This window comes from Mercenaria mercenaria, chromosome 10 (genome assembly GCF_021730395.1).
Source record: "Mercenaria mercenaria strain notata chromosome 10, MADL_Memer_1, whole genome shotgun sequence".
Classification (NCBI taxonomy): domain Eukaryota; kingdom Metazoa; phylum Mollusca; class Bivalvia; order Venerida; family Veneridae; genus Mercenaria; species Mercenaria mercenaria.
Window position 1 is genome coordinate 58,385,060 of NC_069370.1, and position 58,936 is coordinate 58,443,995.

General features: G+C 34.3%; 1 protein-coding gene across 2 annotated transcripts; it reads right to left on the reverse strand.

Moving 5' to 3' along the window:
* Positions 1 to 333: 333 nt before the first annotated feature.
* On the reverse strand, positions 334 to 46,865 carry LOC123561436 (integumentary mucin C.1-like). 2 transcript variants are annotated; one of them, XM_045353802.2, is made up of 6 exons: positions 46,526 to 46,865; positions 26,527 to 27,903; positions 15,046 to 15,154; positions 6,282 to 6,365; positions 5,710 to 5,779; positions 334 to 4,460 (listed from the first exon to the last, which is right to left on the reverse strand). In XM_045353802.2, the coding sequence occupies exons 1-5, from the start codon at positions 46,587 to 46,589 to the stop codon at positions 5,710 to 5,712; spliced, it is 1,704 nt and encodes a 567-aa protein (XP_045209737.2). In that variant the 5' UTR covers positions 46,590 to 46,865; the 3' UTR covers positions 334 to 4,460. The 2 variants fall into 2 exon arrangements, with proteins under 2 accessions (XP_045209737.2, XP_045209738.2); XM_045353803.2 differs by lacking the exon at positions 5,710 to 5,779.
* Between the last annotated feature and the right edge of the window lie 12,071 nt (positions 46,866 to 58,936).

Genomic DNA, 58,936 nt, shown 5'->3' on the forward strand with positions numbered 1-58,936 from the left:
AATTTAGAAATTTTCGTTCCAATATTTGATCGAGTTTGTTTAAAAATCCATGTTCTAAATGTGACATTAATTAATCTGTATCTTTTAATATAAAAGTACAATGTTCATGACATTAAAATTACGAGACTTTCAGGTATTAAATCAAATATTTTTATTTCCAAAATTCTATTTTGCCACATCTGTCAGTTCTATTTCTCATTAAGCCGTTTCATGGCAAAATAAAATAATTATGGTCTTTGTTGCTAGGAAATATGTCAGTGCTGTAAATCATGACGAAATTATGCAAATTAAGTGAAAATATTTCCATAAATAGAATGAAGGACAACATAACTGTAGATTTAATTTTTACTTTATTTTAATTTATGCGAAAAACATAACAATATCATAAGAACAATATGGAAATGTAAAGTTTGCTATATACTGAATCAGAGGTAATTTATTTCCACTTACAGTAATAAATTCAAAACAGTAAAAACGAAAGAAACACTCCTATTAAAGTTCCATATTGCTTACAGTTGTATTCTCAATTAAAGTTATAAGTTATCTTAAATGTGTTTTTCCTCATTTTTGGGCAAATTTAATGTCCCTGAAAAGCTCAGACAATTCACCTCATTTGCCAATGTCATGTGAATAGTACCAATACTTTAAAAAAAAAAGCAACGTTCTTTTTTTAAAAAACAGATGCATTAAATCTGAATACACCACTATAATTATTAAAGTTAAAATACACGAAAATAAGAAGTTTTCAATAAAACGATTCGGATTTTGCTTGTAAGAGTAGTCTAATGTGGTCGTCTGGGATCTCATACCGGTGACTAATTGTAAGAATGTTCATTTTTACATATTATTTCAGATTTATTACAGTTCTTTATCAAAATGCAAGAAAAACCCTCTTTTATAAGTTATATACACATAGAATTCAGACTTCAAAATTCCAATACAAGATCTCCCTCTGCAACCAAGAAAGACAACTTATTAAATTTAGTACATGAATTACACAAATATTTTTATGTACAAATTGTAGCATGTAACACAAAACATTCCCCCTATATAGGCCCTATCTATGCTACCAAATATAAATTAACAAATTCATTAATTAATGGTTTTATATCATTGTGACAAAATAACAGTACACCAACCAGGCGGATAGGTTAACAAAGTTACAGAACATACATAAATTATCTACATTCCCGCTTAAATGGGAAATTTGGCAAATGCTGTGGTATATTAAAAAATATATCAACTTTTAATATAAGTATTAAGTCGCATCCATAAATACTCACATTCAGAAAATAATAAGTGACAAACAAGTGCAGCAAGTTTTTTCCTGATTTTTAACTTGTAAAGAAAGGAAATGAAAACATTCCGCACTTGCTAATACAGAGCTTTTCAATCCGTCGAAATATCAAACAAAAGGGCCATGATGGATTACACAGCTGGATTAAGGCTAGAGATTACCAATTGTTTTACACTAGAGTATTCCATTATAACATTATGGCGTGTACCTCCTTCGATGAATCGAAACATATATATATATATATATATCTTGTCACATTTTATTCAAGAACTATCTTAGATCCACCAAAATCAAGAACGAAAAATATATGAATAGCGATATTTTATTTGAGTATTTCTCGCGTGAATGATATGACCCCCTGTTTACATCACACAGAAACCTGTTTCCTGAAACTAATTTCAATAGACATCAGATGCTGCAAATCTGCAAATATTGTCAAAATGTGTAATGAAATACTTTAAACCCACTAACACGGCTCACTTTTCAAAACAAATCACTCCTTTGGTTCGTTGACATTACTGACCAATCAGAACGGACATTTCCCTGTTTTCAGGTATACATTATTCCCAGTAAGTTCCCTGTACTTTTTTTGAATTGGAAGTCTCAGACATTTTATAATTTTGGAACAAGGAATAATGCTGTTAAAATATTTTAAAATCGGGCCAGCTATTTTAGTTTTCCAAGTAGCCTAATAGGGAAAAATTAACCGCGGCCTCTGGCGGTCATGTTTTTTAACGAAACAGAATTATTTTAAGGCATTTAGCGAGTCACCAAAGATGCATTGCTGTAAAACTGCTTTTAAATTTTCAAAATTGTCCATATAGTCACATAGGAAAAAACTAGCCCCGCCTCCAGGAGGCCATGTTTTTTTTCTCAATAAATCAACATAGTTTGAAGAAATTTTGAAGGTCACCCAAGCAACATTGCCGTCAAATTATTTTCAAATCGGGCAGGCGGTTTGAGAGGAGAAAATTTTAAAAGTTTTCCATATAGGCATATAGGGAAAAAACAGCCCAACCCACTAGCAGCCATGCATATTATTAACGCAACTTAGTATACTGCAGATTTAGTAAAGGGTCACCCAAGGAAAATTCCTGTGAAATTATTTCAGTTCGAGCCAGCAGTTTAAGAGATTTTCACAGTTTTAAATACATCCTTACTGAAGGAGAACTAGCTTCGGCGTCTGAAGCAGTTCGGTATAAGCTCACCCAAGGAACATTGCTGTTAAATTAATTTCAAATCGGGCGAACAGTTTCAGAGAAAGGATTTTCAATGTTTTCCATAAAGCTATATAAGGAAAAACAGTATCGCCGCTCGCAGCCATGTGTTTTAAAAAAACAGAACAATTTGAAGGGATTTGGTTGGGGGTCACCCAAGGAACATTTCTGTGAAATTACTTCAAAATCGGGACAGCGGTTTCTCAGAAGATTTTAAAAGTTTTTTTCCATCTGGTTGCCGTGGCACCAGAATTCTGTATGGATGACCTAGATTTAAAGGAATCTGAAGGGAACCACCCAAGGAACATTTTTTGTAAAGCGTGGTTGAAACTGGCTTAATGTTGGAAAAGGATATGTTCTTTAAAGAAATTGTGGACGCCGGACGGACGTACGGCGGACATCCAAAAATCCTAAAAGCTCACCACGAGCATGTCGTGCCCAGATGAGCTAAAACGTTTCAAATGTATAGAACAGTAGGAGTTATGAGGTGTCCTCACCGCGGGAAATTATAGTAATAAATACAAGAAAAATTGCTATTTGCATACAAATACGAAACAGTGACGTACGGCTGTGGTCAAAACTTAAGGGTCACGCTAAAGTTCAACAATAACTGACATACTTTAATAAATGATTATGTTGGAAAATGATAGTGTTAACCTTGTTTGATGACAACTTGAATCTGTTAAGATTTTTATGGGTTTCACGTGTGAAAGTATTTATGCAAATGAAGGCATTAAGGAATTACAGTTAATAATTCAGTTGGTTAAGAGTGTACACTTAGCACGTTTTCCCACCACCAAAACAAAGTAGGACTGTGTGTGCCAATTTCTTTCAAAAGTTTAAAAGTTTAAATATACTTTTAAACATACTTTTAATATACCCTTAATATAAGACGAGTTCTAGCGTTTGCTCAAAGCAAGTTACGCTAGATGTTATTTATGGTAGTATGTTCAGTCGTAAGCTAACCTATACTGGTCGCGTTAGCTGCATAAACATTGAGAAAAGTATCTAGATATCTAGTTAAGTCGGCGACTTTTTCACCAGTAGTTCAAATATCTTATCACAAATAATAGCTCTAACAGCCAGAACCGTCACCAGTTAATTCATTTTTCCTGGACAAGGTCGCTTTTTCAATTACTAGCCGCACGAATCTTATGTTATTAAGATTCTTGTTTTCACGTAATTATATAAGTGGTTGACGCAAAAAGATTCGTTACAGACGTATTCGGAAAAGCGAATTTGTTTAGAGTATTCCGATTGTCCAATAATTGCTAACAATAATTTGTTCGCGTAAACCACTTAGTTACGTGAAAACGCGAATCTTTACTAATAAATGAGTTAATGGTTGAAGGAAAATATGAGCCGTGCCATGGGAAAACCAACATAGTGGGTGTGCGACCAGCATGGATCCAGACCAGCCTGCGCATCCGCGCAGTCTGGTCAGGCTCCATGCTGTTCGCTTTTAAAGCCTATTGGAATTGGAGAAACTGTTAGCGAACAGCATGGATCCTGACCAGACTGCGCGGATGCGCAGGCTGGTCTGGATCCATGCTGGTCGCACACCCACTATGTTGGTTTTCTCATGGCACGGCTCATATAGCTTAACTAGTGGCAAACCTGGGCACTCTTTGTCCATTTATCTTACTTGAAAAAAAGTAAACATTAACTAAATAACCTGATAGTTTTTCTCGATATTTATCTAACTGTCACGAATATGTTCGCGAACCATAACAGGCTATATTTTACAGCAAAAATATGCCACCATAATAACTGTCTACACATTATTATGTTAACCCTTGGCACTCCTGCTATTGGAAGTCGACATTTTTATCACAAATAGTTTCTGACAAATATCTTCGGATGACTTCGGATGACTTTATCCATACCAAGTTGAACCTCTCCATCCATGTAAATCTACTATTCTTACATCCGGATCATAGACAGTTCTGGAAAGAAGCGTAAATGTAAAATTTAGAGAAGAAAAATCGTTTGAAAGAGAAGAAAGTTAATTTACGTAAATGGTATACGATGTTATATGCGTTACTAACTTGCAGTTATCTAGGTCATATGGCGAAATTTACGTGTGTCATCAATGTTTCAAATGTAATGGTTTATTATGAGATACAATTTTATGATAAAGTCAATCAAGAGACATATAATTGGGAAACAGTTTCTAATGAAATAACAAGAGGGCCTTGAAGGCCCTGTATCGCTCACCTGACCTGTTGACCTAAAGATCATCAAGATATGGTCATAAATGTGGCCTCTAGAGTGTTAACAACTAGGTTTTCCTTTAATTTGACCTAGTGACCTAGTTTTTGACCCCACATGATCCAGATTCGAACTTGACCTAAAGATCATCAAGGTTAATATTCTGACCAAGTTTCATTAAGATATAGTCATAAATGTGGCATCTAGTGTGTTAACAAGCTTTACCTTTGATTTGATCCCAGATAACCCAATATCTAACTCGTTCAAGATTTTATTGAGCGTAACATTCTGATCAAGTTTAAGATTGGACCAGAATTGTGATCTCTAGAATGTTAACAATGTTTCCTTTTATTTGACCTGGTGACCTAGTTTTTGACCCCAGATGACCCAATATCGAACTCGTCCAAGATTTTATTGAGGGTAACATTCTGACTAAGTTCCATTAAGATTGCGCCAAAATTGTGACCTCTAGAGTGTTAACAGTCACATTGTTGACGACGGACGGACGGACGACGGACACAGGGCGATCACAAAAGCTCACCCTGAGCACAGTTCGTGCTCAGGTGAGCTAAAAAACGAAATAAAATTTCTATTTAAATTCACACAAAGTGGACAACATCAGCCATGCGAAAGCAACATGAATTAAATTTTCCAGATTTGCAGTGCAAATTTTATGTATACTGTGACATTACAGTATGCAATCTATTTTATCGTAATATCTAAAATATATAGAAATAAAAAATGCATTTAAAAGATGTCTTTCATTTACAAGCAATTGCACACTGATTTCACAAGAACCCATTCTAATAAAAGGTTCTGATGATGAAAAAAAAAGCATCTGGCAATACTACTAGCATACAAATAAGGCCAACACAATTATTACAAAACAACATGAACATTCTGATATTAAAATTCTGGATTTTGTGAAATACGTCCTCCAAACCAACATTTCCAAAGCCCAAAGGGCTTATGAGACTAATATACCTAAAAGATACGATTGTTTAATTGTGTCTGGTAGTTATCGACAAACTTCACATCAGGTTCATACACCGTGCTGAAAGGCAGAGACATTTTAATGTTGTTTCATGATTTTGTTTTTTATGTTTTGTCATGATTTCGGGAAAAAAAATAACAAAACCAATCTTGCATCAAAGTTTAAAGTACGTTGTAGCTGTTATTAAAAACACTAATTTTCAAAGTTTGTATTCTTGCATGAACTATAAACGTCATAACCGTCTCTGCTTAGGTAAAATGAGCCTGATATAAGAACAAGTATTTTGTATAAGAGCTTTCTATACTGTACGTAAATGTATATTTTTCTGGCTAGTGAGCGCTAAGGACAGTAGAACAATAGGATTTCAATTTTACAGCCGAAAATAAAGAAACTAAATTATTAAACTTTATGATTTCTGTATCTCTACAGACTTTATGTAGTCTATTAGCCCTCAATCTCTACTCATTGCTATTTAACTGATAAGAAACGCGTAAGTTGTGAACTGGTTTTAGATAATAACAACTCGAAATAAAACGGTCAGTATAAAAGTTTTGTAACATACCGGTATACCCATTCCACACTGTTGCCCCACCACGTGTTATGGTAGATAGGTTCTCGCTTGTACCGGGCATTAAAAGTTATTTGTCTGAAATTATAAAATACGACTGTAAAAGAACAAAGAAGACGCAGTAGATATACAGCTTAATGTTTAGAAATTCTAAGAAGGGCACATTCTGAAATGTATGCAATTTGGTATTACATTTTTAACCAAGGTCTACATTAGACACACTGAGTCAGATCATTCAATGTGGTTGTCATTTTGTCGTGTACTCCACCTACAGTTAGAATGAATGTTGTAGCTATTGTAGTTGCTTGGCAGCGTACCATACCATACTATATACGAACTACTATATGTGTCTAGCCTTGCAGGGAGTTGCGGGAAAAAACTGGCTATATATGGTTATGTATAATCAAAAGTCTCATCGAAAAACAATATAACCACACAATATTATATCAATAACTTTCACTGAATCTTTTGTTTCATTTTGAATTGGTTATTGACATACTGACTTATTTCTATAACTATAATCAACATCACTCGTGTTGAGAAAGTTCTTGCAGAATTTGTGTATAAAACTATAAGTATGCACTTTTGCCTTAGTATGGCATTTGAGTGCAGACTAGAAAACATTTACATCATTCAAAATCATAATGATAGGCTTGACATCAGGATATTTCCTTCTTTTACTTTACAAGTCATGTCTAATATATAAATGTAGTCTACTTTTTAAAAAAATCTTTTTTTCCTTTTTGTCATTTTGTCTTCAGTGTTGTTTTTCCCGCATTAACCACATGTTTGGATAGCCACAGATCATAATGATTTCTAATGTTCCTATACAAGCAGTATGTAAGGATTGTATATATGTATGTATGTATGTATGTATGTATTTATATATCACAGTGTAAGCGATTTTTAAATATATTTCACTCGAAAACTTTCACGCACACCATGTGTCATGTGAAACGCAAGGCGGACCGTCTAGACAAAGGCAAGTTTTGCTTAAATCTAATTAATATAGCCTGTTAAACATAGCCAAAAAATATCAAGCATAATTTCATATTTTCTTCCAACAGTTTTATAGGCAATTCTTAGTCTAGTGTCCGGATATGTTTTAGCATAAACTATGTGCATATGCCATATAAACAACAGACGTTACGCGTACACCTGTCAGTACAGATCAGCATCAAGTATGTTTAATAACAGCATTATTTTGAATTATATTGCACTTCAAAGAAAATGAATTTGTTAACGAATTTTGATGCTAAATTAAACGATGTGACATACATTAATAGCCTGTTAAATATAGCCTATCAGACATAGCAAAAATATAAAGTTACTGATTTATGTAACGAATAGGCAATACGTGATTATTCAACCAAGATGTGAAGAAAAAAAACAATGAGAAACAGGATCTATGATCATGCCAAATGTTTTATCTCTTTATACTAGAGTAGATGAGTTTGTGATATTCTGGGAAAATGTGTCTTTTTTTCCCCACAATATTGAAGGAAATGGCATTTTTTTTCTTTTCAATTTCATGGCAGATAGGCAACACGTAGACATAACTCAAATTTAGAAATTATGACAAAACAATGTTTTAATTAAAAGATTGTAAAAAGACTGCGTGATTTTATGTAAGGATAACCTGATACTGTTATACTGTATTACTTTTAAAAAGAATATAAATGAAAAATAACAAAATGAAAACTCAAAGCATTTTAACGCTGCAACAGAACAATTTTCCCATGAGCTCGACAAAGTTTTGTATGGCTCGTCTGGTCTATTAGTACGAGCTGACATAACCTGATAATATACTGCCTTTTGAGTACATATATCTATAATGGCTTGTTACCGCACTCATCGATGACAGTTTTATGTAATTTGTACGGTATTATGGTAAAACACGACAAACTGATGTAGATTGACAGTAAATATATTATATATTTTGAGTTAATCGAACGAGAGAAGGGACATCTGTCCACCTAAATTCCGGCCAGCATACGTTTTGATAGCCTAAAACTGAAAGATCAGTCATCCCATGCTCTTCGCTCACAGAAAGTTATAAGTTATATTTCTTATTGCTGAAGTGGTGATGCGGAAGACAGTCGAAATAGAAAAATGTTTAATGTTCCTTTTGAAAATTTATTAATCTAAAAGATGATATTGTGTCACTGTTCATGCTTAAATTATGTCAAAAAAACGCCGAATTCCACCATATGAGGTACACTTGCCAAAAACTTTTCCGAGGGCCTGAAATGCCCCTAGACCCACAGCAAATTCCCAAGCAACTCCGCGCCCGCTAAATCAAAATCATATATCCGCTGTTGCCCTAAAAACTTAGGAATTACGTATACATACGAGTTAATAAACATATTACACTGCTGTAACAGATTTCTACCCTTTGACATGAACCTTGATCAAAAGGGCATGTTTAATTGTATTTTTGACAAAATGTGTCAGAAAATGTACCATTAATAACAGAAATATTGGGGTCTCCCAACCGTGTTGAATTATTAATCACAATTGCACATTCCCAGGGACACATTTATTAATCATTACAAAATTTGCATAAATCCAAGATTACAAATGATTATAGGTATTAATCACCCTAACACCTGAAAACATCCTAACCAATGTATTGTTAGAAGAGATACCTTTAACAAAATAAATATCCATTTGCATTTATGTTCCATAATAACTCCCTTTTTGCTACTTTTTGAACGTTTTGCTATAAAACTGAAAAGAAAAACCGGGTGTACGCTATGTACTGTTTGGTTACCCCAAACAAACAACCTTTTTAGGCCCAATGATACGTTTAGAAGTAATAGACATCTTTACACTAGTAAGCGACAATTATCAAACTGGCCATAGCTTTATCAGATCAAGTGGTTCCAACGTTGTTTGAGCGGCGACTTTTACGCCGTTCTGATGGAGAAATATGGCCGATACTACAAATTTCCGTTATTGTAAGTATGATTTAAAAGAATTTCTACCCGAAAAAACGAATCAAATGAAAACGATGGGTGCACCTGGAGCGCAAATGTGTCTATGTTTTAGCACATGTGTCCATTTAGCTGAGATTTGTGCCGTTTTATTCAAACACTTCTGTACAGTCGCGGGGGAAGAGATTTTGACAGTTTTTGACAATATCGCATCAAATATAGTGTTAATCGGGAACAAGTAACTGTTAAAACACTTTTTATGTAAAGGGCTACCTGTTAAAACAAAACGTGTGTATTTTTATAGAATTATTCAGGGTTATTTCTGAAAAATCGGCCGAAAACCTAATGCAACGCCGTTTCGAGTGGGTCGTTATGCAACGCAATCAAGTGGATACCGTTCTGTGTCTTACTTGCGAAGTCTTACCCGTCTTAAAAACAGTCATTAAAGCATAACAATGAATAAATTTAGTGAGTTTTATAGCATTATAATGATCCCGCCATTTCTAATATATTGTACTTTTACATTTTTATGTTAGCTTAACATTTAACATTTTTTTGTGGAAATTGTCAAAAAACATCAACACAAAAACATAAAGCAAGGATGAACATCGAACAATGTCATTAAGTAAATAATAGTAATAGTTCGTAAAAACAAGAACCATTTTACAGATATTTCTCCTCCACGAATGGTACTGAACTGCATACCAAAAGCAGGTTGACTCTTTACATCAGTATAGTTACAGTTGGTTACTTTTTAGTCCCTTAAAACCATTACATTGCGATTTCAGTACTAATTTGTTGTGCATTTAAGCTGTTCATACAAAATAAATAAAATTTGGTCCATGATAAAAGTATTAATCAGGTGTTTGTCAGATTTTCATTCATATTCCTGTGGTAGCGTTCATTTATTTTCAGAGGAATAAATCACAGAGAACGTTAAAATTGGCCAGGGAAAAGACAATATTTTATTTGTCCTCCATAAAACAGAAACGACGTAATAAACCTCTATGGTCGCCGTTCAAAAATGAAAATACAAATGAAATACAGACACCAATGAAAGAAAATAAACGGACCAGCAATACTAATAGAGACGTGTCATCAAGCAAACGATTAAGAGCATTTTCTCCATGTCCTCAAAGTGAATAAAAACACACACACACACAAAAAAGAAAAAAAAAACGAAAAGACCATAGAGGTTTATTACGTCGTTTCTGTTTTATGGAGAACAAATAAAATCTTGTCTTTTCCCTGGCCAATTTTAACGTTCTCTGTGATTTATCTCTCTGAAAATAAATGAACGCTACACCAACAATATGAATGAAAATAAATACAAACAACTGATCAATACTTTTATCATGGACCAAATTTCATTTATTTTTTATGAACAGCTTAAATGCACAACAAATCAGTAATGAAATCGCAATGTAATGGTTTTAAGGGACTAAAAAGTAACCAGCTGTAACTATACTGATGTAAAGATTTCGGTATGCTGTTCAGTACCATTCGTGGAGGAGATAGATATCCGTGAACTGGTTCTTGTTTTTACGAACTATTACTATTATTTACTTAATGATATTGTTCGATGTACAATATATTAGAAATGGCGGGATCATTATAATGCTATAAAACTCACTAAATGTATTCATTGTTAGGCTTTAATGACTGTTTTTAAGACGGATAAGACTTCGCAAGTAAGACACAGAACGGTATCCACTTGATTACGTTGCATAACGACCCGCTCGAAACGGCGTTGCATTAGGTTTTCGGCCGATTTTTCAGAAATAACCCTGAATAATTCTATAAAAATACACACGTTTTGTTTTAAGAGGTAGCACTTTACATGAAAGGTGTTTTAACAGTCACTTGTTCCCGATTAACACTATATTTGATGCGATATTGTCAAAAACTGTCAAAAATCTCCTTCCCCCGCCGGACTGTACAGAAGTGTTTGAATAAACGGCACAAATCTCAGCTAAATGGACACATGTGCTAAAACATAGACACATTTGCGCTCCAGGTGCACCCATCGTTTTCATTTGATTAGTTATTAAACAGGTAGAAATTCCTTAAAATCATACTTACAATACCGGAAATTTGTAGTATCGGCCATATTTCTCCATCTGATCGGCGTAAAATTCACCGCTCAAACAACGTTGGAACCACTTGATCTGATAAAGCTATGGCCATTGTGATTATATATAGTTATTTACGGCTATCTTTTCGTCTGTTAGCGATAGTTGTTTTATATCTGTTAGCGACAGTTAGCAATATGTCTGTATCTAGTAGTTTTCTATACGTCAGTTAGCGACAGTTATCTATATGTCTGTCATGGACAGTTAGCTATAATCTGTTAGCGACAGTTATTTATATGTCTGTTAGCTATAAAGTAATATAAGTAAAGCTATATAATAATTGAGCTGCACCATGAGAAAACAAACATAGTGTATTTGCGACGGATTCATGCTGTTCGCTAATGGTTTCTCTAACTGCAGTAGGCTTTGAAAGCGAACAGCATGGATCCTTACCAGACTGCGTGGATGCGCAGACTGGCCTGGATCCATGCTGGTCGGCAATGCACTATGTTGGTTTTCTCATGGTGTGGCTCATATCTGTTAGCGACAGATATCTGTATCCGGTTGTTATTTCTGTTAGTAAGAGTTTTCTATATGTCTGTTAGCAGTTACCTACGCCTCTGTTATAGACATTTACGTATAAAGTCAATCCTGCTACGTTTCTATTAGCGATATATATCGATCGACGTGCCACCGAGATCACGTTTAATTTCCCGAAATATACTAAATTGCAAAAAAACAAAAACATTTTTGTAATACGATAATTGATGTACTGGTATGTTTTATGACCAATAAATGTCAAATCAATGTGAATATAAATTGCTTTCAAATGTCATCTGCTTGTGTCTGTTGGATATTAAGCCCGAAATTTATAATTTCATCCAATTGATCTTATAAAAGATCAGATACTTAGCCATGAATTACATATGAAAAGTATGTGCACGTATTCTTTACAACACGGCAATATTGACGTCATCTCGGAAATGCAGGCGCCGAGAAAGAGTGCTATCACATTGATATAACAAAAAGGTGTTGCACCTAATTCACCAATCTGACTAAAGTACTTGATCTTCTAAACGAAGATCTGAGAACGGCCTATTTACATTCGTCTTCTGTATATTTTGGATTTCCATTATTGCTATTTTTCACTGGCACTAGAACCGCAAATTTAGCTTTGAGTGGTCTATTTTCATAAATATGTGCATTATTTTTCAATTTATAAAGAAATATAAAAGAAATGGTGCCTTATTATATATTACGTCCCACCCTCTGTTCTTATATTAAAACATGGTAATGAACGGAATCCGACATCGCTCCGTTTCGCCAGTCATAACTTTCCGTAGAAATAAGCTATCGCTGATACTCATGTACCGATCGGAAGGTCTTACATTTATTTAACAATGACAACAAGAAATCCCCACCAAAGAATGCTATTTTTGCAGAAATCAAGCGAATTTTATCGCTTTCGGAATTATTTACATCTCGATCACCCATCAACTTCCGCTTTTACCAAGTGCGAGCGATCTCATTGGACGGAACAAAAAGAGTCAAATGGCGCGATATTTGAATGTAAAAAATCCAAACAAACCAGAACAGTATATTTTCTGTATAACTTCTTTTGGAAAAAGTCATGAATGAGAAAATATCCAGAACGATTTGTCCAACAGAAATAGTATAGTGGTATCCTGCTTTTATGAACAAAATAATATAATTTTTCAATTTGATTTGCCGTTGGTACTAAGATGTAATTGATTGGGCAAATCAAATTGAAAAATTATATTATTTTGTTCATAAAAGCAGGATACCACTATACTATTTCTGTTGGACAAATCGTTCTGGATATTTTCTCATTCATGACTTTTTCCAAAAGAAGTTATACAGAAAAAATATACTGTTCTGGTTTGTTTGGATTTTTTACATTCAAATATCGCGCCATTTGACTCTTTTTGTTCCGTCCAATGAGATCGCTCGCACTTGGTAAAAGCGGAAGTTGATGGGTGATCGAGATGTAAATAATTCCGAAAGCGATAAAATTCGCTTGATTTCTGCAAAAATAGCATTCTTTGGTGGGGATTTCTTGTTGTCATTGTTAAATAAATGTAAGACCTTCCGATCGGTACATGAGTATCAGCGATAGCTTATTTCTACGGAAAGTTATGACCGGCGAAACGGAGCGATGTCGGATTCCGTTCATTACCATGTTTTAATATAAGAACAGAGGGTGGGACGTAATATATAATAAGGCACCATTTCTTTTATATTTCTTTATAAATTGAAAAATAATGCATATATTTATGAAAATAGACCACTCAAAGCTAAATTTGCGGTTCTAGTGCCAGTGCTATTTTTATGTTATCCAATCAGACGACTTGTTCGATTGTCAAAGGATAAGAAAAATATGCGGTTATTCCAGGACTCGAACCCGGGACCCCTCGCTTACAAAGCAAGTGGCCTACCGACTGAGCTAACCGGCTATCTGATACATTGCGACATAAGAATTGTAAATATCAAAAGTCAATGCTACATGTAGATTTGCAAGATGTTGTAAGCTAGGCTCTGATTGGCTAGCGAAAGAGCCGTCAGAACGAGGCAATGAATAGGTCGTTTTCAGATCCTATGCGTAGCGTAATAGGATATGTACTTTAGTCAGATTGCCTAATTCACATATTTGGCGCGAAGAATAACTCACTACACCTCTATACGCACTCCTAAGTTATTCCGCGGCGCTTCGATCTGCTATATTTGGCGCCATATACATGTGCCATGAAGCAGTACTTCCCAATTTTTAAAAAAGACATATTTGAATCGACATAAGATATAGCAGAACCATATTTCAATATAACTCAACCATTCGAATCGTGTGTAATTCACCAGGCTCGGGCTACGCGCTCGCTGAAATTATACCGCAGGCGTATAACCACTTCTGCTATATATTATTTTTTAAATTAATCGTATTTGCTAAAATAAGACGAAAAGAAATGATAAGAAAACTTGGGAAAACATTACAATTTTTTGTTGTTGTTGTTTTTGTTTTGTAATACTTGACAGCGTGATCAGTCAATGTTATTAATATTGGTCTTCAAAGAATGTAACATGTCTAATATCCATGCTTGTACATGTGTATGTACTACAAACAACATGTATGATAATGATATATACTGTCAAATAATCTAGTTATCTCTGTACAAAAAATAGAAGTAATGGTAGTAGCAATGGTCGTAGTAATAGTAACAATAACAACAACGACGACAACAGTAATAATAATGATGATAATAATATAACAAAAACAACAATAACAATAACAGCAATAATAATAAAAATAATGATAATGGAAAATTATTTTGTTAATGGTCAGTTTTTTTTCCATTTGTAAACATACGTATTGCCACACATATGACAGAACAAAGAAAATCTAGTCACAATAGATACGGAGGATATGTATTTGTCAAGACAACGCAATAGTGAATCATTTCGAACCTAATGTTTTCATTTATATTTCACATCGTATTTCTATTTCGTGGCTAACACTGTTGAGTGCTTTACTACGTATCTGACAGGCTATTAAAATGAGTGCTTTACGTAAAAGTATGTACTTCATAAAAATTACTGATCCACTTTAGTTTTTATATATGTTTTACGTTCATCAACGAGGAAAGCATTTTCTAAATTTTGGAGAAAAAAAATTAGAACATGGAGGCTCACCCCTTTATGTGTAGCAGTATTAAGAGAGAAAAAAGATCAGCAACTTACATCATGCAAAGTCTTGGTTTGGTTTCCAGGTACAACGTATAATCCTGCCATCGTGCACGAGAACTCGGGCACACGTGCGTATCATTCAGAACGGTAATATCAATTGGCACTGAAGCATTAACAAACAAAACATTTAAATATATACAAAGAATAAATAATCCAAGTGTAGTATAACATCCAGAATGCATTTTTATGCACGCAAACGTCTTTTTACGTCTTAACAGCGAAAAAAAATCCAGTCCTTTAGTTTGTGGTTTTAAAGCTTTTACACTGGTATTAAAGTTGATTTTTAACCAGAACTTGCTATTATGTATGCAAGAAAATGATGTCGTCTGCGGTTTAATAAAGTTTGCTAATTTTCAAACGTCTACGTGAGTGTAAAATGACAACATATGTAACGCTAGCTTGACTGTCTGTCAGGCAGGCACGAATGACGATCTTTTATGCACCAGGACACCGAAGCAAATTGTTTCACTCACGTTTTCCGACTGTCAAATCTACGCCCCTGGCTATATTCGGCCACAAGGCTGGTTAATATTCTGGTCTAGTCTTTTCAGTGTTAACAAACCTGGACTCTGGTGTCAAAATGACATCTCTTTTTGTCTGTCAAAAAATTATTTGGTGCAGCCGAACCAATTTGATTTTATTTCATTAAGAAAGGACAGCTAATTCGGCGAAAGGTAAAAAACACATACAGAAAGAATGCGATGTCTGCAAGATCGAAACTGACCAACTTTTAAATGTAAAAAAAAGTGTTCTATTAGTTCAAGAGTCTATTCTGGTAAGTACTAATGAAATTAAAAGCTCTGAAAGTTCATTTAAAACACGTTTTTCTATTACCTTTATAGGTTAACAAATGTACAAAATCATGTGGCGAATAGTCATTATCTACATAAAATTGAAAATCACGCGGAGAATAGTCATTATCTGTTATTGTAAATGTAAAAATATCATGTGGCGAATAGTCATTATCTACATAAAATTGAAAATCACGCGGAGAATTGTCATTATCTGTTATTGTAAATGTAAAAAAATCATGTGGCGAATAGTCATTATCTACATAAAATTGAAAATCACGCGGAGAATTGTCATTATCTGTTATTGTAAATGTAAAAAAATCATGTGGAGAATAGTCATTGTCTTTATGAAATTACAAAAGCAAAAATTCACATGGAGAACAGTCATTATCTATCAGTAATATAAAATTGAAAGGATTTAAAATGACCAAGACAACACATTCTTGACTAGTTTCGACCTTTATGTCTTCGTCAGAAATAACAACGTACAATACAAACGACGTCACGTCCATTTGGACGCGAACGTCAACGTGACAAAAAGCGCAAATATAGAATATGTTTGTATTAATGTACATATAGATACGGATCATAATGATACGGCGGGTATTTATCGAAAACATATTTCTTCAATATGAAGTAGAGAAAAAAATATAAAACCCAACATATCTACATGACAAATTTTGAAGTATACATGTGAAGCATAAGCGAGAATTAACGATAGATCTACTTATAATTATATAAATAGTAAATTAACATTAATTTAAAAGCTAACCACACATATTATAATTACAGAAACAATCAAAAAATTAAAAACTTTCATTAAAATACGATTAAAATATAAAATTGCAAATTCACACAAATACGTTGAGAAAAGTTATTATCTATTTAGTATTACAAATGCGCAAAATCACATGGAGAATAGTCAAAATCACGTGGGTACTTTATAAAACAGATAATATCCCACTTAATATTATAGGGATTTCAGGTCTTACAGGTTACTATGAATACAAGCTGATATCAGTGTTATATAAGCATAAAGTAACTAATAAATCTTTTTCATTTTTACATGTTGACACAATTACCCCAACTCACTTCATTTTCAGTGGAAAATAACGTATTTAAATCTACAAAAAAATTCTGACTTTAAGATTTTAGAAATATTTTGCAGCTTTAATGACACACAAAAATGAAAGAATAAAAGTTGGGGTCACCATACAAGAGCTTTTATTTAGAAAACAAAATGTTTAAAAACTGGAGAATTTTGATATTTTTAGTTCTTTTTGTTTAAATTCATACTTTCTAGACAATATAAAGTGCTATGTTGAAAACTTTTATTTCAGTTGTAGCTTATCATTTTATAAATCAGTCAGAAAAATATCAGAATCAAACCAGATCTACTTTAATAGATATTTTAAATAACCTACCCCTACCCCATTGTACATCTTACATCAGTTTTAGGCAAATACCAGATAAAACAGAAGGGTGAAAAAAAATTTTCTCAACAAGTAGAATATGTTTGGTCAAATGGTACATTATAATTTATAAGCCACGTTTTGATTATTAAGCATTATTTTTTGCCTTTAAGTTTGTTAGAAATAAATATTCGAAGAAACATTTTTCAAAATGGCGGATATCCTAAAACGCTCGTACATCCTTAGTTAGGGTTTTCATCTTTGACAAGAACGTGGAAAACTAATGTTTCATTTGTATTTAAATAACGCAACTGCGTGCATCAAGTTTCCGCTAAAAATAAAGGTAAATCTGTCTTCATCATATCTCTAAATACAAAGAAAAAAAAAGACATGTGAGAAGAAATTTAAAGTGCGGTTCTCTTGTATGAAATGAATAAAGGTAATGTTTTATCTACGGTTGTCCTCAGTTTCCGTGATAAATGAAATGACGGCAAAAAGCAGCACGTGCTAAAATACAAAGATTAACTGAAATAAGGTATAAATGCTATTTAGAGCAACTTTATACCGCCTTTTAAGAGATGTAGTGTACTTATAACTATTAAAATTTAGGACAACTTATAAAGATCTTTCTATTTTCCGAGCAAAAAAAACCCAAAACAACAACATATTTGACCATGTTGAATAAAACCGTCGTCAGCTGTCCCATTTAGATGATCGATACCTGAAGCAGTCTCCACAGGTACAATATAATTAATTCAGCTTGAAATTTGGTGAGAATGGTAATAAAATCTATAATAATATCATTTGCAAGTATAGAAAGCAAGCAAGCAAAAAATAGTAGACTGCAATCTATATCCAACGGCAGCAATCATTGGTACGATATTATACAATTACCAACTTTTTCATAGGTTGATAAATCCTGTTATTATACCTTACATAAATGTCCAATGCAAATTTCCCATTAGTTTAACTTGAATAATATATCATATTCCCCAGTGATTTTATATCACTTTTTTTTATCATTTTTTTTTTTCCATATCACCCGTTGAGAGATTGATACTTTCGCAATGATTAAAAGACTGAGTCGATAAATTTTCAGACGAGGCGCTTATATAATTATACGTTAGGATTAAATTACCCTTTTCTGGTGCTCTTGCATGTGCGAACACGGCCGAATTTTCTTTTTTATGCTACGTACAAAATATTTGGAAAACAATTTTTCATCAAATATTGAATCGAAACTACCACAATAAGTTTGGAAATGGTCTAACTAAGAAAATGAGTGCTCACACTTATTTGTTTCATTTAGAAAAAAGAAAGTTATCGCCGTTTTTCGAATGCTACTGATTGTCGCAATGTTGAAATATTAGAATAAATATAGGGGTCAGCGATATGTAAACATCTCGACTAAATCTATCAAAAAAGTCTTATTACACAGCAAAGTCGCCACAAATCATGAGTGCTAACAAGTAAGATTCTTTAATTCTTTTAATTCATTAAGTCTTCATTATTTGGTTAGTAATTACTTTTTAATGTTAAATAAATTATTATGTTGAGTTTCCAGTAAATGCACTGACCCTTATAAGCTTTCGGTATAATAAAATAAATATTGCATTCCTGAGAGGGTGATATGAAAAATGTTCACCCCTCGAAATATTAATATAGACCTCTGCTGGCGCCTCGGTCAATATTCATATATCTCGCGGTGAACATTTTTCATATCACCCTCTCAGGATTGCAATATTTATATAATATCGGATAAATATCGTTTATCTACTTATCCCCAATGATAACGTGATTCCCGCCGAAACGCGAGGACGAGTCTAATTCATGATAACTGATGAAATAACCATTCATAATGCTTGCACATTACTTGACAAGCAAATATTAGTATTTCTTTCATTTCAAATATCCACTAAGTATATGGCAACATAGCTCAGTTGGGTAAAATGCAGACAATTATTAGGTGTAAGCAGATCGTTTTGTGGGTTCGAATCCTCACGAGGGTTGTTCTTTTTTAGAGTTTTTTTGTTTTTCCTATTCGTTTTCATTTTTGCTTCCGTATTTTTGTTTCTTTCTTTGATGATTTGTTGTCGAGAACGCTTGCGGTGAGCTCGATATAGTCGCCACTTTCGGTGTATGTGCGTGCGTGCGTCCGTCCGATTTTATCCAGACCATAACTTTGACATGCATGGACCAATCTTGTTTATATTTCGCATTAATGTTTAACTCAATGAGAAGGCGTGTCATGCGGAAACCTCATGTTCCTATCTCAAAGGTCAAACTGAAGTTTGTCCGGAGCATTTCTCCTTCATGCATGGTAGGATTTTGATGTAACTTGGCATGAATGTTCACCATTATAAGACGGAGTGTCATGCGTAAGAAGCAGGTCCCTAGGTCCAAGGTCAAGGTCTCACTTCGAGGTCAAAGGTGCTGTCGGGCTCGACATTCTGCCCGTGGGCATACTTGTATTTGTATATATGTTCATTATTTGCATGGCTAAGTGCATGCATTTAATCAATATCATCTTTGTTATGTAATAAACTATTCTGATCTGCCATATCGCCTTTAGATACCTCTCTGTCGTGTTGTCACAGAGCTCATGAAGGAATCTTGATTTTTATGCAAAAGTGAAATAAAAATTAAAAAAAAAATTAAATGTCGATGCTGAGTTTCGAACCCACACGGCAAAAGATCTGGTGAACATGGACTGTATGCTTTACCACTGAGCTAATTCGTCACTGGTACAAACCCGGAAATATTTAGATTGTAACATGTTAGGAAAATGTTGAATTCCCTATGTTCCATTATAATCTATTTATAGTCATGTTTGTAAATATCAAGTTATCGTTGGGGCATAGTATCTATAACAAGTTTTATTGTTGTCGAAGACATCTGGTCGATACCGGACCAATGTCGTTTTTTTTTAAAAAAAAAAAACACGCACATGAACTGACAGTGACGGACGCGGGCAACAAAACATCTGTGTTTTTTACACACATAACATTATCAGCATAAAAATATATCTATATCGGGTATCATAGGGCTTTGTGGGACCAACCTGTCGATATGCCGTCTACAGTTGATTTGGGCATACTCACTGGGATATTTACCGATACGTAGAGAAGAAGTTTTCACGTTATGGAAAGTACTCCAGACTATCTTGCTGCTTCTTTGGTAAGAAAATTAATTAATACAATGTACTAAAATATACAATGGCATGCAACGGTGTTTTACTGACACAACAGAATAGTATGCAGAATTAATTGTAACTGGAAACTGTAAGTTGGAGAACTATTACCAACTTTTAGTAACATCGATCTATCGGAAAATCGATAAATTTGCCTATATAAACAAAGAAGGAAACAATTACTGAAACTTAAATAGAAAAAGTTCGATTTGGAAATCAAAAATTCGATACCCCACAAATTAAAGTTTTAATTTATTCCGGATACTATGAATATTTAAAAAAAAAAATTAATATTTGGTTGGTCCTTTTTGACTTTAAATAGACCCACCTCAGTTCATATAGACTCTGTAGGAAACGGGACAAAAAAAAACTGACTTTTTCCAATATAATAGATAAAATTAGATATTTTCGGCAAATAATCAAAAAATCGATACCCCTAAAAATGTAGCGAAAAAATATTCAATTTTTGTTGTGTGTAATTTGTTATAAATTTAATAATGGTTTGTTTGGTCCTTTTTGCATTTTAGTTTGTACAGTGAACATTTCTTCAAATATTCCGGCTATTTCCGCCGTTATCCGTAAGTACTCGGAATCTGTTACGGAAAATATTTTCGTCTGCTAGCCTCCCGTTTGCAGGGGCTTTCTTATTGATTGTAGTGCAAACAAGAAATATCTTTAAAAATGATGCTCGGCGAATTGTAATAAGGAAAGAAGTTTGTGAATTTTTCATCTAACATTCATCTTTCATCTAACATTTTTCAAATTGCAAAACTAAACACCGCACTTTAACAATTTAAATGGTTCTCTTTTAATTTTTCGCAAAGGTTTCGTAGGGTTGCAATTTTGTTTCGTTTATCCTTAGACGAATAATTACAGCAGTAGTTTGATGAAGATTCATGAAGCGGTTCATGAGAAGAGGTCATTAAACGTGTTTATATTTTAGCTAAGTTGGTCCCTATCCTCATTTGTAACAAAATAGCAGGAGACCTTACGATATTGTTACACATCGAGTTTGATAAAAATCCATTACATTTTAGTGGTTAATGCGAAGAAAGGCATATCTACTTTTAGCCATAGTGGTCCCTAATAGGGCCCAAGTTCCTATATAAATAAATTTGGAAGAGGACTTTATACTGATGCTCCAGACCAAGTATGACAAAGATCCACCAAGCTGTTCATGAGACGCGGTATAAAGGCATTTCTAGTTTTAGCTCTAGCAGCCCCTAAAAGGGGTCAAATGTCCCAGATGAACAAAGTTGGCTGCGGTCCTAATAAAGATGCTACAAATCAAGTTTGATTAGAATACATGAGAACAAATCAATTAAAGGACTTTTTTATTTATTATTTTTATTTATTTCTAAAATAGGCCAACTGATCCCGCTTTAACAAATAGCATATTCATGAATCTTTGGACAATGACGTCACACCTATAAAACAGTGAAGGTCAAGCAAAACATACAATTGTAATTATTTCAATATTTCTGTTTCATAAGCAAAGTTTGACCGTAGTCATATCACACAGATAAACTGTATGTAACGTACCTTCATTTCAGTGTAATGAGATTCAGTCATTATATAGCATATATATAATAAACCAGATTTCAACTGAGTTCAGTATTTGCATACCATACTAAAGAAAAATATTCATATATAATAAATCAGTTAAATAATTTATAACAAATATATCAAAGCAAACAAGTACTCATTTTAATATGCAATCTGAATAAGTCACAGAAGCAAGAAACCTTTTCATATACAGACGACAATCGTAACAAGGAAAATCTTTTAAAAAGCAATTCTCTACATAAAAGACTCTTATCACACCTTTATTCATGTGATACACAGACCGTATTCAGCTCTTTCTTTAATAGCAAATCAGAAATAAAAACAAGTTAATGTGTTGCTTTGTGGATTATAAAAAAGCTTATGATTTTATAGACAGAAATTGTTTATGGTACAAATTGATAAAGTCGGGTATAGATGGGAAATTGTTGTCGATTATACGCTCTATGTACGATGATGTGAAACTTTGTGTAAGGCATATAAATAGCTTATCAGATTTTTTCAGTTGTGAAATTGGTCTCTTTCAAGGGGAAATAACTTCGCCTATAATGTTTTCCTTGTTTTTGAATGATATTGAATTGTATTTACAAGAAGATTTGAATGGCGGTATAACGCTTGATCAAATATCTATTTATCTGTTGTTATTTGCTGATGATGCTGTCTTATTTTCCGAAACAAAAGAAGGGTTACAAAATGCTCTTGACAACCTAGAAACATATTGTAAAAAATGGAATCTCACGGTTAATATTGACAAAACAAAAATAGTTGTTTTCAGAAAAGGTGGAAAACTAAATAGAGAATTCAAATGGACATATGATGGTAAAGATATTGAAATAGTTCAGAACTTTAATTATTTGGGTATTGTTTTTTCAAGTGGTGGTTCGTTTATACCAGCAACAAATACACTTAGTGGTAAAGGCCTAAGGGCAATGAATTCATTGTTCAACATTACAAAAGAGTTAGATGCCAACGTAGAAATAATGTTAAATCTTTTTGATGCTTATGTTTTATCAATTTTAAATTATAGCTGTGAAGTATGGGGCTTTGCTAAAGCAGAAAATATTGAGCGTGTGCATAAAAAATTTTGTAAATGGTTACTGAATGTTAAATTGTCTACGAACACATTGTCATTGTATTCAGAACTAGGTAGATTTCCACTGTATATTGAAAGGTATGTAAGGATAGCTAAATACTGGTTAAAATTACATGGAAATAAGAGTCAAAACTGTATTTTGTCATCGATTGTACAAAGTCAAAGAAATGATATCATAAGTAACCAAGCTGTTGTAAACTGGACTTCCAAAGTTCGGGATATGTTACAAAATGCAGGTTTCCTAGATGTATGGTTGTTTCCAGAATCAGTTATCATAAATCAGTTCATTCCATTGTTTAGATTACGACTTCGTGATATTTATATTACACAGTGGCGTGCTGGTATGGAACTATGTTCATCGCTACAAATTTATAGAGAATTGAAAAGTTGTTACGAAAAATCGAAATATTTTAGTGTATTAGAAAATGTTAAACATCGAAATATGTTAGCCAAAATAAGGTTGAGTTCTCATAAGCTATTTATTGAAACAGGAAGACACAGAGGTATATGTAGAAGCCAAAGAATATGCACATTATGCAATATGGGTGACATAGAGGATGAATTTCATTTTATATTGATATGTCCGTTGTATAATGATTTGAGAAATATGTTTATTTCAAGGTACTTTACTACTAATCCTAGTGTTCATAAATTTATACAATTGTTAAACGAAGATAAAAAATCAGTACTGCAAAAGTTAGCACTATTTTGTATTAGAGCCTTTGAAAGACGCGACAATGAATTAGATTAATGTTTCTTTATTACTATATGACTTTGTTATATTGTGTTATTGACATGCTATGGTCCCTTTATTTCTATTATTATTATCATGTATTCGCTCTCTCTCAACGCATGCATTGTTATGTACATGTATAAAACATGTTGTTATGACGATGAGTATTGTGCTCAAGTCTAAATGAACCATATTTTCTGTTCTGTTGTTCTGTTTAATTTGATATATGTTGGTATCTGAACAGGTTTTTATCATATTTATTAAACTTACTTATCATTTTGAGATATATCAATATTCTTGCTAATTATACTGAGCCAAAGTTAGCTTTAAAATTGTGAACAGCGTCGTTTAGGATAAACGCTTTGTCTACATTTCACTCAGCGTAGCACAATCAACAGAGTGAAAGAAATTGACACTCTCGTCCAATCAGGCAGAGTGTTACATAAATCTTCCATTTTGATAAATTATCTATAATGCGTTATCAAGTAGTTTGATTTGCAAACTGAAGTCACGTGGCATAGGTAACAAAAACCAATTTAGACGGCGTCGCCGAAAAATGAGATTGTAATTAGACCAATTCAATGAATTAATTGTTGAATTCAGAAACAAATAAATACACAGGATATACTTATATCTTACGATAAAAATCGACAAATGGCTGCTTTAATTTAAAAATACAGAATAAAATATTATAAGGAGGTTAAAGAAACAACAACAACAGAATTATCAGTTCACCAAGGCCGTCTTTCAATTTGAAATTTGGTCATATTATGAACATTAGAATATGAAGTTTTGTTTCTAAACTATTTAAAAATGCCAGATCAAGAAAAAAGATGACCGCGCTGAAAATCGAACCCGGACCGCCGCGGCAAAAATAAAGTTTTCCGCTGTCGTTACCAATAATAACGCAATGATGGGTTTAGTGCTCAATGAGCTTGAATATACAAAACGCTTTTTAACTTTAATCGTAAAAAGCAGTTAAAACAACTAATTCTCGTCTGTTTCCGTAACGTTTAGTTTCTCAGTAATTAAGTTTCATAACATTCTTAAGAAATATAGCATTAATTTCCAGAAGTCTAAAAAAGTCGAACGATCTGGAGGCCGGTGCCTTTAATGCCTGTTTTTGTTACATTTTTAATTATTCCTTTGAAAATTAACTTAATTTAGTCCCAAGATTGCAAACAATTACAGAACAGAACAGAACATACATTTATTTTGACTTGTACATTAAATTACATTAAACATAAAATAATTTTATTGTGTCAAATGTTTAATTACCCTTTAAATTTCACTGTATATTACAATATTGCCTAGGGGTGAGCAATATCCGGTCAGTGTTGTTTCAAGCTAGGTCATAAAAACATGTTACCCAATAGGTATTTTTATGGTTTTATGGTTTTTGTGTGTTGTAATATATATCACTTTTTCTGTTTATATATCTTCCTTTTTCTTTCTCTTGGGGATTGAGTTTTTATGATTTTTTCACTTATTTCATTAATCTTATGACAACAGAAAGAATCAGTACAAACTATTACCCACCTATAGCATTAACAGTAATAAATTATCGTTATTGACTTGTCAGTCTACGAATTTAGATTATACCATTAAATGTCAGCAGAGTTTTTCCGTAAATATAAACTGAGTGAAGATCCTTGCCCAAATTTCACAAAAAAACAAACTTAAGTAATTACTTAGTTAAGTCTATTATCTTAAAACTGTACTAAGTAAGAAAGAGAAACTTAAGACCTTGATAAATGTCATAGTTCAGATGTAGAAGACAGTAGTGCTGTATAAAAGACAGTGATTTAGTTTAATACAAAGTATATGTAATTCATGTGATTAATGATTATTTACAGACAGTTAATTTTTGTGTGTACATAGATATATGTTTAGCATTATGTTTCATGTATTAACAAGAAAGTATTTTTTGTGTTTGAACAAAGAACTATAAAATATATTTATTTTTATGGCTCTTTGATATGATTTATAGCATGTAACGTATACAAATAACGTATTCATATTCTTAGATATTACTTTTATTTGACAATTGATAAGTATTATATACATTTTCGACTAATTAATGTTCCGCTTTTCACTTTAATATCAATTAAAACTTGTTTAAGTAAACTGCGCGTCTGCAAATGCATCAGCTGTTAATTATCGATTTTCCCCCGGTTATACTACAACAACAACAATTAGTACGGAAATCCACGAAAGCGTCCGATAGCAGAGATATCGGATTATTGGTTTTATTGATTTTTATGATAGGTAAAGCTGTCCCGCTTTATCGGTTTAGCGATGTTACTAAAAGTTGGTAATGTGAGTTGTGATTATAAACTAATCATCAGCTACAGCCGTTTTCTGATAATTTCAAGCAAAGCTAATTCTAACAATTAAATAGTATGACAGAAATTACTGGCTGAACTATGTTTCAACATCTGTCGTTATATATGCAGTACTGAGGTCTGTGCATCATTATTCGAGGAAGTGTACTTTTCATTACGGCTCTGTATGCCTTTTGGTTAATTAGCTCTATCAATAAGGGTAATAACTGTCAATGAAAAACTTACCTAGAAATAGTAAGTAGTCTCCCTTGCATTGAGAAAAATTTTGAAACATTTTCATGAAGGGAAATAACTGCCAAAGAAAACTATACTTAGAAACAATGATTGAGATTAATAAAAAAAGATTACCTCCTCCCTGTTTGGTCCAGTAGTCATCTTTAGGTTTTGGTTTGGGCGTCGTCGTTGTTGTTGTTGCAGTTGTTGTTGTTGTTGTTGTAGCCTTTGTTGTTGTAGTTGTAGGAATGGTTGTTGTTGTTGTTGGGGATGTTTTTACTGTTGTTATTTTACGTGCTGGGGAAGTTTGTCCGAGTGTTATGTTTGTCGTCTGCGTCGGAAAATAGTCAATTATTCCACTTTCTGTCATTATTGACAGAGAACTGTGGTGATCATCTTTCCGCAGTCTAGGGTCATCCATAACATAACTCAACGAATCGTCAAAAATCGGAACTCCTCCCTGAGCGTTCGTGTAGAGCGGACGATTATGCCTGGTTGTCTGAACGCTGCTCCGAGTTGGTGACGCCGGAAGTGCGTCGGATAATGGAAGCTGATTATTTGTTGGGGATGACTGCCGAGAACCAGATTGTCCTATATTGGTGGTAGAACTGCTTAGGTAATCGGTAGAAGTTGGTTGTGTCTGTTTTTTTGCATATGCTGTGGAACTTTGTGCACTTGGTTCCAAGCCACGAACATTCGGGCTCGTTGCATGCGAATTTTGCTGTGTATAAGTTTGGCTAGATATACCATAATCAACAATAGATCCATTAGGAAGAACCTTAAATCTTGATTTTACCGGTGTATTTGCCTCTAAAATAGTGCTAGTACGTACATATTTGTTACCCGTAGCTGTTGTCGTTCCGTGGCCGTGGCCGTGGTCGTGGTCGTAGGCGTAAAGGGCTATTGCATCACCAGCAAATGCGTCAAAATGACCCGTTGTTGCAACATTATGACTGGCCGAACTTGTATCGAACATACCAGCTTCTTCATAAAGGCCTTTGTCCTTTACCGAATGCGTCCTTCTGGCCATAGCTGTGTTAGTTCGAGCACTTGAGCGTCTTCTAGCACCTAAATCACTAACTGTTTCTGCACGTGTTGCCCCTCTTGCAAGAAGGGGTCCTTTGGCTGCTTGTACATTTGAAAAACGTGTTTCAGCGGTAGGTCTAATTTCTGCGGGTCTATATTGACCAGTGTTTTCCTGAGAAACCCGCTTTGAGCTACTTCTTATTGAAGGAGAGTACCGACTCGTTTCCTTAGTGGGAAACACTGGCTGAGACTTTATTGATGCTGGCGATATAATTGCCTGATGGTAAGAATCTATGCCATTCACTCGCCTACTTGCTGCCGCTGTGGCTCGGATCGTATCATACACGGTAAGTCTTCGAGGTCTGGGTGTGGCTGGTGGACTGAGGGTAGTCCAAATATTTCTCCAGCTTGAAGGGGCGTTCTTTTGTACCTGCTGTAACAGGCTTCCTTGATTTAAATTAGGGTAACGGAGATTGCACGTTACACCTGAAATTGAACAGAAATTAGTTTAAATAGTAAACCAAATGTCGACTTACAAAATGGCACACATCAGATACCACGAATACTCTCAATACGACATCATAATACACGGAAAACTGTTACTTAATGTATTTTTATTTCACTGTTTTTGTTGGGTTTAACGTCGCACCAACACCATAATATGTCATATGTGGACTTTCAAAATTTAAAGGGAGAGGAAGACCCCAGGTGCCCCTCCATGCATTATTTCATCACAGGCGGGTACCTGGGTAGAGCCACCGGCCTTTCGTTAGCCAGCTGGATGACTTCCCCACATGAAGGATTCAACGCCCTGAGTGGGCAAAACTCGGGGCAAGGGACAAGTTAATCAGTAGACTACGTCAAGATGACAAAGGATTGATGTAAGCACATTTAGCTCTATAAACATTAGTGTTTGATGTAATTTGTAAATCAGAATTTCATTTCTGTATAAAGTTATCTCTGACTTGTGACAATATGGCTCAATCAACCATTAGTCATTTAAGAAACTCTGGCTTTTTCATGCACCTTAAATATAACAAAACTAGAGAATATCGTGCATCTAGTGTTTTTACCTTAAGATGTCTAGCTTTTTTTATTATTAGCCTTGCACGAAATGTAAATAAGTTTAAGAATTGACAGCTGAATTTAGTGACACACTGTTTGGTGTTTGGGAAATACAATGCAAGATATGACAAACATGCCATTAATGTGCACTAAATGGTGTGCATAATATAATAAATGCGCAATTAGGCAAGGTTCTGGACTGTCATTCAGTGCAACAAAACGACCGAGAGATAATAAGCATTTTGTATATTAAAATGTAACCTGTCTTTTGACAGATATCATATAAATTATCTTTTATAGCTTTTGATTTGAAAGAAATAGTGATACCCAAGCTATGTTTTACGTGCTGTACAGACAACACGAATGTTAAAAGGGTCATTTTGCCTTTGATTAACATTTAGCTGCCATATTTTATTGTTATGGACATAAAATATGTTATTTTCTTGTTAAATACAATGTTTGATAATTGTTTTCTCAAGTATTTGTCATAAGTTTGACTATATGGCTAACATAATAGAAAATACAAAAAATGCATTGTTTTTTAAGTGGACGCATTGGTCGAGAGGGCTAAGACGCTTTCCTACGGAGGTGAAGGCCCCTGGTTCGAATCCTGGCTACTCCCATTGCGGTGTGTCCTTGGGCAAGGCACTTTATCTCGATTGCCTCAGTCGACCCAGCTGTAAATTGGTACCAGCAAATTGCTGGAGGTAAGGTATAAATGGTTTTAACTGTTCTTAAAATAGGGTCGCTCAAAAGCTCTGCAGAGCTTATGTTAATTGTTTCACAAAGTGACGGTAAATAAAAATTACCTTTACCTTTACTTTTACCTTTGATTATCTCCCTTTATGACCCTGACTTTACAATTTCATGTGTAATATTGAAAGTAGCGTTTCTCTAACTATTCAGTTATGTGTAGTCTCTATTATGACTGCAACATTATTTGAGCTGTGCCATGAGAAAACCAACATAGTGGGTTTGCGACCAGCATGGATCCAGACCAGCCTGCGCATCCGCGCAGTCTGGTCAGGATCCATGCTGTTCGCTTTTAAGGCCTATTGGAATTGGAGAAACTGTTAGCGAACAGCATGGATCCTGACCAGACTGCGCGGATGCGCAGGCTGGTCTGGATCCATGCTGGTCGCAAACCCACTATGTTGGTTTTCTCATGACACAGCTCATTTGTTTTTAACATAAAATTAAAAGCCTTATGGAACTTTAAAGCAGTACTTCATGTCTGATCAACCGGAAGTAATGGTGAAAGGTCATTTGTCTAGGTTACGACTTATTGGCAATTTGTGTGTAAATTCCTAGAAACGCCAATGTCAGATAACATGAAATGATAAAAAATGTTGACAAATATAATATTTTCGAATACTAGCAATGTCTTAAAATCAGTTTCTAGCTTTCGCATCTCTTTCATAACGGGCAAATATCTCGGAATGAGAACATCTTGGGAACATGTATCGTCAAAAGTCATAGAGAATATAAACTTTTGACCATTCACACAGACACCAAAGAAAACAGGTCAAGGACTTCAACCATCGACCCTCAATTTAATAATTCAGACTTTTCCCCTTAAACAAACATTCCTGCAGTCTATGGTCAGGTCAAGTATATTTGACACAATTTTACGGTGACCTGGTGTGTATACTTCAATAAAAAGCCTTGGCCATATTGTAAAACCGCATGACAGAATTCTGACAGCCGTTTTCCTTGTGATGTTTTTATGAACACACATGTAAATTGACATGATTCAGAAATACTCTGTTTATTTTTTGTTTCAGTAATAAAATGTCAAAAATGGTCCGGTAATTACATTATTATGGTATTCTTAGTACACGTATACCAGATATCACTAAAATATCTTTTATACTTTTCTAGTTAAGTTAACACTTGAAATATAGAATACGAGAAGAACAGATTGATGAGAAATCCTACATTCGATCTGGTCATAGCTGGTAGAGGAGCTATCCTCATACCAACTTTCATTAAAATTTATTGTATATTGCTCAAGTTATCACAGGATCCAGACTTTGAAGACAGACGAATAAACATACTGACCGACCGACCGACCGACAGACAGACAGAAACACGACCGAAGGGCAAATTTATAGCCCTCTTCTCGGACATAACCAGTAGGGGATTCAAAAATCGATTACGGACCACTAATAATAATAATAATAATAATAATAATAATAATAACTTTATTTTCTGAAGGTGACATACTAAGTGTACAAATACAGATATTTTACAACTTATTTCCAGTATGGCCTTCAACTGATATACATTCACACATACACACATACACACAATCATACAGTCAATTTATAATTGAACATTTATACAAAAATATACATATCAGAATTTCTTAAATTTTCTCGACAAACACGTCTCAAATTAAAGAAGTCTTAAATAAACGTAATATAACAATAACTATGTTTTAAAAGAATTACCATGCGTCACAAAGATTATACATGACAATTAAAGATGCATACAAAAAAAAGAAAGTCTGTCTCATAAGATAATAAATAGTTCCAGATTTGAATAATAAGATAATATGAATATTATTATTATTGGAAACGAATACAGTAACATCAATTCAACAAAATTCTTGTAATTACAGGTAATTAATTGCTAAAAACTATTGTAAGAGAAAATTCTTTAAATCATGCTTGAAAGCAGTTATATTATTATTATGAAGTTTAATGTAAGAAGGAAGTGAATTCCATATGTGTGCAGATTTGTAGCTAAATGTTTGTTTCAGGTAGTTCGTTTTAGGTTTAACAATAGAAAGATCCATGTTTTCGATTGAGTGCAGACTGTAATGATCATTATGAACAAAATGTAGTAAATCTGAAATGTATATAGGACAATCTCCTGTTTTACTTTTGTACACTAATAATGAAATATGGTATTTGCACCTGTTTTCAAAAGATAGAAGTTTTGAATTTCTTAATACTTCATCAAAGTTGCTACACTTTGATTTTGTAATTATTTTTATAGCGCGTCTCTGCAAAGATGTAATTTTATCAGTGTCCGATTTGTGACAAAGTCCCCAGACATTGCAACAATACTCCATGGTTGACATAATATATGCATTGTAATACAATAGTGTCATCTCATCTGTTAAGAAAAATGCAATTCTTCTAAGTAGAGCAATTTTTGAGTTTAGTTTATTGGCCACGGTACTAACGTGGGATTGCCAAGACAGAGTTTCATCGATATATACACCTAGAACTTTCTGACACTTCACGTTTTCAATGACCGAACCGTCTAAAATTAACTCAAGTTTTTTAGTATGTTTTATTTTTACTCTAGTGCTCAATACCATACAGTTTGTTTTTGAAGGATGAAGTGACATGTTATTTATTTTACACCAATTATGGACACTATTTAGGCTATACTGAAGTTCAGACTGAATTTTTGTAATACTGTCGGCGGATTTATGTAGGGTGGAGTCATCGACATATAGATCAATGTTAGTAGTATTTGAAATTAACGCCATGTCATTGATATATATCAGGAAAAGAAGGGGTCCTAGTATGGATCCTTGCGGGACACCGGATTGTACTGTCATTCTTTTGGAATGCAGCTTCTTTACTTCTAGAGTCTGTGTTCGATTAGCTAAATAAGATTTAAATATATCCAATGTTCAATGTCCACTAAATCTAAATGACATTGAATGTGAGAAGAAGCTTAGAGTTTTTAAAACATTTCACTTATATCACATATTGGTGGTAAATTATTGTTTTAAACTATGTAATAAATGTTTGCTATAGAAACACTTAATTCCTAAAAATTAAGTCGTAGGTCACAGACTTTTAAATACATAGGTCCGGTCGTAACTATGGCAATTCAGACGCTAAGTATTATGTGCGTTTCATCTGCAGATTTGTTAAAATGACTGACTGGGTACATATCATTTTAAATATATATTGTCATTTCATACGTATATTGTAAAATAATCAAAACATCAGAGAATTTATGAAACATGGTGACAAAATAAAAGGTTTGATAATATTGTGTTAGTTCGATGAAGTGCACAGCAAAACTGTAAAAGAGTTTGGGTAGTCACAGGACCTAAAACATCATTGTATGCGGAGTAAATCTGGTAATTTTAACCTAAAGTCTAAATCTTGAATATGTGGATATATTTTGAATCTAAGGAACCTTGTTTTGGCATATAAAGGAATGTTTCTTATAATATTTTCTCATTTTTGCAGCTTTATTGCCAAACATGATCCAATACTAAACGTTTTACGAAGTTTTATAAAGAAATGTTCAGTTTTTACAAAGATATATGGACATTTTACTAAAGTACATGTCTACATTTAGACCCTATCGCTTTTTTATTACAATTTTTCGCAAACTTTTAGGTTTTGCTGGGACGCTAAAATACGATTCATTCCGTAAGAAATAAAAAAAAAAAAAACAAAGTCTATTAAGTTTGAACATTTTCCAACATTACAGAGAAAACTAGAAATGTGTCCATGGGACACAGATGCCCCCACTACATGACAAAAGACACAATTTTTTTCCTAGGTCAGGGGCCATAACTGCTACAATACTAAATGAATCCGGACGCGAAAGGTGCACAACCGCAAATGCTGACCAACATTCCTTTAAACTTTGGTGACTCTATGTCAAATACTTTTGTAGCTACGCGCGACACAACATTAAAATGACCAATTTTTAACTAAGTCAGGGGCCATAACTCCTACACAACTGAATGAATCCGGACGTGAAACCCCAGGTGCACAACGGCACATGCTGGCCAACATTCCTGTAAATTTTGGTGACTCTAGGTCAAATACTTTTGGAGCTACGAGCGACACAACATTAAAATGACCAATTTTTAACTAAGTCAGGGGCCATCACTCCTACACGACTGAGTGAATCCGGACGCGAAACCCCAGATGCACAACTGCACATGCTGACCAACATTCCAGTGTAAACTTTGGTGACTCTAGGTCAAATACTTTAGGAGCTACGCGCGACACAACATTAAAATGACCAATTTTTTACTAAGTCAGGGGCCATAACTACTACACAACTGAATGCATCCGGACGCAAAACCCAGGTGCACAACTACACATGCTGACCAACATTCCTGTAAAGTTTTGTGACTCTAGGTCAAATACTTTTGGAGCTAGGCGCGACACAACATTAAAATGACCAATTTTTACAAAGTCAGGGGCCATAACTCCTACAGGACTGAATGAATCCGGACGCGAAACCCCAGATGCACAACTATATACATGCTGACCAACATTCCTGTAAAGTTTTGTGACTCTACGTCAAATACTTTTGGAGCTACGCGCGACACAACATTCTCGGAAGGACGGACGGACGGAGGAAGGACGGAAGGACAAGGGCAAATCTATATTCCCCCCCCCCCCCCACACCCAAAAAAAAAGTGGGGGCATAAAAATAACCCTTACTGGTCCAAAATCCAACCCCAAAATAGGCACACCTGTCAAAAATTAGGTCTACAATTTAAGAAATATTCAAAGTTCACGATTAGTTTTGCTGGATAACATCTTTCAGCATAACTTGAGTCATTAGCACTAGCTGTGATGTCCTTGGACAAAAGTCATGTTTTTAGCTCTAATATACTGAGTTAGAGACCACCAATTGTTTTCCCAAAGACTTCCATTATAACGTTATGGCGTGTTCGACCTTCTATAAGTCGAAACTTGTATTTCTAGTCACATTTTATTAAAAAACTATCTTAGTTCCATTAAAATCACGAACGAAAAACGTATGAATAGTGATACTTTATCCGAGTATTTTTTCGCGTGAATGACATGACCTGTGTATATCACACAGAAAAACGTTTCGTGAAACTGTTTTCAATATATACACATCTGATGTAGCAAATATTGTCAAAATGAATAATAAAACATTCTAAACGCCCTATTAAGGACCAGTTTCGAAAACAAATCACTTCTTGGCTTTGTTTACATTACTGACCGATCAGAACGGACTAAACATTACCTTCGATCAAGTTACCTGTACATTGTTTAATTGGTGGTCTCTGACCTGTAAGTTGGAAAAATATGTTTAAGGCGATAACCAATCTTTTCTGAGTATATTGCTTGATTTATTAGGTTTTTTTGCTTAAGCAACTATAATATTTCAGTGGAATTATGGAAGCTTGGTGCGCCATGCTTGCTGCTAAATGCCGAAAGGTATCATTCAGTTAGTAGTCCGCATAACAGCCATGATGTCGAAAATTGACCTTAGGACAGACATATCCCGTTACTTCCCACTTTATGCAATACATTATATGATGATACTATATACAAATAAAAAAATAACAAGACTTCTGGCTGCACCATATCAACTGACGAACAGTTTTTAGCTTAGCTTTAACGGATGGTTTTATACTAGCCTACATGGGGGGTCATGTATATAAATTGAATAAATATGTCAGCTTAATTGTTATATTGTTCGTTTCTTCACCAGTGAAATATGTCAGTGTTATGAATAATGCAAAAGATACCACCTGGACGAAAGAATATTTATTTACAAAATCATGTATATACTTAAGTATATTTTGACCGATCAAAGTAAATGACAATTTATTCCCGCCATTTTGAAAAGGAAATTGGCCAGAAAGCTGAATTTTTATGTTAAGAGACCAGTTCAATACCCGGTATCTGCTATATAATACTAGCGTCGTCGATTAAAACTACAGTATCTGCTAACAGAATGCTGAATTATCCGATCCGTACATTCAAGTTTTGTTTTTCGGCGACGCCGTCTAAATTCGTTTTCGTTACCTATGCCACGTGACTTCAGTTTGCAAATCAAACTACTCGATAACGCATTATAGATAATTTATCAACATGGAAGATTTATGTAACACTCTGCCTGATTGGCCGAGAGTGTCAATTTCTTTCACTCTGTTGATTGTGCTACGCTGAGTGAAATGTAGACAAAGCCTTTATTCTAAACGACGCTGTTCAAAGTTTTAAAGCTAACTTTGGCTCAGTATATTTAGCAAGAATATTGATATATCTCAAAATGATAAGTAAGTTTAATAAATATGATAAAAACCTGTTCAAATACCAACATATATCAAATTAAAGAAAGAGCTGAATACGGTCTGCGTATCACATGAATAAGAGTGTGATAAGAGTCTTTTATGTAGAGAAGTGCTTTTTAAAAGATTTTCCTTGTTACAATTGTCGTCTGTATATGAAAAGGTTTCTTGCTTTTGTGACTTATTCAGATTGCATATTAAAATGAGTACTTGTTTGCTTTGATATATTTGTTATAAATTATTTAACTGATTTATTATATATGAATATTTTTCTTTAGTATGGTATGCAAATATTGAACTCAGTTGAAATCTGTTTTATTATATATATGCTATATAATGACTGAATCTCATTAAACTGAAATGAAGGTACGCTGCATACAGTTTATCTATGTGATATGACTACGGTCAAACTTTGCTTATGAAACAGAAATATTGAAATAATTACAATTGTATGTTTTGCTTGACCTTCATTTTTTTATAGGTGTGACGTCATTGTCCAAAGATTCATGAATAGCGAATATGCATTTGTTAAAGCGGGATCAGTTGGCCTATTTTAGAAATAAATAAAAATAATAAATAAAAAAATCCTTTAATTGATTTTTTTCTCATGTATTCTAATCAAACTTGATTTGTAGCATCTTTATTAGGCCAGCAGCCAACTTTGTTCAGCTGGGACATTTGACGCTTTAAGGGGCATTTAGAGCTAAAATTAGAAATGCTTTTATACAGCGTCTCATGAACAGCTTGGTGGATCTTTGTCATGCTTGGTCTGGAGCATCATTATAAGGTCCTCTTTATTTATATAGGAACTTGGGCCCTATTATGGACCACTATAGCTAAAAGTAGATATGCCTTTCTTTACATTAACAACTAAAATGTAATGGATTTTTATCAAATTTGATGTGTAACAATATCATAAGGTCTCCTGCTATTTTTGTACAAATGGGGATAGGTTAATGACCTTTTCTCATGAACCGCTTCATAAATCCTCATCAAACTACTGCTGTAATTATTCGTATAAGGATAAACGAAACAAAATTGCAACCCTACGAAACCTTTGCGAAAAATTAAAAGAGAACCTTTTAAATTGTTAAAGTGCGGTGTTTAGTTTTGTAATTTGAAAAATGTTAGATGAAAGATGGATGTTAGATGAAAAATTCATAAACTTCTTTCCTGACCATCATTTTTAAAGATATTTCTTGTTTATGACTGTTTATAAACATTTATGTTCTTAATTTTGTTAAAACGCATTAGCTTACGTTATTTTCAGTTCTGTCATGGCGCATTCTATCTAAAATGCAATAAATTGTAATCTATCAAAATAAAATTAATGCAGTAATTCGTTTATGTTATTTATAATGTTTACATATTAATTGTAATTTCGACATTCATTTAACACATTTCCGTCAGTAATGTGGTAACTGCGGTAACTGCATATATATCGTTGAGTAGGGATGAAGGATTAACTCGAAATCTCTTGCGCTGTTTAGATTATAACCAGGGAGGAGGGGATGGGGGAGAGTTGGTGTGTATTCTGACCACTTTACAGAATTTGAAGGCAAACGTGTGAATAGTTCGAATACAATTTGTAATTAAGGGGAAACATTTTAAGAACTAGAAATGTTATCAGTGGGACATGAATGTCATCGTTACATGATGTTAGGGCACAAAAGTGTGTGTCCAGCGAGTAATGACACTTAAACAAGAAAATGTAACAGAATTACCAACTTCCTTCGCCTAGGGAAATTTTTCACAAAGCATAATGTTAGCCAAATACAAGGTCTTCTTCAAAGTAAGGCGACACGTTGTCTATAGTTATGGGGGAAACCAAGTAATTCTAGAATCCCTTGATGAATGACAGAGTTATGGACCAGACACGAAACAGACCCTGTTAAGCTTTGACCTTCCAACGTGACAATCACCTTGGAGCTAGGGAGCTGGGTTTTGTCCGTGACAGGTCGTCTTATTGTACGGAATATTAGGCTAAGTGATTGATGGATGTCATAGTTATGGACAGGAAACAAAGCGTGGTGAACAGACAAAACCCATTTCTATCCCCCCGTTTTTTCTTCGAAAAATAATTGGGGGTGGGGAGGGGGTCAACAAGTGTGACCTTGACCTTTGAGTTAAGGATCTATGTCTAGTAAGGGACATAATGCCCTTTTTATATAGTGAATATCTAAGCAGCCAAGTAATTAATATATCCATCGGTGTATTAAAGTGTTAAGACAGGGCAGAAAAAAATACTTAAGATAATCTACCTCGAAGTATGACTTTGACCTTTGAATTTGGCAGATGACACACTGTCTTATTAAGTTGAGTGTTTCTGAAGTCATATGCATCTACCCCAGCTAAAAATGTTTAGATCTTATTTTTTTTTACCTCTATTGACTGAATTAGTAACATCAAAGTCGAAGTATTGATTTATGATCGACTGGGGTTTCCTATGATGATTGATTTATGACAAGGTAAGTATTTATTATGGAAATGTATTAATAGTTTTCAGTGCACATCTAGTATAGTGATATATAATCAACATAATGGCAATGAATTGTACTGACAGTGAAAAGAACGGTGTCACTGTACAAGACATATTAAAATGATCATTTCCGGTGGTTTTCGTAACGCTATCATTAAATGATCATGCTGGAACGTTTGTCTCTAGAATATTAATTTAGACAGTCAAACAAGTAAAAATATTGTAAAATATTTACTGAAAATGTTTGGTTGTAGACTGTTGTAGTCATGAAAATTTGTTTATCATTCAGTATTTTCAGTACTATGTTGCTTTGTTTAAACACTTGACAATAGAGCATGTCAGTTTCCTCTTGCATTGGGTGGAACTAGAGAGAGAGAGAGAGAGAGAGAGACAAAAAGATTAATAGTTTTAACAGGTTTTCATTTTTTTTCCAGATATTTATTTTTGCATTATATGAAAAAGAAGAAAGCTTGCTAATTAAATTGTATTAAAGGTAATAAATTCGATCAAAGACCCAAATGACTGGTAGGTTTACTTCTATCCAGTTTTCAGTAAAAAAAAATACCAGACAACTCAATTCAACTAAAAATGTAATCTGTTATGTACCATCACACCAAAAACTGAGTCAATATCTAGCGGAAAATGTAAAAACACAAAAACTTTAGCCACTTCGCTAAATGATCTCATGCAGCTGGAACCAAAATATAAATTGATCTTTAGATCCTCACCAAATATACATGTATTAGTTTAATTATCAGTACGTATAGCAAAAAAGTGCGGACAACTTATACCAATTTCCCAAATTTTGAAACATGTTCTGACCTTGAACTCAAGGTAAGAATATGTTTCAAAATTTGGGAAATCGGTAAAAAATCGGAAAGATAGATGGATGCCTCGAGTTTTATTACAAACGACTGCAAATGTTTCTCATCTTGTGACGCAGACAGGACGACAGGCAGGCAAGCTATGTTGCCCTTTTTTCATATAAGGACGTCACTATAGTTGGTTTCGTGATCAATACACCCTTAGATCCCTTCACCCGCCCCACCTCCCGAATACCCTTACTTATCGCCGGAGGAATTGGGTTGTTGTCTTGAAAATCGACCTATAATCTAATATATCTGTCGGTATGACTACAAATACATCATACAAACTAATAAAAGTCGTTCCTATCTTTTAAACGTATATACTACCACACTCATGACGACATATGAAAGGCTCTTACAAAAGTATCCCTATTTCATTTTGTCTAGAAAGGAGAATACACGATGTAAGCATTTACTTATATCATGTGCATCATTTTTTTCTCCAATCTTTAATTTTCACACTTATGTCCCCCGATCAATTTAGAATATTGCCTGAATCACCCATACAATTTTTCCGTTTTGGTATATGAGAATCTTATACCACAATTTAAAGAATTAAAGTTTTCCAAAGTCAGACTGTTACTTGACATTATATAAAAACTTTAAATTTTATTTTTCCAAAAACATCTCTACCACAAAATGCTCGGCCTAAATATTTTTCATTTAATGCATTTATTTATTTATTTATTTATTTATTTATTCATTTACTCTCCAACAAATAAAGTTGGAGTTAGAAAGTTAAAAACTCATTTTCATTAGCATTCGAGGTCCGGCCGAAAGATAAACTGAGAATATGATGAATATGTTACGTTTAAAAGTGTGCGGAAATATACATAAAGTTATTTATTTCACGATATTTTCGGGCGTGCATAATTTTTTTACGACACGAAGCTATAACTACAGTTAAAGTGGCTAATTATTATGTATATACAACAGACATATCTGACAAAAAGTGATCCCCGCTCAAACTTTTACATGTACAATGTATAACCGCTAACTTAGCATACTCGCGTAAAATAAAGTGTGTTGTTATAATGTCAGGTCTGGAACAACAATTCTTTGAAAGAGACTGAGAAATATCGGGTTAGAAAACATCCAGACTTAGATTTAAACAATGTATATCGGAGCGCTGGTCTTTACTAAAAAGTAACAGATAAAGTTTATCATAAAGTAAACTCGTTGGCGACCAAATAACGAATATAACCTTATCATGGCTTTCCTTGTCAGAGTATACCCCTTACATAGTCACCAACAAATAATGAAACTTAATAGAATTTGACCAGGCCGTGCCTTGAAATTGAATCATGTAATGAATTATGCGAATGTAGCGTGTTCGCTGCTACAATTAGAAATTGGCTTGAAATGATGAGTGTTTTTAAGGAAATATATCTGGTAGTTAAACCAGTCATAATCTTTGTTGATTGTTGGGGAGTAACCCGTAGAAGTAGAAGTAAACCATCTATAGAAAGAATGGTAGACAAAATGACGATAATCGGCTGAAAGAAGGGGTGGGGGGTGGGGGGGGGGGGGGGTAATCTTTTACAGATGATACCTACTTGGCAAGTTTTCAATTTTGTTTAAAAGTCAATACATTTAGTTGCATGTTAAAGGTCTCTAACGATCACTTCAGAACATCAGGCTTTCCTATAGCTACTTTTCATGAAAATTCTATCACAAATTGACACAAACATATACAGTACAGCTGCAAAATTTGCCTAGGTTGCACAATAATCATTTAAACCATATAATTCCATGCAGAATGCATTCTTGCAGTGAAAAAGTGTGATCACAGCACTCGGTCTGCAAGAAAATGCGCAAAAATGGAGAACAATGATTTTAAATTTTTTTGATTACATCACGGAAGCACTTTTTGTGTGCCGAATTACTGACCCGATATGCAAATGGCGTAATAGTATCATAAGGCAAACTAAAACAAAATCCCAAGTTTAAAAGATTTGGTTGCATTAGGATGTTTAAAGTTATAATCTGAACAACTTTTTTTAATCATAAAAGTAAATGCAGTTAAGATATAATGAAATTCGCAACCCTACATGTTGGCGTTACATTGGAGACAAAGTTTGTTGTCTTGCAATATTATAAAAAGGTAAGGGTAGATTTCCCGGAAGCACAGAGCACCATGCATCGCACATAACGGAAAAAGATAGTAGATGGTTTGCTTCAAAATCCAACAACAGATACATTTTGATTATATGCAAAATACAAAACGGGGGTGAGTGGGGTAAGGAGTAGATAAAAGATTTCCTGTTTCTATTGACAACTTGTAGTTCATACACCTAAACTTACAAGATCAAAAGGAAGTATTTTGAATATTTCTCAAACACAAATTCTTGCTTATACATTCTTTATTTAAACATTCACATAGCTGTACCACCTTTGTATAGAGACTAATTCCTATGCCTAGTATTAACAACACTTTTGAATGTATTAGATATAAGCGACTAAGTTTTCTATTCTAACCCGCAATTTGTTATCCTAGATTATTCAAATTATCTCGATCATTCGAAATCCAACTAAAACTGATATTCATTCAATCATAAAGCAGGGGAGGAGTTTTATAATTATTGTGACAAATCTTCACCTTATGTCTCAAAATTTTGAAATTCTACTTTTAACACGAATTGAAAGTGGTAAAATACCAAGGTCGTCATATACACACGCTCTTAACATAGAATCTGGTGTACTTTGTTTCATATTAAAGATATATTTTAAGTATTTCAATCGAAATTTGTCAACGATATCAACGTTTTCTATTCCCCAGACTTCTGAGCTGTATAAAATAAAGGAGCAACCCTATTATCAGATAACTGCAGTTGCATATCATTTTACGAATTTTCTAGATTCATTTTATTCATAGAAGATATGACTTTACGAGCTTAATCAATATAATATGATAAGTTTGAATTTTAACAAATATACATTACAAGAAAATATAACAAGATTTCCAAAAAAAAAAAAAAAAAAAACACAAAACACACACACACACACACACACACACACACACACAACAAAACACTATGCAGAATTGAGTAAACCGTTGTAATGACTTTGAAATAATGGAGAAAATCAACATTATTCTTGCTTTTTACCAAAAGCTAGCAGGTGTTTTCACTGACTTTGTCATTTTTCAGTATCATATAAACATTCAATGCCAAATTTGGTAGAAATGAATGTTTTGAAATTATTTTACCGCGACTCTGGGCGAGAAGATGGTTCTTTCTCAGTGCTATCATAGTTCAGATTAGATTTCCTATAAACATTTCTACTTTTGTAATATTTACGTACAGAATTTGTTATAACTACCATAAAACCACGGTTAGTATTGCAGAGTAGCTGTCCTAACATATGAAGATTATCCAAATCTAGCTTAAGCTAGGTGCTCGGATTGATTTTGGTATAAAACACGTGCATACAAGAATATGATACATTGCCCAAGGTCATGACAATGCCACAATCATGACTTAATACTCAAAATCATATAGGAAAATAAGAATTCATTAGAACGTTTTCATGTTTCCACCAAACGATACACAACAAACGTGATACCATCAATCTTTGATTTTTTTAGGAAGACCGCGAACAACCTTAATTAAGTGAATGATAGTGGAATAAAATCTGAAGTAAAATAATGCTAATTAATTCATTTGAGAAAGGACAAAAATCATTTTTAAAAAAACCCCATAGAACTAGTGTCTCTAAAAGGCAAAGTTAGAAAGAATAGAAAAGTAACCTGTACAAAGAGGCCGTCTAGAAATTACTTCTGGTGAAACAACGTGTTACTTCAAACTGATTCATTTCAATGGAAGGGTGAATTGATAGGGAACCGATCCAATCGTTATTGAGACGAAAATCGGGATCGATCCCTCTACGATAACCGTTGATGCGAGTTATCAAATGAAACTATAGTATCAATTAAAAACGGTGGCACGAGGTTTAGTTAAAGGCAAAGAAATCTTCCTTATTAAGTGAACTCCACACCGCAAAATAAAACCAGTCTTTAAATCCCAATAACAAGATCTGTCTTGTCAGTCTAGTTAAGGTCATAAAACCTGTAGACTTGACATGTGCCTAATTTTGTCAAGATATCATAAATTTTTATTGCCTAACAGGTAAAAATTGGTTTTTCCCTGTTTTTGCATTTTATTATGAATCTGTTGTTTTTAGTTCTGTTTCAGCATTTACACAAAATTTAATTGTTAAGTTAATTTTGATTGCTCGTCAAGGAATTAATGTTCCTGCAAATTAAAATTATAACTCTTATAGCAAAGCAATACCCAAACTATAAAAAAATAATTATTCAAAACTTAATAATGAGAAATTACATAGTTTGTTTATTCAAAGATTATGATTCTTTTTATCAAAGTACACAATAAAACACAAAAAGAAAAATGATAATTTCGGGATTTTATTGAAATTAAAGAGGCGTTTCAGTTGCATTTTTAATTGATAAGAAGTATATAGACAAAGATGTTATAATATTAAAACATGGTTGATCTCTTGAGTTGTTAAATATAAGTTAACTATCTACTATGTTATATATAAAATCAGCAATAAAGATATATCATTGTTCAACAATACACAATAATTTATTACTTCTAAAAGCTATGTGCTGAATGCTTATTTTATATTTTGATAATCAATAAACAGCAATATGAGATGTAATTGTTTTAAAAAACTTACTTATTAAAAATATTGATAAAAACTATTGTATCTTATCACTTTGTTTATTAGCCTAATTCAATCAAGCTTTTAAACTCGGTTATAAAGGTGAGAAATGAGTTGTTATAAAGGTTGAGAAATTACTCTGCAATTTATTACTGATCAGTCAATGACAGTGTATTATGATAAACAGATCAAGTTTACCAATGGTCCCTACTTGTGTATGGCCCTTATCGCAATCGCAGAACCCTTATATCACATAGGACACATCAACTCAGATCGTGTTCTTAAGATTCTTTAGAATAATACGCATTTTTCTTGTGCGTTTACACATTTGTCGAACCGCAGCGTTTCGTACATTATGTTGACCATTGGGTTGCTTTATGTCGTATCAAATAGAAGGAATTATAGCTTAAATGCTTCTGCCTAAGTTACGGCTAGCAGAATGGTGTTGGAAGGTGAGCAGCATCAACTGAATGAAAACAAATGAGAAAGGTGGTAGACAGGAGTTACGTCCCATCCAGGGCGGACAAAAGGTCTTTGTCGGTCGTGCAATTACACATCATAGATAAACAATCTGACAACCACATGACATCTAATCTATGACAGATTAAACTTTGCAGAAGTACAGTAATAGAAATATGCAGGGTGTAACTTCTTGACATTTCCTAAAACGTGCATTATTAAGATAATAGATATGTTTTGTAAACGTGATTTACCCCATCCATAAAAAATATTTCTCGTGGTTCAATGGTTCACTAAAGTATGTCAGAAAATCAGAATCGCGAGTACTCGTTGTTTTTCAGTTATTGAGGAATTCTGGCAGGGCCCACCAGGAAGGTTAAATCTCAACGTAACTGCTAAAAATTTGCGTCGTAATACAAAATAGCATCTTTCAATAAAATGTTACACATTTTCTAGTAAAAAATCAGTTTATAAATATGCATTTTCAAGGCAGATCGATTCCTAATTTAGGCAGTGCCTTATTTCATATCATATAGTGCAAAGGTAAGTGTTGGGAGAACTGACACGTTAAAGTGATACACGTTTATAATCTTGAAATCCAAATGGCAACAAAGGTAATAGGACACTATAATTATTTTCACTTGACATGGACTTAAAGCTATGCATAATGTGGATGTAATGTTTTTTTTTTATTTTGGTAGTAAACTGTATTTGATTAATACACAATTTCAGAAATAGAAGTAGTATCAGGATTGATGTAATTTTATAGTGAATAAATGTGACAGGAGGAATCTCGCTTAGAAGATGTATATCCCCTACTTTTCACGCCACTTTATGTCAGTTTTAAAAGAGGTAAGACATTAAACAGGTTAGCTATGTTTAACAAGACTGTGAACATTGCACGACTGTAATTAAAATTATGTCACTGGTTCTAAATTATCATTCAGATCAAGACAATTTTCACGTCATGTCTTCACACAGAAACACACCTTTAGTCTTGCTATCCATGACCTACATGTTGCAAAGTAGTCTCCCCTTGGTATACTGTTGAGGCACTTAAAAATTGCAGAACCAAGGGCACTTCTAGTGACACAGCATTTACCGGCGAGCATTTCCTTTAGCAAGGGAAATAGGAAAGTGTCATAGGGGCTTAGGTCAAGAGAATGTGGGTGTTCAACCTGAATAACCCTTTTTGTTCTAAAAAAATCTGCACAGTCATTGTTGACTTCAATGGGCGGACACATTGTTATAAATAAGCTTTTTTGCCTTTCACACCTTTACTTTGGTATTATTGTTTTTAGAATGTTTTGACAGTTGTAAGCAGTAGAACTTGTCAGTGATGGTTTTACCTTTTTGCAAGGATTTATAAAACGGTGCCACTAGAATTGAACAAAATGGCGTACCTAACACAAGCCTTCAAACGATCAGTCAGAATATGATAGACGGTCCCTTCTGAAATGCAAATAGTTTGAGCTGTTTGAGAACCTTTACCGGCACCAATATTTTTCTTTGTTGCTGCAACAACAGGACTGGTCTTGAAGACATGACCAAAGGCATATGTATAAAGGTGAAACTGAAACTGAAACTATTTTGACCCCTTTGAAAATTGTAAGCCCCGATTTCTAATGTTTCTTCACGTTTCGTTATTGCATTGAAATAGCGCCATGTATAATTCGAAAATAGATAACTTAGTTAAATCGATATTTCACAACTACTTTGAGTGAACATCCTTAATCAAGTATACGAGATTTTTGTAACCTTTATGTTCGTGAATATGCTATAGATCGACGTATAGCCAAGGTAGAAAGATAAACAAGCTGTAACCGCGGAGACACATTGGTCGAAATGGCAGAAGACCTAAAAGTGACATGAGAATTTTCACCATGGCTATAACAGTTCATAAACTACTGATACCGCCTTAGAGATGCTGCAATCGGTCTAATAAGAGAAGAAATAAGCATGATGACATATGCAGCTAAGATTCCCCATAGATTGCCAACACCTTATGGAAATACAGCTGAACCTGCCTTAGCGGACACCAACGTTAAGCAGCAACTTGTCTTATGCAGTCTGTCAGCTTACTTCTCAAATTGACCTTTTTTTTCGTTCTAACTTCAACTTGTCTTAATCAGCCATATCCCTTTAACAGTCAGACACACTTCCTTGACCGGCTGCTAAATACAGGCTTTACATTGTTTTCACTTGATATGAATTATTTTATTTCATGAATGTATAAATTTTCCAAACATGTTAGTAAACGAACGGAATATTTTGAATTAAAATCACTAAAACGGTCAATATATAAGCCGACGCTGCAATATTTCAGTGCCGAGTTTTCTCAGTATTGATGACATAATGCTGAAAGAAAGACAACCGGAGGAATTTATTCTACAAAGTTTCAGAAGAATAGCAGAAACTTGAGCAATCAGTACGGAAACTAAAAATTTACGAGACATACAGATATTTTGTTATCTTTTACAATCACTAAGATCAAGTATTATACTTTACCTTGAAAAGTAACAGACACTATTAAAATCCAAAATATCATGTTACAGAAAACTATTGCAAACATCCCAAAATAATCGAAAAGAAATTATATTCAGTATTTTTTCCTGCGCCTATATTCACTAAATACGAAACACTTTATCCTAAAGTGACATGTTATTAACGTTTTTATGACACTGACCCAATGATTTGTATATTAACATGTGCTTTCCTGCCGTTCTTAACCAAACCATAAATTCACCATATAAGAAGTCGTATATTATATTTAATACATTACTATGGTAACACTAACTAAATAATTCATTAATGTCTATATCTGTGTGAGAGACAGTATAAATAATGTCACAAAATCATCTTCTTATATCCTTGATTCTGATGCACTAAACCGTTACATTGAATCGCGCAGTATTTTCATTACGTAAATTACACTATTGTCAATCAGAAAAAAACCTCTTCTGAACAGTGTTTCAGTGTCTATGCAGATTGGCATGTTTCGAATCCAGTTAGTTCAACACTATGATATTTCGAGTTTATGACGGGCATTTCTGACAAAATTTAGAAAACTTTTCAGAAACACCTGTTGTGATTTCGCGATCTTGGGCTTTTTCACAAATATTGCTATTTATCTTTATACGATTTTCACGATGATTCAGCAACTATTTCCCCGTTCACTGTACTCACTGTTTCTCCCAAACAAAACGTGACATTAACTTTCTGAAAATGGCAGGTAATGAAAAAGAACTTTCGACATGTAATATACAAGATTTCATGAAAAAATATCTGACATAATTTTAAATACAGACATGGCAGGATCTATAGGATGGACAGACAAACAGATGGACATAATACGACAAAGTAAAATATTTTTCATATTTTCTACATTCCCATCTATCTATGTATCATGTCATTTGCAAAATATCTCGTGTTTTTAAATTAAGAAATAATTCCTTAATTATTCATTGACATAGCAACCAGAACATTTGACGCAGCAACAAAACAAATTGACCTGCATAACTTTCTTATAGTCCCATATCATTATATCAAGTTTCAAAAGCACCTTAAATACTTATATTGGGGACAGACATCGCACGGACTGTTTGACAGTCCACAGACTTCCAGCGAGTAGGAGAATCACCAACACCGTCTTGGCTCTCTGGAAGCGAAGCAAGGCCTGCCATCCTTTGAAAAATGATAAATCAGATTGGCAAAACGTATCATAAAGTTAATATAACAGCATGTGTATAAACATCGTCCGCCTAATTGCGTGCAATCACGATTGTGTGGATTGTATAAATAAATAAAACATGAAAAACATTTGGTGGTTATTAACATCGGCTTGTTTAGCTTTTTTGCTTAAATGAATTAACTGTGTCCTATTTTACAGCGGCTGCTGAATATAAGAGAACAGAGTGACAAAATAATATATTAAGTCAATCCATCAACAAAAATTAGACTGTCTAAATACATTTTTTTTGTATATAAGGCATGTTTATTTAGAAAGAAAACATTTTGCCAGGTGTCGTTGGAAAATTGTAACATCACGCTTCTGTAAGGCCAAAGAGGTATGACACGCAATGTTTTAGTGACAGATATTTAGTCCGATATGATTTCGATCATTCAGTACCAAACCTTTTCGACATACTGCCGCTGGGACGCCAAATTGTTTCGGAACTATGACCGCTTCGGTGTCATTTTTTTCAGCATTATGATCGCTTCTAAAGTCCTTCAGCAAATACCTTTGAGAGTTGAGGAAGACTCAACTTTCACCTCCGCCTACTGGTCAAAACAGTGATTTTCCGCATGGCATATGGATATGGACATGGAATCGAAAGAATTAATTGACACAAAATGAAAGGAATCACCATCTTATGTGAGGTTTTGAACGATAAATTGGCATACGTTTCGGAGCCTGCTACCTGAACCATTTGTTGAAAGCCGCCCTTTCGGCACGAAGTCTTTTCCGCAAAATCACTGTTGTGCTTTCAGACAATTACTGATTTGATACTACGTGATTTCGGCACAATAAGTGTTCCAGACAAGATTAAAAAAAAAAAAAGTTTTCTCTCCAAGTGTGACATTAACCTAGAGCTAGTGCTCTGGGTCTTACATGTGACAAATCAATTTGTTATGGTGACTGTTTGTGTCAAGCTACATAGATATCCTTCCATTCGAAGTAAAGTTATTGACCATACCAAACAAAAAATGTTATCTTTGATCGCTAAGTGTGACCTTGGCCTTTGAGGCAGTGACCTGGGTTTTGCACTTGTCTTATTAAAGGGAAAATTGTTGCCAAATGATTTTGAAATCCCTTGATGAATGGCAGAGTCATAGACCAGACATGAAACTGACATTCCTAATCTGTGACCTTACTTGTGAACTTGGCCTCTAAGCCAGTGGTCTGAGTCTTGTGCGCGATACGTCATCTCATTATGTATTATGGAGAACATTTATGCCAAGTATTAGTAATTTCGTGATCCCTTGATGAATGAAAGTGTTATGGACAGGACATAAAGACGACCGTGTTAACCTTTGACCTCCAAGTGTGATATCTAAGCTATCGGTATGGGTCGTGTGTGCGACACGTCGTCTCATTACTGGGAATTCAAAATCCGTTCATAGATGTCATAGTTATGGACCGGACACGAAGTATGACCGACGGGCGGTCAGCTGGACGGACGCAGCATGTTTCTATAACAATAACTGTTTCGGCATCAAGCGGTTTCGGCAAAATTACTGCTTCAGAGCCAAATTGCCGTTTCGGCACCGAAGTCGATTTGGCACAATAAACTGTTTCAGCACAAGCCATTTCGGCATATTGTCGTTTCAGCACAAAAACTGTTTCTGCTCCGAAGTCGGTCTGGTGCAAATAATCTTTCAACGCCATTGCTGTTTTTGACACTAAATGCTCTCGACTTAATTACTGTTTCGGAACCAACTGGTTTCGGCACAGTGACTGTTTTGAAAGAGTGTTTTGGAAAGATGTGTTTTTAGAAAAATTACTTTTTTTTCAGTTGACCATTCGGCCATACTATTTTGAAAAGTTTAAAAAAGACAGCCTTAATACACTCATTTCAAAATCTCTCTCGATGTTTTACATATGGGAAGTTTTGTTGAGTAGTGTTGTTGCAATTTAATTTATTAATTTTTGTGATAACTTAAAGATGAAAAAAATCTGGTTTTTCAATAGAGGATATTTGTTTGTTTCAGTGTAAGATTGAAATATCTTTCACAAGTGAACACCAGTTGCAATATTCTCACTCTAAAATGTAGACAGTTCGCTGAAAAGCATGTAATAAATTGCGTTAAGTACCACTTACTCAGTAAAATGTTTGGACATAGCTTACTACATGTATAAACTAAAATATAGTTAACTCAGAAAAAGGAACAAACCGCCGTGTAAACATGTCTATGGGATATGGAGATAGCGAAAGATGTGACTGAAAAAAATCTTTAACGGGGCTTGCAAACTTTTTCAATAGCGATGGCCTGTCTGAGTTGAATTTAATGATATAAATATCACAAAATTTACAAAAAGTGGCACTTAGTGCAGTGTAAGGGTAAGCCGACGATATAGAAATGACTTCCAATGCATATTTTTCATGTCTAATCTATTTCATATTAATTTTATTCTTGACATTAAATGCAAATAATAATTTTGATTATGTGTTTAATGTGACACTTGCTTTTTGCGTATCAGGAACGCCTTCGTTGATTTCATACTTATTCAATTTCTCTTCTGTCATGTAAATAATGACTAAAATCTATCGACCTCTAATCAGCCATAAATTATGTAAAATTTTGTGCATTAATTATGATAGGGCCCATAATAAAATCGCTTTGAACTGCAAATTTAAAACTAACCCGAGTTCAATTAAAACAGGAGACGGGGCGTTTCATTTTGACTGATTGTATTTTATTGAAAATAAAGTTTGTATTAACAATGCTATTTTGTCTTTTATTTGAGTCAATAAGTTCAGAAAATACATCAGGATTTTTCTCCTATGAAAATCGTAAGGTAAGAATACAGACTACATGAGCCGCGTCATGAGAAAACCAACATAGTGGCTTTGCGACCAGCATGGATCCAGACCAGCCTGCGCATCCGCGCAGTCTGGTCAGGATCCATGCTGTTCGCTTTCGAAGCCTATTACAATTAGAGAAACCATTAGTGAACAGCATGGATCCTGACCAGACTGCGCGGATGCGCAGGCTGGTCTGGATCCATGCTGGTCGCAAAGCCATTATGTTGGTTTTCTCATGGCACGGCTCACATATTGTTTACTAGATAATGAGAAATGTCAAAATAATAGTGTAACAACTCCGTTCAAAGATTACACATAACAAGCAAATGAAGAAGATCGGAAAAGACGTACTAAAATGAAGATTTTCACAAAATGTTAGAATTTTTCGTGGGAAATGACGCCGTGAAAAATGCACAAGAACGCGATATGGAGTGTACTCGACTACAAAATTTCCCTTATTTAAATATGCATACATTTTTCCTACACGAAGAACCACCGATACCCGAGTTGAAAGGAAACCTATTCCTGTGGAAGAAAGCATTCATTTTTGCTGCCTTCAACACTCTTCAGCTTTTCAAAATCCGTCAGGAAAATAACATACACTTGGCACTAATGCTCTACCATATTTGACAGACGGACAGACGTTAAATTCTGTAAATGTTTTTGGACAGGGCTTTTTAAAGGTTTCTACTTAAGGATTACATGGTGTAATAGCCATATTTCGTATCTTGTAACTGGATGGTAATATCTAAATGAAATTTGGTCACTTTAAAGACAGTCAAAATTAAAAACGTTTCACCGAGAGATTTTTCGAATTTTATCATTTATAGGGGAGATAATCGGTATTAAAGTTAACATTGATGCCTATGGGAAATATCTGATTTCTTTGATTATGGGAAGCTGAGCTTGAGTTTCGAGAAAATTTTGCGGTAGAAAGCTGCATTATATGATTCTGATACAAATATAAAAAAGGAATCGAAAATTCACCAGAGGGAAAACGAGAAAATTATTTTTTTCTAGTTTTCAGGGGAGATAATTCATGAAAAACCAAAATTATCAGGGGAGGTAATCTAAAGGAATTTTTTGAGAACTTCTGTCACTATATAACTTGTCAATATGCACCTTATTTCTTTCGTTTGACATTTTCAAAGCTTACATTATCAAGATGTATGTACGCTTTTGGTGAAATTGAGGCCTATTACGGGTAGTCATCCTTAAGAAATGACGTCGTGTGTATGTGGGGGAGGGCTTGGGACGGGGGGGGGGGGGGGGGCTTGAGGGTGATGACACGGGATACTAAGACACAGTACATATATCAAGATCTGTGGGGGTCAGGGAATGTAATGTGGGGATTGTTAGGGGCGAGAGTGGTAATTTGGGCAACCAAGCCAGCAGTTTGAGAGATGTTCTATAAGAAACAAGAGCTGTCACTAATGGTGACAAATGCCCCCGCAGCGCCTTGACCTTTGACCTGGTGACCCCAAAGTCAGTAGGGGTCGTGTACTCAATAAGTACTATCAGCATGTGAAGTTTGAAGGTCCTGGGTGCAGTGGTTCGCGAGTAAAGTACCTTCATGCAAAAAGTTAACATTGTGATAAACGAACGAACTAACGAACGGACAGACAATTGAAAACTAGTATGCCTCCCTTCGGGGGCATAAAAACTAGCATTGTGTCCATTGAACACGGATGCCCTCACATACTGTGCCATTCTCTAAACAGCAAAGTTTTCAGTACAGACCATCTTCTCATGAAGGATGTTTGACTAAAAGGTTTGAAGTAAATTGTATTCAGATAAGGTTGTGCATCTGAACAACTTTGAACATTCTTTCAAAGTGTACGTGAAGTTGAACAGACCAAATATCTTCACTATGGCCTATTTTTTGTAACTAGGAAATGGCTGTAATTCTAGAATACCCACTGAGAAAAGTCCATAATTCATTTGTGGAACTATAATCAAGCATATCCTTTCAGTAGTGTTTAAAGAGTTGAACACACAAGATTTTCTCTATATTCTATATAGCAAAATTATCAAAGGGCCATAACTGTGGTAAAATAGTCACAGAACAAGAAGCTGTGTTCAATAAACGCTTGATGTCCCCGGTGGCATCCTTGTCGATACAAAGCAACCTAAGTCCAAAACGAGGTAAATGTCAAGGTCAAAGCTCAAACTGAGGTCAGGTGATGTCTGAAGATGAGGAATGGTCACAGGTTACATCTGCATTAGTATCAAGTCATTCTAGTAAGGGGTATTGATGCTAGACGAAACGGTCCCATTTGGTTAACCTCGTACGGACGGACAGATGGACAGGACAATCACTATATGCCTCCCGCATCAGTAGATGCCGGGGGCATAAAAAATTCCTTCCTTTATGATCATCTGCATATCAAGCTTGTTCATCTGTGAAAGTTTCAAGCAAATCAGACTGATAGTGACTGGAAGGAGTTGGACACAAGATTTCAGGACATCAGACATACGACAGCAGCAACACTATATGCCGTCCACATAAACAGCCCTAAATTCAAAATGAAAGCTGTGGCTTGAGAAATGTGAAAGCAAGTCACTAGATTAATTTCAAGGTCAAAGTTCATTTCGGTAGACAGAACTATGCATGTGCTTCAGACTTGGAGGCTGTAGCTTGAGAAATGTGAAAGTAGGTAATAGGTAAAAATCAATGTCAAATTTCAATTCAGAACACAAAAATGTGCATGCGGTCCAAATTTGAAGCCTGTAGCTTCAGAAATGTGAAAGTAGGTCACTAGGGCAATCTCAAGATTAAAGTTCATTTCGGTACACAAAACTATGCATGTGGTTCAGATTTGAAGGCTGTAGCTTGAGAAATGTGAAAGTAGGTCACTAGGTCAAAATCAAGGTCAAATTTTATTTCGTAACACAAAACTATGCAAGTGGTCCAAATTTGAAGCCTGTACCTTCAGAAATGTGAAAGTAGGTCACTAGGTCAATCTCAAGATCAAAGTTCATTTCAGAACACAAAACTATGCTTGTGGTTCAAATTTACACTACATTGTCGGCGACAAGTCCAATAATAATTTTCACTGTTTTGAACATCATAACGTTTCGGACAATCAACATTTCGGACAGATTTTTTCCAACGTGCATATAAACAGTTTCCTGTTTGATAACATTACATTTGTTGAACTTTCTTTTTATGAACATTTTGTAACATCATACAAGTTAGCCGAAAAGAAGTCCAGACGTAATTTACAACATCTTGAACTTGATATTAGTGTCCATAGATCCAAGTGGCTCAGAGTGTGTTTGTTATTATGTTGTGACATTCATCCATGCCCAGGTCCAGTAAATTACAGTAATTTCAAAAAAGAGGTCTTCATTTCGTCAACCTAAATGTTCGCAGCCTGCTGCCAAAAATTGAAGAAGTCCGCATTATTGCACGAAATACCAATGCGACATGCCTGTTGCTAACGGAAACTTGGCTAGATCAATCAGTCTTCGACTCGGAAGTTGCCATTAATGGTTATGTCATCCAACGTAAAGATCGAAATCGACACGGTGGAGGGGTTTGTATTTTTATTCGTAAAGACATTGCTTTCAACAACAGAGACGATTTGAATCATCAGGAGCTTGAAGGAACTTTTATTGATATTTTACTTCCAAAAACGAAACCGATTTTATGTGGTGTTTTATACAGACCTCCGAAGCAGTCTAACTTTTATGAGATTTTAGAATCAGTATTTTTATCCAGTGCATCTCTGGTTAAATCAGAAACAGTCATTTTAGGGGATTTTAATACAGACGTGTCAGCTAAAAACAAGTGTCCACTAGTCAGGAGTTTGAAAGCTTTGTGTGATATGTTTAGTCTTAAACAAATAATCAATAATTTTACAAGAATTTCACTTTCATCTTCTACAACTATAGATTTGGTCTTGGTATCAGATCCTAAAAATATTTTACAGAGTGGTGTAATTGACTGTTGTGTTAGTGACCATATGATGACATTTTGTACCAGGAAAGTTTCACGTGAATTTATTGGAAAACATAATACTGCTACTGTTCGTTCTCTAAAGCATTATAATAAAGAAAGTTTTCAACAGTCTCTTTTGGGTTCAGACTGGTCATCAGTTTTATATTGTGATAATGTAAACAGTGCTTGGAATAATTTTAAATCAATTTTTGTCTCTACTTTAGATACCATTGCTCCTCTAAAATCTGTTCGCATAAAACAAAGAACTGAAGAATGGGTTGACTCTGAAGTTCTAGAATGTATTAAGGCTAGGGATAAGGCTTTTTATAATTTCAAAAATGTCAAATCTGAAGAAAACTTTAATCTTTTCAAGTCCTCGAGAAACAAGGCTAATACTGTTATTATGAATGCAAAAAAGAACTTCTTTAAATCTTCTCTTGAAAACAATAAAAATGACTCGAAGTCTTTATGGAAAAGCCTAAAAGATCTAGGTTTACCAAGTAAGAATAATCAGTGCTCAAGTAATATTGGTCTGACCATTGATGGTAACATTTGTTTTGATAAACTTAAGGTGGCAGAAAAATTTAACTCATTTTACACCTCTGTTGCAGATAAACTTGTGAGCAAATTACCAAACTGTGTTAATAATTTTGGTATGAATTTTGTTTTTAATTTTTATTCTTCTAAAGGTGTAAAGCCTGATAGTTTTTCATTTTCAATTGTTTCTGAAAATAAGGTTTTGAAATACCTAAACAATCTTTGTCCAAATAAGGCGACTGGTTTAGACGGGATTCCCTCACGTTTTGTTAAAGACTCGGCCTCTATTATTGCTGGTCCACTTTCACATGTTATAAACTTGTCAGTTATACAAGGTACTGTCCCTGATGAACTTAAGTCTGCTCGTGTAGTGCCTTTGTACAAAAAGAATGATAAGACGGATGTTGGGAATTATCGTCCAGTTTCTTTCCTTAGTATTGTATCTAAGATCTTTGAGCGAGTCATTTATGATCAGTTGGAACAGTACCTTGTTCAAAATAGTCTTTTGTATGAATATCAGTCAGGTTTTAGACATGGGTTTTCAACTGATACATGCCTAATTCACCTCACAGATTATATTCGTTTTCAGATGGATAAAGGTCATCTTGTGGGTATGGTTCTTTTAGATCTACAAAAGGCGTTTGATACCGTCAACCACTCAATTCTTTTAATGAAACTAAGAGCATTGGGTCTCACAGAGTCCTCTATCAGATGGTTTTCTTCGTATTTGTCTGATAGACGCCAATTGGTTGAAATATCATGTACTTTGTCTTCTTCTGCCAATATAACATGTGGTGTGCCCCAGGGATCTATATTAGGTCCTCTGCTTTTTCTTATTTATGTGAATGACATGTCAGCTGTTGTAAAAAACAAGCTGCTTCTCTATGCTGATGGCTCAGCAATTCTTGTGTCTGCCAAAAACAAGTGTGATATTGAAAATCTCTTAGGTCAGGATTTGAATATTGTCAGTCAATGGCTTGTATGTAATAAACTATCTCTTCACCTTGGTAAGACAGAATCTATTTTATTTGGGTCAGTGCAAAGGTTAAAAAAACATGGTAATCTTGATATAAATTGCAATGGTCAAACTATTGAATCCAAATCTTCAGTTAAATATCTTGGTGCAACCATTGATCAAAGTCTGTCATTTGAGTCAATGGCTAGGTCTGTTATTAAGAAATCCAATGCTCGGTTAAAATTCCTCTACCGTAAAAGTGAATTCCTCACTTTGCACACAAAAAAGCTCTTAGTTACATCACGTGTACAATGTCATTTCGACTATGCCTCTTCTTCTTGGTTTAATACTTTAACACAGGAATTAAAACACAAGTTACAGGTCACACAAAATAAACTTATACGTTTTGTGTTGAATTTAAATCCCATGTCACACATTGGAATTGAGCATTTTTCACGTCTTAACTGGTTACCAGTTTCAAGTAGAGTTAATCAAATAACTCTCTGTCATGTTTATAAAATAAATTCTAATTTTGCTCCTTCATATTTAAGTGAACACTTTACCCCTATCAGTACTGTTCATGATTATCCCACAAGGTTCAGAGCAAAGGCAAATGCCTCCCTTGATGGTACAAGTTTTTCAATGTCAGATAGTAAGAGATATGCTCTCCCAGTTGTCAAAGGTTTTGGGAAAAAAACATTTGCTTATAATGGTTGTTGTTTATGGAACAGTCTGCCACAAAATGTTAGGGATGCCACAACCATGTATTCATTTAAACGTAAGGTTAAGGAACATTTTTTAAGCTTAATATGACTTTTAGTTAGATTGCATTATAGATAGATTTTTGCATTGTTGTTTTTTTACTAGTCAATCATTTTTTATACTAGTCAATCATTTTTAAGCATAGGATTTTTATACAAACTTATCTTCGGGCATTTGCTGTGATTATTTTCTTACTGTGATAAATTATTCTTCCTATGTCATACAATACTATATCTTAAGGACCACAATGGAAATAAGAGTTTATTTTAACTCTTTTTTTGCGTTATCCTTAACATATAATGTTGATTGACATGGCTATATTAATTCATACATGTTTGTTTATTGTTTGATTGTATGTTTTAATTATAAGTCGCCATGTAAATTGTACATTTTATGTTGAAATAAATCTATCTATCTATCTAAATTTGAAGGCTGTAGCTTGAGAAATGTGAAAGTAGGTCACTAGGTCAAAATCAAGGTCAAACTTTATTTTTAAACAAAAAACTATGCATGTGGTCCAAATTTGAAGCCTGTACCTTCAGAAATGTGAAAGTAGGTCACTAGGTCAATCTCAAGATCAAAGTTCATTTCAGTACACAAAACTATGCTTGTGGTTCAAATTTGAAGGCTGCAGCTTCAGAAATGTGAAAGTAAGTCACTAGGTCAAAATCAAGGTCAATTTTATTTTTGAACAAAAAACTATGCATGTGGTCTAAATTTGAAGGCTGTAGCTACAGAAATGTGAAAGTAGGTCACTAGGTCAAGATCAAGGTCAACTCATGTCAAGGTTCATCTTGCTATTCAAAACGATACATGTGGTCTAAATTTGAATGATGTTTTTCCCTATATAAGTCTATACGAACAATATGACCCCTGGGGCGGGGCCATATTTGACCCTAGAGGGATAATTTGAACAAACTTTGGTAGAAAACCACTAAATGATGCTACATTACAAAATATCAAAGCCATAGTCTTTGTGGTTTGGACAGGAAGATTTTCAAAGTTTTTCCCTATATAAGTCTTTGTAAACAATGTGACCCCCAGGGCGGAGCCATATTTGACCCTTGGGGAATATTTTGAACAATCTTAGTAGAGGACCACTAGATGATGCCATATACAAAATATCAAAGCCCTAGGCCCTGGGGTTTTGGATAAGAGGTTTTTCAAAGTTTTTTTCCTATATAAGTCTATATAAACCATATGACCCCTGGGGTGGGGCCATATTTGACCCCAGGTAAATAATCTGAACAATCTTAGTAGAGGACCAAAAATTTTGCTACATACCAAATATTAAAGCCCTAGGCCCAATGGTTTTGGACAAGAAGATCAGAAACCGTTTAACTTTTCCTGGCCAATGTGACCTTGACCTTTGACCTAATGACCTCAAAATCAATAGGGGTCATCTGCTGTCATGGCCAACCTAACTATCAATTTTCCTGACACTAGACCCAATCGTTCTTGAGTTATTGTCTGGAAACCATTTTACTGTTCCTGGTCACTGCTGCCTTTACCTTTGACATACTGAACTCAAAATCAATAGGGGTCATCTGCTGGTCATGATCAACCTCCCTATAAACTTTCGTGACCCTAGGCCTAAGAGTTCTTGAGTTATCATCCAGAAATCGTTTTACTGTTCAGGGTCACTGTGACCTTGACCTTTAACATACTGACCTCAAAATCAATAGGGGTCATCTGCTGATGATGACCAACCTCCCTATAAACTTTCATGATCCTTAGAGGCCCAAGCGTTCTTGAGTTATCATCCAGAAACGGATTGGTCTACATTCCCACCGACCGACCAACATCTGCAAAACAATATACCCCTCCTTCTTCGAAAGGGGGCATAATAAAAGGCAAGTGTAGAACTATAAGCACCTACAAGCCATATAAGGAAAAACTAACTACATCCCATGGAGGTCATGTTTTTTTAAACGAAACAACTGTTTGAATGAAATTGGTAGAGGGTCACCCAAGGACCCAAGGAACATTCCTGCGAAAAAAAATCAAAATAGAGCCTTTGGTTTCTAGATTTTTAAAGCTTTTCCTTTGGGTTGCCAAGGAAACCAGAATTCCATATGGATGATCTAGGTTTTAAGGAATATAAAAGGGTACCACACGAGGAGCATTCCTGTGAAGTTTGATTGAAATTGGCTTGGTGGATTAGGAAAATTTTGATTCCACATCTCATTTACATC

Excerpts from the sequence above, each read along its gene's own strand:
- LOC123561436 (XM_045353803.2), bottom strand. The coding sequence starts at position 46,589 with ATGTTTGCAATAGTTTTCTGTAACATGATATTTTGGATTTTAATAGTG. Across the intron at positions 15,155-26,526 it reads CTGGACCAAACAGGGAGGAG|TGCCAATTGATATTACCGTT; the intron begins GTAATCTTTTTT and ends TTAATGCTTCAG. Across the intron at positions 6,366-15,045 it reads AAACCAAGACTTTGCATGAT|ACAAATAACTTTTAATGCCC; the intron begins GTAAGTTGCTGA and ends TTATAATTTCAG.